Here is a 61845-nt window from a genome sequence, read left to right as displayed (position 1 = left end):
CTATTACTCCATATAACCTCTCTCTATAACACCTCCAATTACAGCATATAACCTCTCCCTATAACTACTCCTACTACTCCATATAACCTCTCTCTATAACTCCTCCTATTAATCCATATAACCTCTCTCTATAACTCCTCCTATTACACCATATAACCTCTCCCTATAACTCCTCCTATTACTCCATATAACCTCTCTCTCTAACTCCTCCTATTACACCATATAACCTCTCACTATAACTCCTCCTATTACTCCATATAACCTCTCTCTATAACTCCTCCTATCACTCCATATAACCTCTCCCTATAACTCCTCCTATTACTCCATATAACCTATCTCTATAACTCCTCCTATTAGTCCATGTAACCTCTACCTATAACTCCTCCTATTACTCCATATAACCTCACTCTATAACTCCTCCTATTACTCCATATTACCTCTCACTAAAACTCCTCCTATTAGTACATATAACCTCTCTCTATAACTCCTCCTGTTACTCCATATTACCTCTCCCTATAACTCCTCCTATTACTCCATATAACCTCACTATAACTCCTCCTATTACTCCATATAACCTCTCTCTATAACACCTCCAATTACAGCATATAACCTCTCCCTATAACTACTCCTATTACTCCATATAACCTCTCTCTATAACTCCTCCTATTAATCCATATAACCTCTCTCTATAACTCCTCCTATTACACCATATAACCTCTCCCTATAACTCCTCCTATTACTCCATATAACCTCTCTCTCTAACTCCTCCTATTACACCATATAACCTCTCACTATAACTCCTCCTATTACTCCATATAACCTCTCTCTATAACTCCTCCTATCACTCCATATAACCTCTCCCTATAACTCCTCCTATTACTCCATATAACCTATCTCTATAACTCCTCCTATTAGTCCATGTAACCTCTACCTATAACTCCTCCTATTACTCCATATAACCTCACTCTATAACTCCTCCTATTACTCCATATTACCTCTCACTATAACTCCTCCTATTAGTACATATAACCTCTCTCTATAACTCCTCCTATTACTCCATATAATCTCTCCCTATAACTCCACCTATTACTCCATATAACCTCTCCTTGTAACTCCTCCTATTACTCCATATAACCTCTCCCTATAACTCCTCCTATTACTCCATATAACCTCTCTCTATAACTCCTCCTATTACTTCATATAACATCTCTCTATAACTCCTCCTATTATTCCATATAACCTCTCCCTATAACTCATCCTATTACTCTATATACCTTCTCTCTATAACTCCTCCTATTACTCCATATAACCTCTCTCTATAACTCCTCCTATTACTCCATATAACCTCTCTCTATAACTCCTCCTATTACTCCATATAACCTCTCCCTATAACTCCTCCTATTACTCCATATCCCCTCTCCCTATAATTCCTCCTATTACTCCATATAACCTCTCCTTATAACTCCTCCTACTACTTCATATAACCTCTATAACTCCTCCTATTACTCCATATAACCTCTCTCTATAACTCATCCTATTACTCCATATAACCTCTCTCTATAACTCCTCCTATTATTCCATATAACCGCTCTCTATAACTCCTCCTATTATTCCATATAACCTCTCTCTATAACTCCTCCTATTACTCCATATAACCTCTCCCTATAACTCCTCCTATTACTCCATATAACCTCTCCCTATAACTCCTCCTATTACTCCATATAACCTCTCCCTATAACTCCTCCTATTACTCCATATAACCTCTCCCTATAACTCCTCCTATTACTCCATATAACCTCTCTCTATAACTCATCCTATTACTCCATATAACCTCTTCCTATAACTCCTCCTATTACTCCATATAACCTCTCTCTATAACTCCTCCTATTACTCCATATAACCTCTCTCTCTATAACTCCTCCTATTACTCCATATAACCTCTCCCTATAACTCCTCCTATTACTCCATATATCCTCTCCCTATAACTCCTCCTATTACTCCATATAACCTCTCCCTATAACTCCTCCTATTACTCCATATAACCTCTCCCTATAACTCCTCCTATTACTCCATAAAACCTCTCCCTATAACTCCTCCTATTACTCCATATAACCTCTCTCTATAACTCATCCTATTACTCCATATAACCTCTCTCTATAACTCCTCCTATTACCCCATGTAACCTCTCCCTATAACTCCTCCTATTACTCCATATAACCTCTCCTTATAACTCCTCCTACTACTTCATATAACCTCTCCCTCTAACTCCTCCTATTACTCCATATAACCTCTCCCTATAACTCCTCCTATTACTCCATATAACCTCTCTCTATAACTCCTCCTATTACTCCATATAACCTCTCTCTATAACACCTCCAATTACAGCATATAACCTCTCCCTATAACTACTCCTATTACTCCATATAACCTCTCTCTATAACTCCTCCTATTATTCCATATAACCGCTCTCTATAACTCCTCCTATTACTCCATATAACCTCTCTCTCTAACTCCTCCTATTACACCATATAACCTCTCACTATAACTCCTCCTATTACTCCATATAACCTCTCTCTATAACTCCTCCTATCACTCCATATAACCTCTCCCTATAACTCCTCCTATTACTCCATATAACCTCTCTCTATAACTCATCCTATTACTCCATATAACCTCACTCTATAACTCCTCCTATTACTCCATATTACCTCTCACTATAACTCCTCCTATTAGTACATATAACCTCTCTCTATAACTCCTCCTATTACTCCATATAATCTCTCCCTATAACTCCACCTATTACTCCATATAACCTCTCCTTGTAACTCCTCCTATTACTCCATATAACCTCTCCCTATAACTCCTCCTATTACTCCATATAACCTCTCTCTATAACTCCTCCTATTACTTCATATAACATCTCTCTATAACTCCTCCTATTATTCCTTATAACCTCTCCCTATAACTCATCCTATTACTCTATATACCTTCTCTCTATAACTCCTCCTATTACTCCATATAACCTCTCTCTATAACTCCTCCTATTACTCCATATAACCTCTCCCTATAACTCCTCCTATTACTCCATATCCCCTCTCCCTATAATTCCTCCTATTACTCCATATAACCTCTCCTTATAACTCCTCCTACTACTTCATATAACCTCTCTATAACTCCTCCTATTACTCCATATAACCTCTCCCTATAACTCCTCCTATTACTCCATATAACCTCTCTCTATAACTCATCCTATTACTCCATATAACCTCTCTCTATAACTCCTCCTATTATTCCATATAACCGCTCTCTATAACTCCTCCTATTATTCCATATAACCTCTCTCTATAACTCCTCCTATTACTCCATATAACCTCTCCCTATAACTCCTCCTATTACTCCATATAACCTCTCCCTATAACTCCTCCTATTACTCCATATAACCTCTCCCTATAACTCCTCCTATTACTCCATATAACCTCTCCCTATAACTCATCCTATTACTCCATATAACCTCTCTCTATAACTCCTCCTATTACCCCATGTAACCTCTCCCTATAACTCCTCCTATTACTCCATATAACCTCTCCCTGTAACTCCTCCTATTACTCCATATAACCTCTCCCTATAACTCCTCCTATTACTCCATATAACCTCTTCCTATAACTCCTCCTATTACTCCATATAACCTCTCTCTATAACTCATCCTATTACTCCATATAACCTCTCTCTATAACTCCTCCTATTACCCCATGTAACCTCTCCCTATAACTCCTCCTATTACTCCATATAACCTCTCCTTATAACTCCTCCTACTACTTCATATAACCTCTCCCTCTAACTCCTCCTATTACTCCATATAACTTCTCCCTATAACTCCTCCTATTACTCCATATAACCTCTCTCTATAACTCATCCTATTACTCCATATAACCTCTCCCTATAACTCCTATGTGTTGGAGCTCCTGTAGGGGGACTGAGGATGGCCTCAGACCCAGGGGGGAGTGTTGGTGTTCTGGATACTAGTCCTACTCTAGTCCCAGGCCTGGAGGTGTTGGAAGGCCAAGAAGCCCAAACAAACGAAAGCAGACATTTTAAGGAAAGTTTAATCAGTAAAGCTTTGACGGTTTTGGACAAAAGACTGGGAGATGCTTCTGCTAATTATCAGACTTTATGTGCAATGTATGATGATTTGCACAGGCAGAAGCAAGATTTGGTGAAGAAAGTGGATGAAGTAACCCAGGAATCTGAGAGAAAAGGTTTACTACAGCAGATTGATCAGATCCAGGAGGAGATCAACTCCCTACAAATGGCAATGGATGTAAAAGAGGAAAGCATTGAAAAACTGAAAAGTGCAATAAAAGGTGAGGAAAGAAAATTTTATGAAATGCAAAAGTTAAACCCATTAAGGATTAAGAAGGTACCAGCACAACCCCTTAAAGACAAGCAAGTAGGGGTAATGATAAAGAAATTAAGTGATAAAATGTGCCCAGTGACTTTACCTGCTCAAACAGGAGAGGCTGCTGCTGAATGTAAACCTGAGAGTTCACCTGGGTGCATTAAACCAGCAGCCCTCAGCATTGCCATACCTGAATGTTCAAATGAAATAACTGTCCATAAGCTGAGATCTAGGAGCATAAAGCGTGTTGTGGAAAGGCTTATTGAGAAAGAAACAGATCAAGAGAAAGAAAGTGATTTGCAAAAACCTCTTGGTGTAAGCATTGCAAGAGATACAACACAAAGCAGGAATTCCACAGCAAAGCTGAATCTGGAGGAATCACCAGATAGTCATCTGCAATCTGGAACTGCCTCTAGCAATGCAGTAGGACTAAAACATGGACCGGATTCAGGTACTAAAATGGGAATAGGAACCAGCATACAAAGCAGCTCCCAGGTAAATGTACAGCAACCTGCAGCAAGCGGGAATTTGTTTTCAAATGTAGCAAGATCAAGGGGAGATGTATCTAAGCGGAAGAATGCAGTGCGCCTGTTGTTCACAGGACCAGAATCTGACATTCCAGACAGAATATTCATTGGTCGCAAACTCTTAATGGAATTCATGGGTTTTTCTGCAAGTGAAATATTTGCATTTATTCACTTTCCTGGATCAAGACAATTTGACATTAGTTTTAAACTGATGCAGAACTTGGATATGTTTTGGGAGATTTTCCATAGGACAAAATCAGATGGTATCTGGAAAAACATGAAAGCTATCCCACTCACAAAACAGGCTACAGTGTCCATCAATCTCCAGTTCCAGACAGAAGTAGTGGCTTTAAATGACATAATGTATTGGATAAAGAGACACTGTACAGTTGTGAGTGACCCACAAAAGATTTATGATGAGATTGGGCTATGGAATGGTGGATGGAAACTGCAAGTTAAACTGTGGCAGACAGGGGGCGTTACTCACCATTTACCACACAGTTTTTTTATTGGTGCGGATAGAGGCATCTGCTATTATCCAGGACAGCCTAGAAGCTGTTATAAATGTGGGTCAATAAGGCATTTGGCCTATTGCTGTGATAAAATAAAGTGCTCTCAATGTAACTGTCTGGGCCATATGAGATCAGAATGCAAGCAGGACGTAATATGCAACTTATGTTCTGTACAAGGTCACACCTTTAGAGAGTGCCCAGAAGCACACCATAATAAGATAAACGACTGTTTGCTAGATTTGGAAAGCATACTTACTGAAGCAATGGAAGAGTCCAATACAACCGAGAAACAAGATACAAATGAGTCACAGAAAGATGACATTACTGAGCCAGAAAACATCTTAAGGAAAGACGTAAAGGAAATACAATCTCCATTAAATGTTGAAAAGGGTCCAATACCAGAAAAAAACAATGAAGAATTTCAGTTGGTGCAAGGAAAGCGCAAGAAGAAATTAAAATATCCAGGTTCTTGTGAGTCACAAAAACCTCCTCCGATGCTTTCATCATTTGAAATAACTGCTGGTCGCTATGCTATGCTGGACGAACCTAGTGAAGATGCCATGGAGTTTAAACAGAGTGAAGGATCTCTCTGGAAAAGGCGATCCACAGAGGAATTGCAGTTGATGTGTGAAGAAGAAGCAACTGCCTCTGTTTCAATAAAACGATGGGGATCTCAGGGTGACAATATAGGAGCAGTAAAAAAGAAGCGCTGAGTCTCCTTGGATTTCATGACTTTACATATATGCTCGCTTAATGTTAACAGTTTGAGATTAAAAGAGAGAAGAGACTTACTCTATACTTTTTTGAAAGAACAATCATTTGATGTGTGTTTATTACAGGAGACAAGATTAAGAAATAATAGTCAGGTTTTTTGTGCTAAAAGAGAATGGACAATGGGCCCATCTTATTGGTCATTTGGACTGGAAAGTTATGATGGTGTGGGTATTTTGTTTAAGAATTGTGATTTTAAAATTGATCGGATAGTGGAAATTGTTGCAGGTAGATGCCTTTTGTTAGATTTTACACTTAATGATGTGAGATATCGAATAATTAATATATATGCTCCTCAGATAATAGCAGGTAGGAAGAAAGTGTTTTTAAGTGTAAAACCATATTGTTTCACATCCAAAGTGTTAATTATGGGGGGTGATTTTAACTGTGTGGTAAATAATGAAGATCGAAATAGTAATTATAAAAATTTAAAATATGATGAAAATTTTCTAAAAAATCTGATCAGTCAAGCTGGTCTGATTGATACTTTTAAATACAATTATCCTACACAGCGAGGATTTACATATCATAAAGGGAGGTGGGCAAGTCGTATAGATAGACTTTATGTAAAAAATCAAACTTCATCTTTTAGATATAATCTAGTCTTGGTAGAATTTTCAGATCATGATATGATTAGTCTGTCCTTAAAGGTAAAGGAAGGAATAACATATGGGAAAGGTATCTGGAAACTAAACTCAACAATACTTGATAATGAAAATGTAAAGCATGAATTCATTGCTTTTTATGAAGATCGAAAAACCACGCAGTGCTTATACGACACAATGTCGAGTTGGTGGGAACAAATAAAAAAAGATATTAAAAGTTTTTTTAAATCAAAAGCTAGAAAAGAAGGAAATCGGCAATATATGCAATATCTTGCCCTAAGACTTAGACTTAGTAGATTATATTCCTTGGTCAATAATGGTGAGACTGTGAATTCAAATAGCATTGATCAAGTTAAGGATAAAATGAAAAAACTCCAATATGACCGTATGATCTCTCTAAAAGCTGAAAATGAATTTGATAGTTGGGGTTTCACAGCCCCAGATCCTTTTCAAGCGTGTAAGGAAAGAGTATGTAAGAAAGCCATGGCAGGACTGGTAGATCAAGATGGTGAAACACAAACAGAAAGTAAGGACATTTTAAATATTGTCACAAAATACTATAAGCAATTGTTTGCAAGACAGCCTATCGCAAATGAAAATATTTTAAAATATTTGCAAGATGTTGATAATCCGGTATTAAATGCAGTGGATGCTGAGATCATGGTTAAACCTATAACAGAGGAAGAAGTTAGAAATAGCATTCAATCCTTAGTTGGGAAGAAAAGTCCAGGATTGGATGGGATAACTGCAGAGTTTTATAAAGTGTTTTTAGATCTTTTGGTAACGGACCTTGTAGTGCTATATAACGAAGTGCTAACTCTGGGACAGTTGCCGTCCTCACAGTATGCCTCAGTCTTGGTACTTTTATTTAAAAGTGGTAATTTAAATGAGCTAAAGAACTGGCGTCCGTTATCATTATTGAATACCGATTACAAAATTCTTGCAAAAGTCATGTTTATAAGGCTTAGTGCGGTGGCTGAAATTTTGGTAAGTCCATGTCAGTCGTGTGCAGTTAAGAATCGTAGCATACAAGATACACTGTTGCTAATAAGAGAGGTGGTAGAATACGCTAAGCAGCAGAGAGAAGGTATTTATTTGGTAGGGCTAGACCAAACCAAAGCATTTGACCGAGTACACCATGAATTTTTATTTGAGACTTTACGGAGATATGGCATTCCTGATACTTTTACTAAATGGTTGAAAATACTCTATAAAGAAGCAATATGTTTCCCTTTAATTAATGGTAGTTTGGGAGACCCTTTTCAGGTTGAGTCTGGAGTTCGTCAGGGTTGTCCCATAAGTCCTTTGCTTTATGTTTTTAGCATTGACCCTCTATTAAGAAAAATAAAAGGAAACCATAATTTTGAAGGTTTGGAAGTGAAAGTAGAAGATGTTTCCGAGAGGGTCAAAGTTTGTGCTTATGCAGATGATATTTCTGTTTTTTTGAAATCAGAAGTAGATAACCAATTGTTACAAAGAGAACTTAAAAGTTACTCTCAAATTTCAAACTCTATGGTTAATATGGAGAAAAGTGAAGCATTGTGGCTGGGGGATAATGTAGAAGCTTTTCAAATCCCTTTTAAAAGAAAAGATGAAACAATCAAAGTGTTGGGTATTACATTTGGATGTGTAGAAGACATTGCCCAGAGAAACTGGGATGATAAATTAAAAATATTCTCAGATAAAATACACAAATGGAAAAATTGGAAATGGTCTTACCAAAAGAAAATTCAAGCTATCAAACGATTTTTATTTCCCATTTTTAATTATACTAGTTTTGTCTTTCCATTACCTGATAATTTAGTGGTTAAGATAACCGGTTTGTTGTTCCAGCTAATATGGGGAAATCGTTTAAATATTGTTAAACGTAACATTTCATATCTCCATAGGAAAGATGGAGGATTAGGCATGTTGTGTCCTGAACTTTTTTACAATCTCTTGTTTATAACCAAGAATTTAAGTTTTTTTAAATCTGGTAGGACAGATTTATGGGGAGTCTTGTATAAAAACCAGATTAATCACTTTGTTAGAGTTTGGGCAAGAGGTGTAAAGATCAAAAGATTGTCTGGTAAAGTTAAACATTGCTCTCTATATGCTCAGCAATGTATAAAGTTGTTGCTGAGATGGCAAATTTCATATGAAGATATTACTGGGCTAGATAGAAAACAATTATATCATGTTCTGTTAAATAAGTACTATAGTGCCCAGCTGGTTTTAAAAGACTGCCCTAATACCTTAATGAAAAAAGCCATTCAGAATGTTACTAGCATGAGAATACCAGTTAAATTGAGAGATGTTACTTGGCTTAGTTTTCAAGGAAAATTATACGTTCGATCTAATTTGAAATTTAAAAAACTAGAGGAACGAAATTGTCCGAGAGAAGAATGTTCAGGGATATTAGAAACAATGTCTCATTTTCTGTGTGACTGTCCCTTCAGTTTAGCAATATGGACAGAAATGTCTATACTTCTTAAATTATCCCACTTTAAAGGACAGTCATATGCTGAATTAGTATATGGAGCCTTCAAATGGACAGATAAGATTAACAAATGCACTTTATATGTAATTAATTGTATTGTAATATATCATTTATGGCAAGCGAGGTGTCTAAAATCATCCAAACAAATAATTGTAACAACAGATTCTGTGATTAATCGGATAATCAAAGACATAAAAGATGTATATGTAAAAGAACAAACTACAGATTATTGGAAAAATATAGATATGACATTCTGTTTTTAATTGTATTTTTGTATATGTTTTTGGTACACTGAACATTGTTTTGTAATTTGTTGTTAGAAAATTTAATAAAAAAATTTCCTCCTATTACTCCATATAACCTCTCTCTATAACTCATCCTATTACTCCATATAACCTCTCTCTATAACTCCTCCTATTATTCCATATAACCGCTCTCTATAACTCCTCCTATTATTCCATATAACCTCTCTCTATAACTCCTCCTATTACTCCATATAACCTCTCCCTATAACTCCTCCTATTACTCCATATAACCTCTCCCTATAACTCCTCCTATTACTCCATATAACTCCATATAACCTCTAGAGAGAGAGGTTATATGGAGTAATATAACTCCTCCTATTACTCCATATAACCTCTCCCTATAACTCCTCCTATTACTCCATATAACCTCTCCCTATAACTCCTCCTATTACTCCATATAACCTCTCCCTATAACTCCTCCTATTACTCCATATAACCTCTCTCTATAATTCCTCCTATTACTCCATATAACCTCTCTCTATAACTCCTCCTATTACTCCATATAACCTCTCTCTCTATAACTCCTCCTATTACTCCATATAACCTCTCTCTCTATAACTCCTCCTATTACTCCATATAACCTCTCCCTATAACTCCTCCTATTACTCCATATATCCTCTCCCTATAACTCCTCCTATTACTCCATATAACCTCTCCCTATAACTCCTCCTATTACTCCATATAACCTCTCCCTATAACTCCTATGTGTTGGAGCTCCTGTACGGGGACTGAGGATGGCCTCAGACCCAGGGGGGAGTGTTGGTGTTCTGGATACTAGTCCTACTCTAGTCCCAGGCCTGGAGGTGTTGGAAGGCCAAGAAGCCCAAACAAACGAAAGCAGACATTTTAAGGAAAGTTTAATCAGTAAAGCTTTGACGGTTTTGGACAAAAGACTGGGAGATGCTTCTGCTAATTATCAGACTTTATGTGCAATGTATGATGATTTGCACAGGCAGAAGCAAGATTTGGTGAAGAAAGTGGATGAAGTAACCCAGGAATCTGAGAGAAAAGGTTTACTGCAGCAGATTGATCAGATCCAGGAGGAGATCAACTCCCTACAAACGGCAATGGATGTAAAAGAGGAAAGCATTGAAAAACTGAAAAGTGCAATAAAAGGTGAGGAAAGAAAATTTTATAAAATGCAAAAGTTAAACCCATTAAGGATTAAGAAGGTACCAACACAACCCCTTAAAGACAAGCAAGTAGGGGTAATGATAAAGAAATTAAGTGATAAAATGTGCCCAGTGACTTTACCAGCTCAAACAGGAGAGGCTGCTGCTGAATGTAAACCTGAGAGTTCACCTGGGTGCATTAAACCAGCAGCCCTCAGCATTGCCATACCTGAATGTTCAAATGAAATAACTGTCCATAAGCTGAGATCTAGGAGCATAAAGCGTGTTGTGGAAAAGCTTATTGATAAAGAAACAGATCAAGAGAAAGAAAGTGATTTGCAAAAACCTCTTGGTGTAAGCATTGCAGTAGATACGATACAAAGCAGGAATTCCACAGCAAAGCTGAATCTGGAGGAATCACCAGATGGTCATCTGCAATCTGGAACTGGCTCTAGCAATGCAGTAGGACTAAAACATGGACCGGATTCAGGTACTAAAATGGGAATAGGAACCAGCATACAGAGCAACTCCCAGGTAAATGTACAGCAACCTGCAGCAAGCGGGAATTTGTTTTCAAATGTAGCAAGATCAAGGGGAGATGTATCTAAGCGGAAGAATGCAGTGCGCCTGTTGTTCACTGGACCAGAACCTGACATTCCAGACAGAATATTCATTGGTCGCAAACTCTTAATGGAATTCATGGGTTTTTCTGCAAGTGAAATATTTGCATTTATTCACTTTCCTGGATCAAGACAATTTGACATTAGTTTTAAACTGATGCAGAACTTGGATATGTTTTGGGAGATTTTCCATAGGACAAAATCAGATGGTATCTGGAAAAACATGAAAGCTATCCCACTCACAAAACAGGCTACAGTGTCCATCAATCTCCAGTTCCAGACAGAAGTAGTGGCTTTAAATGACATAATGTATTGGATAAAGAGACACTGTACAGTTGTGAGTGACCCACAAAAGATTTATGATGAGATTGGGCTATGGAATGGTGGATGGAAACTGCAAGTTAAACTGTGGCAGACAGGGGGCGTTACTCACCATTTACCACACAGTTTTTTTATTGGTGCGGACAGAGGCATCTGCTATTATCCAGGACAGCCTAGAAGCTGTTATAAATGTGGGTCAATAAGGCATTTGGCCTATTGCTGTGATAAAATAAAGTGCTCTCAATGTAACTGTCTGGGCCATATGAGATCAGAATGCAAGCAGGACGTAATATGCAACTTATGTTCTGTACAAGGTCACACCTTTAGAGAGTGCCCAGAAGCACACCATAATAAGATAAACGACTGTGTGCTAGATTTGGAAAGCATATTTACTGAAGCAATGGAAGAGTCCAATACAACCGAGAAACAAGATACAAATGAGCCACAGAAAGAGGACATTACTGAACCAGAAAACATCTTAAGGAAAGACGTAAAGGAAATACAATCTCCATTAAATGTTGAAAAGGGTCCAATACCAGAAAAAAACAATGAAGAATTTCAGTTGGTGCAAGGAAAGCGCAAGAAGAAATTAAAATATCCAGGTTCTTGTGAGTCACAAAAACCTCCTCCGATGCTTTCATCATTTGAAATAACTGCTGGTCGCTATGCTATCCTGGACGAATCTAGTGAAGATGCCATGGAGTTTAAACAGAGTGAAGGATCTCTCTGGAAGAGGCGATCCACAGAGGAATTGCAGTTGATGTGTGAAGAAGAAGCAACTGCCTCTGTTTCAATAAAACGATGGGGATCTCAGGGTGACAATATAGGAGCAGTAAAAAAGAAGCGCTGAGTCTCCTTGGATTTCATGACTTTACATATATGCTCGCTTAATGTTAACAGTTTGAGATTAAAAGAGAGAAGAGACTTACTCTATACTTTTCTGAAAGAACAATCATTTGATGTGTGTTTATTACAGGAGACAAGATTAAGAAATAATAGTCAGGTTTTTTGTGCTAAAAGAGAATGGACAATGGGCCCATCTTATTGGTCATTTGGACTGGAAAGTTATGATGGTGTGGGTATTTTGTTTAAGAATTGTGATTTTAAAATTGATCGGATAGTGGAAATTGTTGCAGGTAGATGCCTTTTGTTAGATTTTACACTTAATGATGTGAGATATCGAATAATTAATATATATGCTCCTCAGATAATAGCAGGTAGGAAGAAAGTGTTTTTAAGTGTAAAACCATATTGTTTCACATCCAAAGTGTTAATTATGGGGGGTGATTTTAACTGTGTGGTAAATAATGAAGATCGAAATAGTAATTATAAAAATTTAAAATATGATGAAAATTTTCTAAAAAATCTGATCAGTCAAGCTGGTCTGATTGATACTTTTAAATATAATTATCCTACACAGCGAGGATTTACGTATCATAAAGGGAGGTGGGCAAGTCATATAGATAGACTTTATGTAAAAAATCAAACTTCATCTTTTAGATATAATCTAGTCTTGGTAGAATTTTCAGATCATGATATGATTAGTCTGTCCTTAAAGGTAAAGGAAGGAATAACATATGGGAAAGGTATCTGGAAACTAAACTCAACAATACTTGATAATGAAAATGTAAAGCATGAATTCATTGCTTTTTATGAAGATCGAAAAACCACGCAGTGCTTATACGACACAATGTCGAGTTGGTGGGAACAAATAAAAAAAGATATTAAAAGTTTTTTTAAATCAAAAGCTAGAAAAGAAGGAAATCGGCAATATATGCAATATCTTGCCCTAAGACTTAGACTTAGTAGATTATATTCCTTGGTCAATAATGGTGAGACTGTGAATTCAAATAGCATTGATCAAGTTAAGGATAAAATGAAAAAACTCCAATATGACCGTATGATCTCTCTAAAAGCTGAAAATGAATTTGATAGTTGGGGTTTCACAGCCCCAGATCCTTTTCAAGCGTGTAAGGAAAGAGTATGTAAGAAAGCCATGGCAGGACTGGTAGATCAAGATGGTGAAACACAAACAGAAAGTAAGGACATTTTAAATATTGTCACAAAATACTATAAGCAATTGTTTGCAAGACAGCCTATCGCAAATGAAAATATTTTAAAATATTTGCAAGATGTTGATAATCCGGTATTAAATGCAGTGGATGCTGAGATCATGGTTAAACCTATAACAGAGGAAGAAGTTAGAAATAGCATTCAATCCTTAGTTGGGAAGAAACGTCCAGGATTGGATGGGATAACTGCAGAGTTTTATAAAGTGTTTTTAGATCTTTTGGTAACGGACCTTGTAGTGCTATATAACGAAGTGCTAACTCTGGGACAGTTGCCGTCCTCACAGTATGCCTCAGTCTTGGTACTTTTATCTAAAAGTGGTAATTTAAATTAGCTAAAGAACTGGCGTCCGTTATCATTATTGAATACCGATTACAAAATTCTTGCAAAAGTCATGTTTATAAGGCTTAGTGCGGTGGCTGAAATTTTGGTAAGTCCATGTCAGTCGTGTGCAGTTAAGAATCGTAGCATACAAGATACACTGTTGCTAATAAGAGAGGTGGTAGAATACGCTAAGCAGCAGAGAGAAGGTATTTATTTGGTAGGGCTAGACCAAACCAAAGCATTTGACCGAGTACACCATGAATTTTTATTTGAGACTTTACGGAGATATGGCATTCCTGATACTTTTACTAAATGGTTGAAAATACTCTATAAAGAAGCAATATGTTTCCCTTTAATTAATGGTAGTTTGGGAGACCCTTTTCAGGTTGAGTCTGGAGTTCGTCAGGGTTGTCCTATAAGTCCTTTGCTTTATGTTTTTAGCATTGACCCTCTATTAAGAAAAATAAAAGGAAACCATAATTTTGAAGGTTTGGAAGTGAAAGTAGAAGGTGTTTCCGAGAGGGTCAGAGTTTGTGCTTATGCAGATGATATTTCTGTTTTTTTGAAATCAGAAGTAGATAACCAATTGTTACAAAGAGAACTTAAAAGTTACTCTAAAAAATTTCAAACTCTATGGTTAATATGGAGAAAAGTGAAGCATTGTGGCTGGGGGAGAATGTAGAAGCTTTTCAAATCCCTTTTAAAAGAAAAGATGAAACAATCAAAGTGTTGGGTATTACATTTGGATGTGTAGAAGACATTGCCCAGAGAAACTGGGATGATAAATTAAAAATATTCTCAGATAAGATACACAAATGGAAAAATTGGAAATGGTCTTACCAAAAGAAAATTCAAGCTATCAAACAATTTTTATTTCCCATTTTTATTTATACTAGTTTTGTCTTTCCATTACCTGATAATTTAGTGGTTAAGATAACCGGTTTGTTGTTCCAGCTAATATGGGGAAATCGTTTAAATATTGTTAAACGTAACATTTCATATCTCCATAGGAAAGATGGAGGATTAGGCATGTTGTGTCCTGAAATTTTTTACAATCTCTTGTTTATAACCAAGAATTTAAGTTTTTTTAAATCTGGTAGGACAGATTTATGGGGAGTCTTGTATAAATACCAGATTAATCACTTTGTTAGAGTTTGGGCAAGAGGTGTAAAGATCAAAAGATTGTCTGGTAAGGTTAAACATTGCTCTCTATATGCTCAGCAATGTATAAAGTTGTTGCTGAGATGGCAAATTTCATATGAAGATATTACTGGGCTAGATAAAAAAAAATTATATCATGTTCTGTTAAATAAGTACTATAGTGCCCAGCTGGTTTTAAAAGACTGCCCTAATACCTTAATGAAAAAGGCCATTCAGAATGTTACTAGCACGAGAATACCAGTTAAATTGAGAGATGTTACTTGGCTTAGTTTTCAAGGAAAATTATACGTTCGCTCTAATTTGAAATTTAAAAAACTAGAGGAACGAAATTGTCCGAGAGAAGAATGTTCAGGGATATTAGAAACAATGTCTCATTTTCTGTGTGACTGTCCCTTCAGTTTAGCAATATGGACAGAAATGTCTATACTTCTTAAAATATCCCACTTTAAAGGACAGTCATATGCTGAATTAGTATATGGAGCCTTCAAATGGGCAGATAAGATTAACAAATGCACTTTATATGTAATTAATTGTATTGTAATATATCATTTATGGGAAGCGAGGTGTCTAAAATCATCCAAACAAATAATTGTAACAACAGATTCTGTGATTAATCGGATAATGAAAGACATAAAAGATGTATATGTAAAAGAACAAACTACAGATTATTGGAAAAATATAGATATGACATTCTGTTTTTAATTGTATTTTTGTATATGTTTTTGATACACTGAACATTGTTTTGTAATTTGTTGTTAGAAAATTTAATAAAAAAATTTCCTCCTATTACTCCATATAACCTCTCCCTATAACTCCTCCTATTACTCCATATAACCTCTCTCTATAACTCCTCCTATTACTCCATATAACCTCTCCCTGTAACTCCTCCTATTACTCCATATAACCTCTCTCTATAACTCCTCCTATTACTCCATATAACCTCTCCCTATAACTCCCCCTATTACTCCATATAACCTCTCCCTATAACTCCTCCTATTACTCCATATAACCTCTCCCTATAACTCCTCCTATTACTCCATATAACCTCTCCCTATAACTCCTCCTATTACTCCATATAACCTCTCCCTATAACTCCTCCCATTACTCCATATAACCTCTCCCTATAACTCCTCCTATTACTCCATATAACCTCTCCCTATAACTCCTCCTATTACTCCATATAACCTCTCCCTATAACTCCTCCTATTACTCCATATAACCTCTCTCTATAACTCCTCCCATTACTCCATATAACCTCTCTCTATAACTCCTCCTATTACTCCATATAACCTCTCCCTATATCTCCTCCTATTACTCCATATAACCTCTCTCTATAACTCCTCCCATTACTCCATATAACCTCTCTATAACTCCTCCTATTACTCCATATAACCTCTCCCTATAACTCCTCCTATTACTCCATATAACCTCTCTCTATAACTCCTTCTATTACACCATATAACCTCTCCCTATATCTCCTCCTATTACTCCATATAACCTCTACCTATAACTCCTCCTATTACTCCATATAACCTCTCTCTATAACTCCCCCTATTACTCCATATAACCTCTCCCTATAACTCCTCCTATTACTCCATATAACCTCTCCCTATAACTCCTCCTATTACTCCATATAACCTCTACCTATAACTCCTCCTATTACTCCATATAACCTCTCCTTATAACTCCTCCTATTACTCCATATAACCCCTCTCTATAACTCCTCCTATTACTCCATATAACCTCTCCCTATAACTCCTCCTATTACTCCATATAACCTCTCCCTATAACTCCTCCTATTACTCCATATAACCTCTCCCTATAACTCCTCCTATTACTCCATATAACCTCTCCCTATAATTCCTCCTATTACTCCATATAACCTCTCTCTATAACTCCTCCTATTACTCCATATAACCTCTCTCTATAACTCCTCCTATTACTCCATATAACCTCTCCCTATAACTCCTCCTATTACTCCATATAACCTCTACCTATAACTCCTCCTATTGCTCCATATAACCTCTACCTATAACTCCTCCTATTGCTCCATATAACCTCTCCCTATAACTCCTCCTATTACTCCATATAACCTCTCCCTATAACTCCGCCTATTACTCCATATAACCTCTCCCTATAACTCCACCTATTACTCCATATAGCCTCTCCCTATAACTCTATACAACATCTCTCTATAACTCCTCCTATTACTCCATATAACCTCTCCCTATAACTCCATATAACCTCTCTATATAACTCCTCCTATTACTCCATATAACCTCTCTCTATAACTCCTCTTATTACTCCATATAACCTCTCTCTGTATAACTCCTGCTATTATTCCATATAACCTCTCCCTATAACTCCGCCTATTACTCCATATAACCTCTCCCTATAACTCCTCCTATTACTCCATATAACCTCTCCCTATAACTCCGCCTATTACTCCATATAACCTCTCCCTATAACTCCACCTATTACTCCATATAGCCTCTCCCTATAACTCTATACAACATCTCTCTATAACTCCTCCTATTACTCCATATAACCTCTCCCTATAACTCCATATAACCTCTCTCTATAACTCCTCCTATTACTCCATATAACTGCTCTCTGTATAACTCCTGCTATTATTCCATATAACCTCTCTCTATAACTCCTCCTATTACTCCATATAACCTCTCCCTATAACTCCTCCTATTACTTCATATAACCTATCTCTATAACTCCTCCTATTACTCCATATAACCTCTCTCTATAACTCCTCCTATTACTCCATATAACCTCTACCTATAACTCCTCCTATTACTCCATATAACCTCTCCCTATAACTCCTCCTATTACTCCATATAAATTATACATTTTACATATTCCCGATACCTTGATAAAATTTTTCTCCAAAACACACTTTAATAAAGGTTTTAATTCATTAAAAGTTGAAATGTTATGATGTGAAAACCAAATTTCAAAATGTAGCTGGAATTTAAATTAAAAAAAAGAACTGTTGACGTATAGAAATTTTCCTTTGCAGCTGTTTTTACCTAAAGTTTGGTTTTTCTTAAAGCACAATTAATTATTTAAGGAACAAAGTCTACTTTAATGTGTGAAACTAGTGCATACTCTAAGAATCATGTGAATTGAACATACAGATTTAGAGCTTATACACAAATTCCTGAGTTAATTCCTTCCTGAGAAACTGAAATTTGTATTGTATTCCCAGTACATTCCTTCCTAAGTGAACCATTAACATTTTAGGGGGATAGCGAGATCTTCATCAGACAGATGTTAATGAAACTCTAATTTGAACTGATATCCTAGTGATCCCCTGGCTATCAAGGCAACTCATAACAGAGGAAACAGAAATGAGCCTGTGTATTGCATTGTATGTAAAAGTGTGTGTTGTTGGTTGTGTACAAATGGAAAAATGGAGAGACCACAACAGATTTTTGTTAAATTGACATCTCTACAAACATGGCCGCCCCTCTATTCCATTCCAGTTTCTGTTGAATTCCAATACAGGCATGCCTCATTTAACTTAATGAGGTACTGATTAGGTGATCACCTGGTCCAAATCTTACTTAATGAGGAAAAGTATAAAAACCACTATCCTCTTACAATAAGACCGGCTGGATGGTAATAACGATGCTTGCAGTACCTCAAATGTAATTGGAATAAAAAAACAATACGAGTTGAAAACAAAAAACATTTCTGAGTGAGGAAGAGAAGGTAAAAAAAGGTTCTGGCTTTATTGGCAGAGAGATACAGAGAGCATCAAGTTTCTACCATCCATAAAATTCCAAAGATGGTGGTTCTTAAGATCTATGTCAAGCAGCAGACATTGGGGACAACAAAGCTACAGAAAAACATAGGGGAAAATATTACTCTCCACTGACCGGGATGACCGCAAACTCATTTGAATGGCACTCAACAACCAGAGGATGACATCAAGTAACCTGCAAAAAGAATGGCAAATGTCTGCTATGGTGAAGTACATGGCAATAGCAGTTCAAAAAAGGGTCCTAGGGGCAAGGCTGAAGTCATGCAAAGTAGGAAAAAAAAGACCTTCCCTCAATGAGAAGCAAAAACCAGGCTGAAGTTTGCAAAACGCCATAAGGACTGGATCGTATAGTGGACTGGAGTAAGGTCATCTTCTCTGATGAGTCCAATTTTCAGATTTGCCCAACACATGCTCGTCTAATGGTTAGATGAAGACCTGGAGAAATCCTACAAGCTACTGTGTCTGGCATTTTGGTGCTGGATTGTGGTGATCTGGGAGTGCTTTAGCAAGACTGGAATCAATGTTCCCCAACTCCGAGGACTGCTTTTTCCAGCAAGACAATGCTCCATGCCAGTGGCATAAAGTTATGAATGTGAAAGACTGGTGGAGAGCATACCAAGACACATAAAAGCTGAGATTTAAAATCAGGGTTGTTCCACCAAATATTCATTTCTGAAGTATTGTGTTGTTTAAAAATGATTACGAACTTTTTTTTCCCCCCATGATTCAAGGTCTGAAAACATTGCATCTTTTTTGATATTTTGACCAGTTGTCATTGTCTGCCAATAAATGGTTAAACATTACAACATTTGTATTTGAAATCTGGGAGAAATGTTGTCAGTAGTTTATAGAATAAAACAAAAATGCTCATTTTACTCAAACACATAGCTATTAGTCACAAAAAAAATAGAGAAACAATCTCTTACTTCCCCTTCTCCCCCCTGAGCTGTAGATATATGTTTATGAGTGACTAGGTGTGTGTGCTGTAGCAAAACTATGGGGAAGCTGTAGGAGCATTCAGAGCTGGATTACACGTTAGGTGGCCCCTGTTTAAGACCTGGAGCCCTGCTTGGATCTCCCCTGTCTGAACCCGAGCCTGGAGCCCCCCCATACAAGCCAGCTGACAGATCAAAAGATCTCCTTTCACTGCTCTTCATAAATGCATCCTCACACTGACACACACCCTGTCACACTCACCCACCATACCCTGCCACACTCACCCCTTCACCTTGCCACACTCACCCCTTCACCTTGCCACAGTCACCCCAAGACCACAGGTTTGCAGACAGTTATTAAACAACCTTGAAATTACATAAATTCCTTAGATTTTTATAATTTAAGATACTAGACCTTTAGCTGGTAAAATAATGTATCGTAATATTGTATGCTGCAGGGACACTCCACCCCCCATAAGCACTTTAACTTGCTGAAGTGCGTTATGTGTGAGGAGTGTGTTCTCTCTTTCTCATTTTACAAATAGTGAAGATTTCAATTGAAATTGACACTTTTGTAAATTAAACTTGTTACACCCCCTCTCTGTCACACAGCTACATAAGAAAGCTGCATTGTGAAGTCTTTGATTACTTCCTGGTTGTTTAGCTCAGTGGAATTAAACTCAGATGCAGCCAATTGGACAGTGATTGGACAGCTAAAGAAAGTTTGGGCGGGATTAGTAGGGGAGGGCTTGCCAAGGCTGGAGACAAGCTGTTTTTAGATGTACCCTTAATGAAAAATACATAAACACATGCATATTTTCATTGAGGGTATATCTACTATTTGTTTATGAACTACATATGTTTACTGAAAATTGTAATAATTATGCAATAAGTATATATTTTGTATATATTGTATGTGCCATGAGTACCTGTTTTTTCTTGACATGCTTGAAACTTTTGTGATTTAGATATAGCAGGTTAAAGAATTTTTTTCATACAATGAACAATTTTTATAATATAGATTTCTCTTTATTGAAGTGCAAAATTTACAGCACAATACATTCTACATACACAAGGAGAACACACTAATTACATGGTGAGAATATATGTATATACATTTCTCCTATATATTTGGCAGTGTTATGCTGTGGAATTCCCATGGTTACAGAATTATTTAACACACACATTTAACCTTCAGAATTGGATTCTCTAATAAGATCCCAAAAAAATGTTCTGGAAGACACTATACAGCAAACATTGTGAAGGGACCAAACGGTTTCACTTTACCAAAGCTATTATGGACCCTTTCTTGACTGATGACCAGATTTGCAGAGATGACTGTCATATTGAAAGGAATTTGTTAAACCTTTTGCCATGGATTGATTAATGTAGGTTAAACTGATACATGTCTACCAGCCAGGTCCATCATGTATTTTTGTGGACAAACATCTGATTAAGAGTCTGTCGGAAAAAGCTTTAATCGTGCAAAAGCTATACAAAAGTTGATTGTGCTGTGTTTTAACATGATCAGATCAAACATTTCCTTTGACTAGAGCAGTGGTTCCCAAACCAGTCCTCATGGCCCACCAATAATCCAGGATTTATGTATTTCCCTGCTTTATTCTAATGGAGATACTGTCAACACCTGGATGGCTGATGGGTCTTGATTGAGGACTTGTTTGGGAAACAGTTGTCTGGAAAGCTAGGAGGGGAATGTTTGGGCAAAATGGGGAATGGCATCAAATGAGCTAAATGCCACTTTCTCCACCCAGACGAGCTATGCCTCGGAGATCCAACATTGGTCTCCGTACGGAACCTGGGGGTAAATCTAAGCGGCTCAATTATGCACAACGATACCTCAATTTGAAGAATACAATAATAATAATAAACAGATTTTTAATCAGAAAATGTGCCTTTAACTAATCTTAAATTTTAAAAAAAAAAGTTATACTAATAAAGGTGGCGAGTATAGATATTAGTAAACAATATAGTAAAAACAGATCCTTTGAAAAGTCCAATATTTACTGTTATGCAACACCTTTCAACTTAAGAGTGAAACACATACTGCAGTACAGCCCTGCCTGGATTACCTATCTGGCCATGAAAGGGTCCACAGTCAGCTTTTTCTACAAAGTAACTAGTAAACAGATAGGCCCCTCCCACAGCGCCAAGATAACTGGAGAGACCAATACGTCAAATTAGGGGTAGAGAACACTGCCATTCATAAAAATAGTGAATTATTGAACTTACGTAACATATTAAACATAATAAGTACTTCTGTGTTAATACAAAAGTAAAAACATTAATATAAGCATAGCAATACATTACGATTCCTTTAAATATTATGATGTTTAAAAAATGGCAGCACAAAAAGTTGTCAGGCTGTTATTATAGAGTACAGGAAGAGCCTTATGTTATTGTAGTAGTGATGACATGCTTTGGTCACTATATTAATTACCTATAACATCGACTGAGTCTCTTGAGGAAAGACTAAAATCAAACGTTATACATCAACATCAACATGCTGACAATTTTCATTTGAGACCCAGGCTGGTGAGATAGCTCAGTTGGTCAATGCACTACCTGTAATAACTTATAAAACATCAGATTTGTGGTTGGGTTGGGTTGTTACCTCTTGTATTGCCTTATCTAGACTAAGGACCAATGATTGACCCTCTAACTCCACTGTGAGCAGATGGTGAGTAGCTAAATAGCAGGTAGAGGCATTAACGAGGTTTATGATTGGAAGGTCAAAAAATGAGGGCCTTCTAAAGAAAGGGGTAATAATATGGTACTTTGCCTCCTCATTTCCCATCCCCCTCCATTGTGATTGGCTGACTAATTTTATATTGAAACACTTGGTTGGGGGTAAGAACAGTTGTTCTAAAATTTGATGACCAGAAGTTTTGGAGCCCCCAGCTTCATAGTTACTGGTAAGAGGTAGCTAGGGACCTACGGCAAGTATATTGGAGACTGTGTGTTTCTTTATTACTGGTGCCAGATTGTGCAGTATTGTAGTTAGTGGATTTGAGAACCCCATGGTACTAGTTTCTATAAATGGTGGGGCTTGGAGTGCAGGATCAGTAGAATTGGCAAACCATGATTCATCCTCAATAACGTGTCAGGCTTTATGGTAGTTTTGTGTTCATAGATCTCGTTAATGGACCTGCATGTTAAATAAGTCCTGCACAAATTGACAAAATAAAATCGGTTACCACACATAAACTCGGTCCTTGAGTAAAAACTGCAGTCTGGGATTTAGGCCCAAGGATGATACTGGGGAAGACTTGCAAGACTAGCAAAGGACAATTCCTCCCCGGGACTCAAGAATAGAGAGCTGGTTCTATCTCATTAGGGCAATTTGTTTGTTGTTGCACCACCAGCCAATATCTATCCAGCTTTGATGATACTGACAAAATCTGGATCACGTGACTTGAGAACTACGTTGGGAACCTCTTTTATAGTGGAATAATATGTACACAATATCAGCTATGCCTGCCTTGAGAGCAATTTGGCAATGGATCATGACAACAAAGTGCTTCCATTATTATAGTTATTAACAAGAGGAACACAACCTGAAAACTTCCTGTAAGATGAATGAATTATATATATATTATATATATATTATGGCAGCTTTGGAGCTTTTTAGATTTTTAACAGTCAATAAAATAATTAACAAGGTCCAGTATGCACAAAATAAGAAAAGGATTTTTAGGTTTACCTACTATTAATGTTTTTGTGTGTAGAAGCCAAAATTCAACGTTTAAGTGCTCATTTTATTGTATGTGTGATGGTGTGTTAATGTCGTTAAGTGCTGGGAGTGGGAAGACATTTTAAGAATGACCTCTCCCTGTGTTATGCTATTTTGGTGTTTAAGAGAAACAGAAGGGTAAATTTACGTATTCATAAAACATACGAGGGGAACAAGTGAGACAGATCATAAAACAATCAAAAAATAATAATAATTAAAAAAAAAAAAAACAATCAAAGGATTCAAGAAGGGTGTAATCTGAAAGGTATATAGGGATGAGGATAATCATAAAGGGCATGAAAAGAAATGCAACCATTTAAATGAGCATGACCCAGCTGCTAAATGCAGAGGCCATAATTAATATGCATACTATGGCTCTGGAGAGGTATGAAGGTTGGAATGACTTGGGTACACTAATAGACCCAGCTGACTGGAACCCACTGAGGCTCAGAACGCAGCTTCTCCAAGGCAACCAGAAGGTCTTGGAAACTCTGGTCCAGATCCGAGTTGACCAAACTGAGGTCAAAGTAATGGCCATAAGCCTGATGTAGACGCTCACTCTCCTCGACAATCCTTAGGAGTTCGGAATCCTGTAGGGGTAGAATGAAGAAATGGAATACGGAAAGTGAGATTGGTTAGAGGGAGGGTGGGAATAAGTGGATAATAGTGGAGGAGATAAGAGTATAAAAAAAATAATAGAAAACTTTAAGGATTAAAGACAAATGGTAGAGTTCATGAGAGCTGTCAGAAAAACTATTCATAAAAAAGATAAAGTGGATATGAGTTAAAATGGTGGCGGTGAATGAATAGCTGTTGAACAACAGGCAGAGAGAGAGAGAAAGAGAGAGATTGGAAGGACTCAACAGAACAGAGATGTCAGAGCAGTGGTTCTTAATCTCTGGCAAGTGGCCAAATATGTCTCTCCATGCTGTTTCAGTGGGCTCTTAATGGTCAGAGAAGACACATTAAAAGTATCAGGTTGCTGGCAATGGCCCACAGTGAGTCTTTTTCTTTAGTGACACTGTCTTCCCCAGTGAAACTGAGAACCTACCGATCCTGGGAAGAGTTTAATTAAGGTATTTTGCTAATTCTGTTTAATGACTCGGGTACACTAATAGACCCAGCTGACTGGAACTCACTGAGGCTCAAAACGCAGCTTCTCTAAGGCAACCAGAGGCTCTTGGAATCTCCGATCCAGATCCGAGTTGAAAAAACTGAGGTCAAAGTAATGGCAATAAGCCTGCTGTAGACACTCACTCTCCTTGACAATCCTTAGGAGTTCAGATCACTAGATACAGCTGAAGTGGTAGAGGTTAACACAGTAAAGGAGTTTAAGCATGCGTGGGATAGGCATAAGGCTATCCTAACTATAAGATAAGGCCAGGGACTAATGAAAGTATTTAGAAAACTGGGCAGACTAGATGGGCCGAATGGTTCTTATCTGCCGTCACATTCTATGTTTCTATGTTTCTATGTTTCTATGTTTCTATGTTTCTATCAGCCCGTTAATGGCATGAACATAGTTTGGGTCCCATACAAGGTTAAGAACCAATGAGTTCTAGGTTGGCAAATGAGAAAAAAAAGAGGGGTGTACAGATGAGGGCAATAAAAGAAACAGAATGAAAAGAAACTGATCACACATTTCCATACTCACTGACAGCTGTTTGCTAGTCATACCAGCCTCCACAGCGGACTGATTGTTGGATTTCAGAGTATCAAAGTCAGGGGCTCCGATAAATACAACGTAAGGTACAAACTCTGCTGTCCTCAGGACCTTCACTGCCTGTGGGAAAATAAAAATAAAACATATATGGTGGTTGGAGAGCAAAACAAAAATATAATAAAAATGAAATAAAATCAAAAGTGGACTATAATAACATAGAACTGGAATAGTAAATAATATAAAAAGTCCAAGGTATGGATACCTTGATTTTATTTCATTTTATTATTTTTCTGCATATCTACCCTGGGATTTCTTTCCATTTCCAGCTGGAGTCCTGGTCATCATTTTATTGTGGAGATATGCTGTTTTACTACGGATCTATTGTAAGTGCAATCTGTTTGAATACATTTTGTTATCTTTGCAATCTGCACTATTCTTCTTTTTCTTTCATCTATGAGTCTAAGAAGAAATCATATTATCGTGTATATTCTCCTTTTATACATCTTGTGGGATTACCATCTGTGTCCACTGCTATCCAGTCCCAATCCATACATCTGGTCTCTGGTTTGGACAGTACCCCTGAAAGGGTGACAGGTGTGAACATAACTTCTCTTTTGTAAGTTCTCTACCACGTGCGCTACTTATCCTATTCTCATACTTCACCATATTTTGTATTTTGTCATTTTGTAGATTACACGTTCATTATCAGCCATATCCAGGTTGTATTGTTCTGTACCACCCTCTACTAGTGTATACTACCCTTGGGGTTATATACACGTCTTGTGCACGTATTCTGTATAGTGTGTGTGAGGTACAATTTTTTTTTTGGGGGGGGGGGGGGGGTTTCTAGTGTGCTATATAATAGTAGGCATATTCTTTTGTATCATTCTTACAAATCTGTGTTTACCAGATACACAACTTCATCATTATTTAAGAAGTCTTGTGGACCCTTGGACCACACACATAGCTCAATTCCTTGTCACCACTCCCTCTCATTCCAACCTCATGGACAATCTATACAACCCTGCTGTCACTAATTATTATTAATAAAATATTTTTATCAGGAAGGACATGCTCAGATTTCTCTTGTTTTCAATGAAGTCGTAAAATAACGCATTTTGATATAAATACATTAAAGTATAGTTTATTTTATCAGCATTATACAGTTATGTGCCCATATAAAGAACCCTGACATTTTTTACCTTTCCATTTTAGAATGATTTTACCTTTGTCGTTGATGTGTTTGTGTAATAAAAGGCAGGGGTGTTACTTACCACCTTAAAATCAATAAAACTGTCGGCACAATAGTATTAATTAAATTAACGTAATTTACATGCATACCTGCCGACACGGACATGTGTGAAGCTTAGAAAATATGCTTAGACAGTATGGGGCAGTGCCAGTCATGCTCGTGACTGCAACATTAAGCATCCCAGCAAGCATGCATGCCAAGATGGAAGACAAAACTAAACGGCATCCAACAAGGGTAGCAAATGTGCAGACATCTTTTTAACATTATTTAATAGAGACACATCAAATTTTGTGCACACGTCTCTCAACGATTGCTCGGTGCCGACAAATTTGTTTCTATAAATTAATCAGGCACGCCGGCGCATTTTCATGAATTAAAAGGGCAAAATCATAGGCAAATGAGAATAATTAGCATGAAATGCCATGGATGTGCCATTTTGTGAGGCAGATATTATGAACTTGGCATGAAATTATTTAAATTGAAATATATACGGCATTGAATTGTCGATAAAAAAAAATTACATTAGTAACAGCTACATTCTTGTGATGGATTAAAATATGTTCTTATCTTAAATGTGATACTTCAATGAAGACTTTGTCCCCGGTGAATGCTTTTTACCACCTATGGTATTTTCAGATCTGGACGCCTTCAGAGAACTTTTCAGCTCCATTATACAGAGCATATATACTTTCCTGCTTTGGATCTGTTTAACTCTTATTGGGATTTTTTAATTCCATTTAAAAGGTAAATAAAAAAACAAACTGCAATATTTAGACCAAACTGTTATATGTATATTATATAGTATGTTGTATTTGCATATAACCAAGCTATTTACCCAGATTTGTTTCACTCCATCACAGTATCTGATATTTTATTTACTTCTACCCCTATTTGCCTGTATGGCTTCCCTCTACCTCCAACTACCTACATGCATCCCCCTAGCTCTCTGCGCCTGCACTCCTGCCCTCCTGCCCCTCTGTCTACCTTTATTTATTGTCCTCTCATCCTAACCTATATCTGTCCTTTCTATTTCTGTTTATTTGTTCTTGTCCCCTTCCTCTACCTATATCTATCTTTTAAGATTTAAGAAGCACTTCATATATAGGATCAGCGGAACAAAAATGTCTATTTCATGGTATTTTTGAGTTTTCTCTAACCTGGGGGTTGACATCCAGCACACACATTTTCCCTGAAGCCACCACTTCCTGGATGGAGCTGATCTTAGTACCATACAGGTTGCCCTCGTACTCGCCATGCTCCAAATAGCGGCCAGCCTTGATGTCCTGCTCCATCTCTGCCCGTGACACAAAGGAGTATGACTGTCCATCCCATTCACCTTCCTTCCTTTTCCGAGAGGTATCTGTGAGGAGTTTGAAAGGTAAAAAGAGTCAACAAGAGAACAATTTAACCAAGAGGCTTCTCTTTGTCAAAATGAGAAGATTTAATTTCAGTATCTGTGATGCCCGTCCCATGGTAGTAATAAACTTCTCATACTTACATGTCTAGGTCACCAAACCAAAATGTGTTGGGGAAGAAAGGCCTAGGCCCTAGGAGCACAGTTCAAATATATTTGTGGTTCAATTAAACTCACATGGAGTTGTGGTGCCATATCTAGCTGAATCGTGGGTCAGCAGTTTGTTCTTCAAGCTTCGTCTCCCCACTCCCTGTGCACCAATCAGGATCAGAGTCTTCCTGCGAAAGGGGGGCATTTTTGCGACCTCTTCGTATATCAGAAGCTCATGGCGGTCAAACTCTGTGATATATAAATAACAAGCATGACATGGCCTTGCTTCAGCTAGTTATGGTTAAATATTCTCAGCTGTTTGATTGTAAAAGAAATTGAGCACTACTCATTGGAGCTTGTAAATTGCAGTCAGCAATGTACTACCCTTTAAAACTCCTGACTGCAACTACTCAAAATCTGCATTCTACGAAACTATTAAGAAAACAAATCTTAATTTACACTCAGCGGCCATTTTGCTGGGTACCCCAATTCACTATTGCTACCTCAAATATCTAACTAGCCAATCATGTGGCAGCATCTCACTACATGAAGCATGCAGATATGGTCAAGTAGTCCACTACTTCAAATCAAATATAAAAATGAGAAAGAAATTAGATTTCGGTAACTCTGACTGATTGTACAGACAAATAATAATAATAATCTTAAGCAACTTTGTGATGTTATGTCAGTATGTACCCAGAATCTCTAAAGAATGTTGTTGAATCCCCGCTAGAAGAATTTAGGTTACTCTGGGGGCAAAGACTTGTCCTGCTAAGTATTACATAGTGACAATGTAATATGGATTGAAAACATAGCTCTATCAATTGCAGCCTTTACATATACCGAAATGTCTGTCGATTTAAACATCTCTGTATTTGTTGTATTAGTAAGATGTACCTAATAAAGTGCACACTGAATGTTTAACATCAGTGATGTTCTGTCATTAAAAAGACACTCCACTGCCCAAATCATAAAAAAAAAAACCCAAAAAAAACAATGAAAACATTCAAATATGCATTGTTTTCATTGGGGATATATCTAAAAATATCTTGCAAAAGCTGCATATTATTTGTCTGCAGCCTTTGCAAGCCCTCCCCCTCTAACCAAGGCTAGAGTTTCTGTGACTGTCCAATCACAGGCTTCCCAATGCAGCTCAATGAGAAGTCTTTGCAAGGCAGGTGCTCTTGAGTTTAGAGCCACTGAGCTAAACAAACCAGGAAGTAAAATGAGCGGTTGTCTGATTGACAGCCAGAGGGATGAAAAATGTGAACTTATAAAAGTGCTGATTTCTATTGAAATCTGTGCTTTTGTAAAAAGAAAAAATAGTTCACACAAAGTGCTTTAGAGATCTGGAGTGCACCTTTAAAGGGATACTATAAGTGCCAGGAACTATAGCTCCCTCTGTCTCTCCCCTCACTTGCAGCCATCCCCCAGTTCATGGATAGGGGGTTAAAAACCCTTTATTTACTTACCTGATCCTCGAGCCGATGTCCCTCTGCGCTGGGTCTCGGCTCTGCCTTCTCCAACATCCCACAACGAGCTGGCGCTGGTGCGCATGGTCGGCAAATGCTGCACGCGCTTTTGACCTCCCCATAGGAAAGCAATGAATCAATGCTTTCCTATGGGGACAAATCTGACGCTGGATGTCCTCATGCCGACAGCAACTGGAGGCAGATTTTGTGCTGCAATGCAAACATTGCAGCACTAAGTGCAATAGGGACACTGCACCCAGACCACTTCAATGAGCTGTAGTGGTCTGGGTGCCTGTAATGTCTCTTTAACATAGACTGGATATTATATATGTAAACTTTAATAGAAACTGCTGACACTTAATAAGTGTGACTTCATAGTATCTTCATGGACCAAATAGGAATCAATTTGTGGTCTACGTGTCCACAAAAATAATTATTATATGTAGATGTTTATTGCATAATTGTCTATACCTATTACTGCCCCTTTAATTGTATATATCGATGTTCATATTAATTCATATGTCTTAATTTACCTGCATTTTTAGTGGTGACATACATAATTCTTTTCTTTTTCTTTCCACCAATACTTCCACACAGAGCACCTAAAGAAGTACATTCATTTACATCAATAAGATGTTACACAAAGCACAATTGCAGTTTGGATATATATATAAATATGTCCTCTTTGACAGAGTTCTGTTTTTCTTTCTGTGTAAATGTGTAAACGAGTAGAAAAGAGTTAATTATCATTTTAACCAACCTTTACCAAAATTCCAAACGCTACAACAAAGATGGCAGGACGCAATTGTGCATAAGAAGCACATTAGAATAGAAAAGAGTGACAGAGGGATTTGGGCCCAAATAGGGACTGTCCTCCTAACTTGGGACACTTGGGAGGTATGGGATATAGGTCCTTTGAAGAGACAGGTGATCCTCAGTTAAGGGTATTTTTAAATCCATATGTTTGCTGGTGCATTTGAAAGGATAGTACATAGGTTATTTGTATACATCTTTGTTGAAATGCTATGTGTATTACATGTTCCTATTGGGCTCAGTGCCTCAATGAACTTGGCAGAATTTAGTAGCGTTCACCAAAACAAGTGCCACAGAACTACTTTTGAATAGCGCAGAGCTGTGTCTGTGTGGGCAAATTAAATAAACTAATTCAAATCAGTGCCCAATCTTTTACTTTACACAGAATTTGAATCAGCAAAAGCATTAAAAGTCTTAGTAATATTTTTTTTTTTTATATCCAAATATTTTTGGGGGAGATTTGTCAGTGTGTTTTGTTCTAAAAAGTGCCACAAAAATATAAAAAGGGAGAAATCACCAATGCTCCCTCCTGACGGCCTCCTCCTCCCACGCGGCTTAATTCTATCTGGGAGGAAGTGACTCACGGCAGTCACTTCCTCCCAGCCTGCTTCAGTAAAACAAGGGGGCACGGTCACGCTGTTAAAGGGCCACAGCGCCCGACCGAACCCTCTTAGTGTGTGGGCTCCCGGTGCAGCCGCAGCACCGGCGGGCCCATGGGGCAAATAAAAAAAAATTGGTGTACAGCGGGGCCCACGGGGTAGCTGCTTTGGGCCCCCCAGGAGTAAGTGGGCCCGGGGTAGCTGCCCCATTTGCCCGGCTTTAAAGACGGCCGTGTTTGTACGTTTTTGCCTGTTAAATGCTAAGAAAATAATATTTCCCAGCATGCCTCTGTCAGTGTTGATTAGCTTTTCATTTTCTATCATCGACATGTTGTATTGGAGAATAAAATGGACACAGTTGGTGATTAAGATGCCTACTTTAAAATAATCTTTGTCTCTTAAAGGCCGAGAATTCCCATTAAAACATGGTTTATTCATGTATTTTTTTCCCAGTTGTCAGGTACACTTAAAGTACCGTATTTACTCGGATCTAATGCGCACCTTTTTTGGAAAATAAAGTTTCAAAAAATTGGAATACACATTAGATTAAATTAAAACTGGCAAATTCACACAGGCGAATTCCATTCGGGCGAATTCACACAGGCGAATTAAAACTGGCGAATTTACACAGGCGAATTCCATTCCGGCGAATTCACACAGGCGAATTAAAACTGGCGAATTCACACAGGCGAATTCCATTCCGGCGAATTCACACAGGCGAATTAAAACTGGCGAATTTACACAGGCGAATTCCAGTCCGGCGAATTCACACAGGCGAATTAAAACTGACGAATTCACACAGGCGAATTTTGTTCCTGAAAGAGGGCTTAAGAAAAAATAGGCTTAACATGCAACAATAAAATTGACATACCATCAATGTATGAGGTATGGCAGTAAACATTTTCATTGTAGCACAATGTTGTAAAGTAGTATCTTGTATAAATGCATATTACATTCGCCAGCAAAAACATTTTTCAGCTTCCAGGTTTCAAAAATTGAGGTGCGCATTAGATTAGAGTAAAAAGGTATGTGTCGAAAGAATGTACTTAATTTTGCTCTACAAGTTTTAGCAGGTTTTTAATCAATGCACAGTGTTTGCAGCAAAGGTCAAGGGTTAAATGTTACTGACTGGAGTTTGGGGTTAGTTCTCCGTCCCGTTTTACGAATGCTTTCCTCTTCTCTTCTAGCAACTGGCTAGGTATCAACCCAGCACTGCCACCCTTTACCAGACAGGCCTATGTGGATTAAACAGAAAAACAGGTGACGGAGGGAAGTCCAAGAATGCAAAGAAGAAGAGATAGCAATGTGCGTGGTAGAAGAGCCAAGAAAGTTTGCAAGGGCAGGATATAGAGTGTGAACATGGGGGAAACAGGTTTAAGAGAATGAGGAGAATTAAAAGGAATCAAGACTTAAAGTACAAGATGAAAACAAAGTTGGGAGACTTATCAAAGCAAAAAACGGTGCAACTTTGGGGCAAAGTTCTAAACAGAAGCCAATATAATATCTCAAAGCATTTAAAGCAGCCTTCCCCAAACTCCGGTCCTCCAGTTGTTGCTGAACTACAACTCACATGATTCTCAGCCTATCTATTTCATTCATAGAATCATGGGAGTTGTAGTTCAGAAACATCTGGAGGGCCGTAGTTTGGGGAAGCCTGATTTAAAGAGACACTATAGGCACCCAGACCACTTCAGCTCATGTAAGTGGTCTGGGTGCAGTGTCCCTGTCAGCTTAACCATGCAATTGTAATTATTGCAGTTATTGAGAGACTGCAATAATGACCTTGCAGGGTTAACTCCACCTCTAGTGGCTGACTACCAGACTTTTTGTCTCCTAACTGACTGACAACGTCCGCTAAAACCCCTTAGGAAAGCATTAATAGCATTAATGCCGGCAATGCGCATTAGGTCCCCGATGTCGGGGGAGGAGGAGCAAAGGCAGAGCCCAACCCAGCGCTAAAGGACTTTGGAGCTGGATTTAGGTAAGTGACAAAAGGCGCAAGCAAGGGTGCACTATAGGCTAGGACAGGGATAGGCAACCTTCGGCACCCCAGATGTTGTGGACTACATCCCCCATAATGCTCTTACACCCATAATGCTGGCAAAGCATCATGGGAGGTGCAGTCCAAAACATCTGGAGTGCCGAAGGTTGCCTATGCCTGGGCTAATAATACAATTTTGTATTCCTAGCCTATAGTTTCCCTTTAACACTTTGCACTCAGACGAACACATGCTTTGCCTTGATAAATCTCCCTCAATGAAGGGAACTGAGTGAGCAAGTTAAAAGAGACAAGTCAGATGACTGAGTAAAAATGTCAATTACATTAATAGAACTGTGGGACAAAACACTCACAGTTGTCTAAAATCACAGACGGTGGTGTACAAGGGGAATTTTAATAAATTCATCGCTCATGCCAAAACTGGGAAGAATAACTTAAGAGGACAGGCACCAATACACCATTTATGCATTTTATATCTTTCGGCCTCAATAATTAGTGTATTTTGCATGTCCAACTTTGTATAGATTTTTGCAAAACCAAAAAAATTAAATGCTTTGCAACTTTCCATAGTTTACCCCTTTTTACGCTTTGTCCAACCTCCTCCATTCTAAAATACTTCCTTTGTGCTTGTTACTGTATTCCCTTCCTGTCCCTCCTCCTAACCTGCTCTAATAACATTTGTGTACAGGTCATCAAGAAGCTCAACGTACTGTGCGAGCACGTCTAATAATGCACTTGCACTGTGCTGCATGGTTTTCTGGTGCTTGTTTCCTGGTGTCCCCAGATGTGGGACACCAGGGAGCTAAAGAAGGATGGCAGGACAGGATTCAGAAATCAGGACTGTCCCGTTGAAAGTGAAACTGTTGGGAGGCCTGACAAAAGATCTTGATTGACCAAGCAATTTCTTGCCATAGAAACCATTTGTTGATATGTGGATTAGGAGAAAACAAAAGAAACCTTAGAGTGACTATCCTGTGCACGTATTATTATTTTGGATTGGTTGTTTTTACATATTTTTTTTATACTGTATTATCTATACAGTGCATTAATAAAAATTGTGTTCCAGCCTGGAGTATTTAAAGGAACAAATAGTTAATGAAAGAAGGGAACTGAGTGCACAAGTGAAAATAGTGGTTATGGTGCTTGAAGTGCTCCTTTAAACATGTCATGTCCGTGTCAAGAGAATACTGACCAAATAGATTGGAATAGGATGTTCGCACTAGTCACTCACTTGCCACCAGTTGGGGTCTTCCTGGTTCACAATCTGGAGGAGGTCTCCTGCCCGAAAGGCCAACCCAGCTTCCTTGCAAGGGATTAGGCTGTCTTTTGAAGGGTCGTAGCTAAAGTGACATTTTACAAATACCTGTAGAAGAAGAATTTAATGATGCATTAAAAAATATAATTATATTTCCCCTATGCTTTGACAGGTTTAAGACTCTGATTATCAGGGTTCCCCCTAGAGGATCACCTCCAAAATTGTTCTATAACAACGTTCTAGGGTATTTAATCCTTCTAAACACTGGATATGTTATCTATGGCACTGCTCAAAATGTCCACATGCCCACTAGTCATTGGCAAGTGAAAGTTCAGCCCTGGCTAATAACAATTCACACCAGATGCATGTACCATGGACTCTCCATGCTTGCAGTGGCGAGTAACTTTTAGGCCAGTCTAGTAGCATAAGACTTGAAATTGTAAGTCCTAATCTCTAGTATATGCAAAGTCACCATGGGTAAGGCAAGTGGGGTCATGCCTGAGAAATATGTTAAGATGTCAAAGCTTATTAGCACTTGGGATATCTCAGTTCGATAACTATGTGAAAATAAATGCAGCCTTCTTCCAGAAGCTACCTGCCGCAGAGGGTGCTGCTCCTGGTAGCTGGGAAGTATCTTCAATACCACGCTTCCACTGGCTTCCCGTAGCATATCTTGCAGAGCTTGAGGGTCACTTCCTACTTCCCTGCCATTCACCTCTCGAATCACATCCCCTACATGTAACAGACCTTGCTGGTCTATAACTCCACCATGTAGAATCCGAGCAATCACCAGCTCCCCTCCTTCCACACGGAATGTTACACCCTACAGGAGTGGAAAAGGAAGAGAGTGACAAATGTCAATGAGAACACAATTGTTCTAGTAGGACAAGCGGTACCTGTAGTGATGTTCATCTTACCAGATGTTCCCCAGCACTCTTTCTGACTCCCACCATGCGTACAGCATCTGGTGGGACAGGCTGGTTGCTTAGAGTTGGATCCAAAAGTGGACTGGGTGGTGGGGTCTCGTAGTTTTTAGATGCCACAGAATCATGAGTCTGTAAAAGAGACTGGAGGTAGAAGGATGGGGTAGAGAAAAAGTTAGGGAGACAAAAGTTAAATTTAAGAACACAAATGAAAGAATACAATTTTAATAATTGAACAAATCAGACAAAAAAGGGACAGAATAGAATTGAAAAGAAGATCCCAAGAAAAAAAAATGGCCTTTGGTGAGAAATTAAAGGCAATGCAAATAAAGGTAAGAAAAGTAAAAGTGAAGGAAAAACTTGATGAAAATGACAAAAAAAAAGAAAAAAATATGATTTTGAAAACGAGTGAAGATTAGGTGCATTAAAGGCTGTCTACCGATCTACTACCTGGAAATGGGGTTCCTGCAGGATTCGCTGCAATTCAGCTGCTGCCCCACTTGGATCTCTCATTCCTGACATGTCCTGGAGAATCTCCTGCACCAATTGCAGGTTGTTCTCTCGCACAGCTTCCAGGCGAGTCTCTTCCATTCGCTCATGAGCCTGGACAGAGGGCAACAGATACAGGAGTTATGTCGTTGGGGAGATGGGTTGAAGGTGGAGGATGATGTGTACAAGGGTTTGGCAGGAATACCATAAAATGTTAGAGAGGAGAGGACAAGAAACATATTATGAGTAGAAAAAAAAAGTGTGACCAATGGGGTATAGTGTTTAATAGGTTACAATACATTATGGGAGTAAACAAAACTAAATTACATATAACTACACTCAACATTGCCCAGTTGTACTCTCTAACCTTTCACTAGATGCCTTCACTTTCACTCTACATTCACTTTTCATTCCACATGCACGTTAAATTTCTGTCAATTCCTGTGTTGTTGCTCTTTCCACAGATAGCTCTGCCATGTATTAACATACTATGTGAAAATTCTTGGGATTTTTTATCCTTGCAATTTTTTTTTTAAGCCTGGAACTATTCTTGAGCTACATTGCAATGGCTAGCTGACTTCCTACAACAGTTTGAACTTTAAATACTTACTATGTAATACTTTATAAACTGCTTAAGCCATATTGATAATTTTGAGATCAATTTGGTACTCAGTGTTTTTGTTTTCTAAAGAGTTTACTTAATGAAATGTATCATTCCTGTCATTATCATCCTTTGGACATTTGGGGCTTCTTTGTCCATCTTCTAAAATATTTGACTCTTTATTTCCATGATAACACATAACAGGGGATGAGGATTCAAATTAATATTGCTGCCTAGCTTCCACAACTTCAACAATTGAATCTTGTGAAGAGCAGGTGGGCCATGAGTGGAGGGAAGAGGAAGGAGGGTGTAGAAAACTGTTTGAAAATGTTTCTCAATTCCAAGATGGCTTCATCCATGAATGAAATTGTGCCATCTTCAAAGTCTGCTTAGAGCTGTATATTCATCTTCTATAGATGCTTTCTAACCTACAATGCTCTACATTTTTCTTCCTTTAACTGGCTTTATTTGGGCCAAATTCGACTGTGTCTGTCAAGTACTCACCATTGGACTCTCCATGATGCCTTTAAGAAAGATTAGATCCAAGTCAGAAGAAGGCGGGGTGTCTGCAAGTGTCTGAAAGACCCGCTCCATGGCTTAAGGTTCGAAAGAGAGAGACGAAAAAAGACAGAGAAACACTATTATTATTTTATTATTTATATAGCGCCATCAGATTCCATATCAAAAGCATGCACGGATACTTGGAACTACCTTCATAGCTTGAGGATTGGTTCATTAATGGACATCAACAGAATGATTCACTAATCTCTGAATTTTAAAAATTTAAATTTGAATGGCAAATTTAAAGCTAAAACAGCTGATTTCAAATCTTCAATTTTGCCTTTCTGATTTAATTAGCTAAACTTTGGAATAACACTGCACATATACTTGCAGCACCTGTGAAATTATTGACACAGAATAAGGTCTATGATTGGCCACTAGAAAATATATGAAAGTGTACCAAAAATATAAATGTATCTGGTACGTCTGAGAAAGTTCTTTAGCTTTTCAAAACAGCAATGGCACACACAAGGAGTCTGAAAGCACATGTAAAACCCGCTGAGACTCATCGAGATACTATGACAATAATAAAAACATTAGATGGCTAATTAGCCAAAATCTGTACACTCATCATGTCAGCCAAATGAAGAGCAATGATGCAAACATAAATTGCAGTTGTAATTAAATTGTGCAAGATGTTTTCAGTAAAGTTTGTGTGTTACCACGTAAAGTAGATGTGTGATGTTGTAGGGTAGATAGTTACTGTATGAAGGTTGCTGAGGTTCGATGTTACCATATGGTGTAGATAGCAGACGGATAATGTCCATTATGTGAGACAGAAGCATGTTGAAAATTGCAGAAGCTCAAATTATAATGTAGCTGATTACTGTAGGCTAGGTATACTTTGGCACTCCAGAGTTTGTGGATTACATCTCCGCTGAGGCTTTGCCAGCATTACGGTTGGAAGAGCATTATGAGAGGTGTAGTCCACAACATCTGGAGTGCCGAAGGTTGCCTGCCCCTAGGGTAAGTCAGTATAGTACACAGGCTGTAGCCTTGTGATATATAATTATTATTACTCTATGCTTAGTCACTATATACAGTAGCAGATACAACATGTACAGGGTGGATTTTTCATTAACCATAGGTAGAAGATGCTGGGGACTGTACAGGGTAGATGTTACTTTGGGAAGTAAAGACAGGTGTAGAGACACAAATCATGAAGGTGACCAAGGTGACCTTGGTGGGATTGTGATTATAATTAGGGGGTGCCTGGGATAGATTGTAACTTTGAAGTGTACAAGGACTATAAATAGTCCTTATAAAAATTAACCTGTCTTTTATGGTAGTTATAGCATTTGGCCCTTATGGAAGCACGTATTCGGTGTTGGAGAAGGAGGTAAATAATAAATCCCAAAACATTGAAAAAATGGAGACCCCGTCTAGATAGGGTGGTCTGGCGATGAACAAATAATGCATATAACACAACTGTGTTATTTGAACTCTAAAAGGGGTAAGATATTATGGAAGGATCACAGGTACTTGAGTTGGATAAATGATAAATGCTGGGGTTGTATAAGGGCAGATGGGTGGGACATATAAAATAGAAACTGTACGAGAAAAATGCTTCAATATAGGAGTATGGGGGAGTACGGGTTAGGAATTGCAGTGGTAGGATTGGGGAGGTGGAAAAGGTACCTAGAAGATGCAGGTAGTTTGGTGACTTTATGATTCAGGTGAGGTGGAGAGATGGGGAGGAGGGGAAGGGGGGCTTCTACGAAGTGTTTTGGGGTATATAGGGAAAAATGGGGAGGTTAACATTAAGTTACCTTCTCTGTGTAAGTCAGACTCGTCTGCAGAATCCAGAGACACCCCCTCTAGAGAGACCCCACATACAGGACTGGCCATAACAGGGAGTAGCTTTCTTCCTGTTCCTTAACTCTATTTCCCCCCTTTTTTTTCTCTGTGTCTCTCTGACCCTTGCCCCTCACACCTTATCACTCTAGAGGTTCTCCTTCACCCACTTCCTGAGACTCACTCTGCCTTCTCCCAGTCCTTCTCCCTGCTCTACTCCTACTGTCTGAATCACCCTCCCCCTGTGTCACCACACCAGCCTCCCCAGCCAGAAGCTGTGGCTTCCCAGGCAAGGAGAGAGGAAGTCAGATAATGATACACAGGGATGGGGACAGATATGGTGACAGCTCCCAGCTACTGAGGATGTATAATAGACATTTCGCCCTTTCAGACCATTTTTAGTCTCCGATAAGGGGTTAAATAGCTGTTACCCGTAAAAACGCCAAATAATGAAGAAAAAGGTGAACATTTCAGGAGCTTCTGGTGGGGAGGGGGGAATCAGAATAATTCTTATCTATTTCTCTATGTTGCAGGCACTATTCCACAACCCCCCCACACTTTGTCAGGGCCCCTTTAAGGCTCTGGTGCTTTGAGCATCACTGCTAGTTTCCATGGTAACCCAGGGATTATACAGGATGGGTACCAGCCTGCATGCTAGGAGCTTTAACCCTTGGATTCCCTGAACTTAAACATCCAGATTTGATGAATGTGTACACATTTCTGCTATTGAAGTGAAAGAGCGCAGCTAAACGAATGGATAGAAGGACAGACAGAGAAATATAGGGCGACAGATGCCATTAGTGTTATTAAAATATGATGGCAATCTATATATATATATATATGTGCTAAAAGAGCTATTCTTTTGGAATTGGATGTTGCCTTTTCTGTGCATAATTTACAGGTTAACTGGGGCATGTTTATTAATACATGCCTGGATGGTGAGCCCCCTCCTCAGGCTCACTGGGGTCCTGTCACATAGAAGTCACTGCACATTGTGACAAGAGCACGGAGGGTGCAGACAGAGAGAGCGAGAAGGCATAGGGAAAGGATGACGGGAGGGGGGGGGGGGGAGAATTTACTGGAGAAAAAGAGAGTGTAATGAGAAAGAAGGGGTGAAAGAACTGGTGATAATTAAACTCAAAATAGTGATAAATCTAGTTACTGAACAAGCACAAAGCAGGGGAATAATCAGACGGAGAGAAATAAGAAAAAAATAGAATAAGAGAATAAAGATGGAAGGACTGTGTGGATCATAAAGGAGAGAGGTGGGATTAATTGTATAGAAAATAAGAGGAGTTATAGAGAGAGGTTATATGGAGTAATAGGAGGAGTTATAGGGAGAGGTTATATGGAGTAATAGGAGGAGTTATAGAGAGAGGTTATATGGAGTAATAGGAGGAGTTACAGGGAGAGGTTATATGGAGTAATAGGAGGAGTTATAGAGAGAGGTTATATGGAGTAATAGGAGGGGTTATAGAGAGAGGTTATATGAGTAATAGGAGGAGTTATAGGGAGAGGTTATATGGAGTAATAGGAGGAGTTATAGAGAGAGGTTATATGGAGTAATAGGAGGAGTTATAGAGAGAGGCTATATGGAGTAATAGGAGGAGTTACAGGGAGAGGTTATATGGAGTAATAGGAGGAGTTATAGAGAGAGGTTATATGGAGTAATAGGAGGAGTTATAGGGAGAGGTTATATGGAGTAATAGGAGGAGTTATAGAGAGAGGTTATATGGAGTAATAGGAGGAGTTATAGGGAGAGGTTATATAGAGTAATAGGAGGAGTTATAGAGAGAGGTTATATGGAGTAATAGGAGGAATTATAGAGAGAGGTTATATAGAGTAATAGGATGAGTTATAGGGAGAGGTTATATGGAGTAATAGGAGGAGTTATAGAGAGAGGTTATATGGAGTAATAGGAGGAGTTATAGGGAGAGGTTATATGGAGTAATAGGAGGAGTTATAGAGAGAGGTTATATGGAGTAATAGGAGGAGTTATAGGGAGAGGTTATATAGAGTAATAGGAGGAGTTATAGAGAGAGGTTATATGGAGTAATAGGAGGAATTATAGAGAGAGGTTATATGGAGTAATAGGAGGAGTTATAGAGAGAGGTTATATGGAGTAATAGGAGGAGTGATAGAGAGAGGTTATATGGAATAATAGGAGGAGTTATAGGGAGAGGTTATATGGAGTAATAGGAGGAGTTATAGAGAGAGGTTATATGGAGTAATAGGATAAGTTATAGGGAGAGGTTATATGGAGTAATAGGAGGAGTTATAGAGAGAGGTTATATGGAGTAATAGGAGGAGTTATAGGGAGAGGTTATATAGAGTAATAGGAGGAGTTATAGAGAGAGGTTATATGGAGTAATAGGAGGAATTATAGAGAGAGGTTATATGGAGTAATAGGAGGAGTTATAGAGAGAGGTTATATGGAGTAATAGGAGGAGTGATAGAGAGAGGTTATATGGAATAATAGGAGGAGTTATAGGGAGAGGTTATATGGAGTAATAGGAGGAGTTATAGGGAGAAGTTATATGGAGTAATAGGAGGAGTTATAGAGAGAGGTTATATTGTGTATTAGGAGACGTTATATGGAGAGGTTATATGGAGTAATAGTAGGAGTTATAGGGAGAGGTTATATGGAGTAATAGGAGGAGTTATAGAGAGAGGTTATATGGAGTAATAGGAGGAGTTATAGGGAGAGGTTATATAGAGTAATAGGAGGAGTTATAGAGAGAGGTTATATGGAGTAATAGGAGGAATTATAGAGAGAGGTTATATGGAGTAATAGGAGGAGTTATAGAGAGAGGTTATATGGAGTAATAGGAGGAGTGATAGAGAGAGGTTATATGGAATAATAGGAGGAGTTATAGGGAGAGGTTATATGGAGTAATAGGAGGAGTTATAGGGAGAAGTTATATGGAGTAATAGGAGGAGTTATAGAGAGAGGTTATATTGTGTATTAGGAGACGTTATATGGAGAGGTTATATGGAGTAATAGTAGGAGTTATAGGGAGAGGTTATATGGAGTAATAGGAGGAGTTATAGGGAGAGGTTATATGGAGTAATAGGAGGAGTTATAGAGGGAGGTTATATGGAGTAATAGGAGGAGTTATAGAGAGAGGTTATATGGAGTAATAGGAGGAGTTATAGGGAGAGGTTATATAGAGTAATAGGAGGAGTTATAGAGAGAGGTTATATGGAGTAATAGGAGGAATTATAGAGAGAGGTTATATGGAGTAATAGGAGGAGTTATAGAGAGAGGTTATATGGAGTAATAGGAGGAGTGATAGAGAGAGGTTATATGGAATAATAGGAGGAGTTATAGGGAGAGGTTATATGGAGTAATAGGAGGAGTTATAGGGAGAAGTTATATGGAGTAATAGGAGGAGTTATAGAGAGAGGTTATATTGTGTATTAGGAGACGTTATATGGAGAGGTTATATGGAGTAATAGTAGGAGTTATAGGGAGAGGTTATATGGAGTAATAGGAGGAGTTATAGAGAGAGGTTATATGGAGTAATAGGAGGAGTTATAGGGAGAGGTTATATAGAGTAATAGGAGGAGTTATAGAGAGAGGTTATATGGAGTAATAGGAGGAATTATAGAGAGAGGTTATATGGAGTAATAGGAGGAGTTATAGAGAGAGGTTATATGGAGTAATAGGAGGAGTGATAGAGAGAGGTTATATGGAATAATAGGAGGAGTTATAGGGAGAGGTTATATGGAGTAATAGGAGGAGTTATAGGGAGAAGTTATATGGAGTAATAGGAGGAGTTATAGAGAGAGGTTATATTGTGTATTAGGAGACGTTATATGGAGAGGTTATATGGAGTAATAGTAGGAGTTATAGGGAGAGGTTATATGGAGTAATAGGAGGAGTTATAGAGAGAGGTTATATGGAGTAATAGGAGGAGTTATAGAGAGAGGTTATATGGAGTAATAGGGGGAGTTATAGAGAGGTTATATGGAGTAATAGGGGGAGTTATAAAGAGAGGTTATATGGAGTAATAGGAGGAGTTATAGGGAGAGGTTATATGGAGTAAAAGGAGGAGTTATAGAGAGAGGTTATATGGAGTAATAGGAAGAGTTATAGAGAGGTTATATGGAGTAATAGGGGGAGTTATAGAGAGAGGTTATATGGAGTAATAGGGGGAGTTATAGAGAGGTTATATGGAGTAATAGGGGGAGTTATAGAGAGAGGTTATATGGAGTAATAGGAGGAGTTATACAGAGAGGTTATATGGAGTAATAGGAGGAGTTATAGGGAGAGGTTATATGGAGTAATAGGAGGAGTTATACAGAGAGGTTATATGGAGTAATAGGGGGAGTTATAGAGAGGTTATATGGAGTAATAGGAGGAGTTATAGAGAGAGGTTATATGGAGTAATAGGAGGAGTTATAGGGAGAGGTTATATGGAGTAATAGGAGGAGTTATAGAGAGAGGTTATATAGAGTAATAGGGGGAGTTATAGAGAGGTTATATGGAGTAATAGGGGGAGTTATAGAGAGAGGTTATATGGAGTAATAGGAGGAGTTATACAGAGAGGTTATATGGAGTAATAGGAGGAGTTATAGAGAGGTTATATGGAGTAATAGGAGGAGTGATAGAGAGAGGTTATATGGAATAATAGGAGGAGTTATAGGGAGAGGTTATATGGGGTAATAGGAGTTATAGAGAGAGGTTATATGGAGGAGGAGTTATGGTGAGAGGTTATATGGAGTAAGAGGAGGAGTTATAGGGATAGGTTATGTGGATTAATAGGAGGAGTTATAGGGAGAGGTTATATGGAATAATAGGGGGAGTTATAGAGAAAGGTTATATGGAATAATAGGAGGAGTTACACAGAGAGAGGTTATATGGAGTAGTAGGAGGAGTTATAGAGAGAGGTTATATGGAATAATAGGAGGAGTTATAGGGAAAGGTTATATGGAATAATAGGAGGAGTTATAGGGAGAGGTTATATGGAGTAATAGGAGGAGTTATAGAGAGAGGTTATATGGAGTAATAGGAGGAGTTATAGAGAGGTTATATGGAGTAATAGGAGGAGTTATGGAGAGAGGTTATATGGAGTAATAGGAGGAGTTAGAGAGAGAGGTTATATGGAGTAATAGGAGGAGTTATAGAGAGAGGTTATATGGAGTAATAGGAGGAGTTATAGGGAGGGGTTATATGGAGTAATAGGAGGAGTTATAGGGAGAGGTTATATGGAGTAATAGGAGGAGTTATAGGGAGATGTTATATGGAGTAATAGGAGGAGTTATAGGGAGAGGTTATATGGAATAATAGGAGTTATAGGGAGAGGTTATATGGAGTAATAAGAGGAGTTAAAGAGAGGTTATATGGAGTGACAGGAGGAGTTAAAGAGAGAGGTTATATGGAATGATAGGAGGAGTTATAGAGAGAGGTTATATGGAGTAATAGGAGGAGTTATAAAGAGAGGTTATATGGAGTAATAGGAGGAGGTATTGAGAGAGGTTATATGGAGTAATAGGAGGAGTTATAGAGAGAGGTTATATTGAGTAATAGGAGGAGTTACACAGAGAGAGGTTATATGGAGTAGTAGGAGGAGTTATAGAGAGAGGTTATATGGAATAATAGGAGGAGTTATAGGGAAAGGTTATATGGAATAATAGGAGGAGTTATAGGGAGAGGTTATATGGAGTAATAGGAGGAGTTATAGAGAGAGGTTATATGGAGTAATAGGAGGAGTTATAGAGAGGTTATATGGAGTAATAGGAGGAGTTATGGAGAGAGGTTATATGGAGTAATAGGAGGAGTTAGAGAGAGAGGTTATATGGAGTAATAGGAGGAGTTATAGAGAGAGGTTATATGGAGTAATAGGAGGAGTTATAGGGAGGGGTTATATGGAGTAATAGGAGGAGTTATAGGGAGAGGTTATATGGAGTAATAGGAGGAGTTATAGGGAGATGTTATATGGAGTAATAGGAGGAGTTATAGGGAGAGGTTATATGGAATAATAGGAGTTATAGGGAGAGGTTATATGGAGTAATAAGAGGAGTTAAAGAGAGGTTATATGGAGTGACAGGAGGAGTTAAAGAGAGAGGTTATATGGAATGATAGGAGGAGTTATAGAGAGAGGTTATATGGAGTAATAGGAGGAGTTATAGGAAGAGGTTATATGGAGTAATAGGAGGAGATATAGGGAGAGGTTATATGGAGTAATAGGAGGAGTTAAAGAGAGGTTATATGGAGTAATAGGAAGAGTTATAGAGAGAGGTTATATGGAGTAATAGGGGGAGTTATATTGAGTAATAGAAGAAGTTATAGGGAGAGGTTATATGGAGTAATAGGAGGAGTTATAGAGAGGGGTTATATGGAGTAATAGGAGGAGATATAGGGAGAGGTTATATGGAGTAATAGGAGGAGTTAAAGAGAGGTTATATGGAGTAATAGGAGGAGATATAGGGAGAGGTTATATGGAGTAATAGGAGGAGTTATAGAGAGGGGTTATATGGAGTAATATGAGGAGTTATAGAGAGAGGTTATATGGCGTAATAGGAGGTGTTCTAGAGAGAGGCTATATAAAGTAATAGGAGGAGTTATAGAGAGGTTTTATGGAGTAATAGGAGGAGATATAGGGAGAGGTTATATGGAGTAATAGGAGGAGTTAAAGAGAGGTTATATGGAGTAATAGGAGGAGTTATAGAGAGAGGTTATATGGAGTAATAGGGGGAGTTATAGGGAGAGGTTATATGGAGTAATAGAAGAAGTTATAGGGAGAGGTTATATGGAGTAATAGGAGGAGTTATAGAGAGGGGTTATATGGAGTAATAGGGGGAGTTATAGGGAGAGGTTATGTGGAGTAATATGAAGAGTTATAGGGAGAGGTTATATGGAGTAATAGGAGGAGTTATAGGGAGAGGTTATATGGAGTAATAGGAGGAGTTATAGGGAGAGGTTATGTGGAGTAATATGAAGAGTTATAGGGAGAGGTTATATGGAGTAATAGGAGGAGTTAGAGAAAGAGGTTATATGGAGTAAATGGGGGAAGTTTAGGGAGAGATTATATGCAGTAATAGGAGGAGTTGTAGGGAGAGTTTATAAGGCGTAATAGGAGGAGTTATAGGGAGAGGTTATATGGGGTAATAGGAGTTATAGAGAGAGGTTATATGGAGGAGGAGTTATGGTGAGAGGTTATATGGAGTAAGAGGAGGAGTTATAGGGATAGGTTATGTGGATTAATAGGAGGAGTTATAGGGAGAGGTTATATGGAATAATAGGAGGAGATATAGGGAGAGGTTATGTGGAGTAATAGGAGGAGTTATAGGGAGATGTTATATGGAGTAATAGGAGGAGTTATAGGGAGAGGTAATATGGAGTAATAGGAGGAGTTATAGGGAGAGGTTATATGGAATAATAGGAGGAGATATAGGGAGAGGTTATATGGAGTAATAGGAGGAGTTATAGGGAGAGGTTATATGGAATAATAGGAGGAGTTATAGGGAGAGGTTATATAGAGTAATAGGAGGAGTTATAGGGAGAGGTTATATGGAATAATAGGAGGAGATATAGGGAGAGGTTATATGGAGTAATAGGAGGAGTTATAGGGAGAGGTTACTTCTTTTCTATGAATTCTTCATACTCACCGGCGTCAGAGTTTAAGGATGGCACAGCGACAGGCATTGAGATTAGTCAATATATTCGTACTGCGAATGTAAGATGTGTGGTGGTTGCAGGTTACTAAAAGTAACCTTTTTAGAATGAGTTATGCTGCTTCTGGGTCCTGGAAATAGAACAAAAAATGTAATGTTAATATTGATATGATAGAACATCTTTACTTCTGGTTAATGTAACCTATGTCCTATGAAATATAGAAACAGAATATGACGCAGATAAGAACCATTCGGCCCATCTCGTCTGCCTAAATTTCTAGATACTTTCATTAGTCCGTGGCCTTATCTTATAGTTAGGACAGTCTTATGCCTATCCCACACATGCTTAAACTCCCTCACTGTGTTAACCTCTACCACTTTAGCTGGAAGACTATTCCATGCGTCCACTACCCTCTCAGTAAAGTAATACTTCCTGAAATTTTTTTTAAAACCTTTGCCTCTCTAATTTAATACAATGTCCTCTTGTTGTGTTTTTTTTCTTCTTTTAAATATAGTCTCCTCCTTTACTGTGTTGATTCCCTTCATGTATTTAAATGTTTTTATCATATCCCCCCGTCTCGTCTTTCCTCCAAGCTGTACATGTTAAGTTTCTTCAACCTTTCCTGGTAATTTTTATCCTGCAATCCATGAACAAATATATTCGGGGCCAATACAAACCATTGTGTGGAAATCTATTCACAAACCGGACTTTACATAGGACACGAGGTCATGCCTTTAGACTGGAAGAAAGAAGATTTTTTCTAAGGCAAAGAAAAGTTTTTTTTACTGTAAGAACAATCAGGATGTGGAATTCTCTGCCAGAAGAAGTGGTTTTATCAGAGTCCATACAGATGTTCAAACAGCTACTAGATGCATACTTGCAAAAACAGAATAAACCAAGGATATAATTTTTCAATGTAGGGTAATAGCTTCTTGATCAAAAAGGATTTCTTTTCCTCTCCCTATACAACCAAGCATTCTGCTAGCATTTCCTGCTGCTCTATTACATTGTCTGCCTACCTTTAAGTCCTCAGAAATAATCACCCCTAAATCCCTTTCCTCAGATGTTGAGGTTAGGACTCTATCAAATATTCTGTACTCTGCCCTTGGGTTTTTACGTCCAAGATGCATTATCTTGCACTTATCCACATTAAATGTCAGTTGCCACAACTCTGACCATTTTTCTAGTTTACCTAAATCATTAGCCATTTGGCTTATCCCTCCTGGAACATCAACCCTGTTACATATCTTAGTATCATCCGCAAAAAGACACACCTTACCATCAAGACCTTCTGCAATATCACTAATAAAAATATTAAAGAGAATGGGTCCAAGTACAGATCCCTGAGGTACCCCACTGGTGACAAGCCCAAGCTTCGAATATACTCCATTGACTACAACCCTCTGTTGCCTGTCACTCAGCCACTGCTTTACCCATTCAACAATATTGGAATCCAAACTTAAAGATTGCAGTTTATTGATGAGCTTTCTATGTTCAACAGTGTCAAAAGCCTTCCTGAAATCTAGGTAAGCAATGTCTACTGCACCACCCTATTATTTTAGTTACCCAATTATTATTTTAGTCTCCCTGAAGTAAACCCATGTTGTCTCTGATCTTGAAATCCAAGTGATTTTAGATGTTTAACAATCCTATTCTTTAACATGGTTTCCATTACTTTGCCCACTACTGAATGAGTCCTATGAGTGGGGCCATTAAATTACAGTTCCTTCTACTGAGTAACACAGCCTTACAGACCATATTATCCCAGTTTTGACTAGGCAGTTTCAATTATGCTGTCCCAACTTTGTTCCCGGGTGAGTCTCCTGAGCAGGGATTTAACAAAGGGCAAGCAATTGAATTTATCTAAGCCAGGGTTTTCCAAAGTGTGGGTCACAAAACACTGGTGGGTCGCCGGGTGATTCCCAGTGGGTCGTGCTGACCCACGATTCCAGGGCCCCTGGCAACCTAAGAGACTGTCAATCAGACTGACTAGTCGTGGCCTCGGTCCGTGACTGGGGGGCCGACGCCAGGAAGGGGCCCGGCGGCTTGCCCTGTATGCCGCTGGGCTCCCTCTAATCAGTCTGCCTGGTGGTCCAGTGTCTCACCGGTGGTCTGGTGGGTTAAGGCTCCGGTCTGCAGCTCCACTGGGTGCAGAGCTGCAGACTGTGTGATAGAAGTCTCACAAGCACCCAGAGCGTTACCAAGGCAACACTCTGGGTGCTCGCAAGACTTCTATCACATGGTCTGTAGCTCTGCACCTGGCGGAGCTGCAGACCGGAGCCTTAACCCACCAGACCACCGGTGAGACACTGGACCACCAGGCAATTTAATAAAGGTAGGACACAGACCCCACTTTTTCACCCTGCCCCCACACTGCCCCAGTACGCTGTCATCAGCACACGCACAATCCATCCCACACTGTAACCCCTTCTCTCCCTGCCCCCCCACACTGTAACCCTTCTCTCCCTCCCTCCCCACACTGTAATCCTTCTGCACACAAATGCACACCAGCATTCCAACACCAACATCCACACACATACTCCATACAAAAACATACTTACATTCAAACACACATACATAAGTTGTATGCCTCTAAAACAAATTACTATGATGTGACAAGTTTCTGCCTCTAAAACTGCCATGATATGCCAATTTTATGCATCTAAAACTGATTGCCATGGTATTCCAATCGTATGGATCTAAAGACAATTGCCCTGGTGTTGCAATTGTATGCCTATAAACCTGAGTGCCATCATATGCCAATTGTATGCCTATAAACCTGAGTGCCATCATATGCCAATTGTATGCCTATAAACCTGAGTGCCATCATATGCCAATTGTATGCCTCTAAAGCTGATTGCCATGATGTGCCAAGTGTATGTATCTAAAGCTGACTGCCATGATGTGCCAAGTTTATGTATCTAAAGCTGATTGCCATGATGTGCCAAGCTTATGCATCTAAAAGTGATTGCCATGATGTGCCAAGTGTATGTATCTAAAGCTGACTGCCATGATGTGCCAAGTTTATGCATTTAAAGCTTATTCCCCTGATGTGCCAATTGAATGCATCTAAAGTTGGTTGCCATGGTGTGCCAATTTTTTACACCTAAAATTGCCATGATGTGCCAATTTTATGCCTCTAAAACTGATTGCCATGGTGTGCCAATTGTATGCCTCTAAAGCAGATTGCCATGGTGGTCATTTTTAAAATATGCATTAAAAGCAAGCGGGTCTCGAAAAATTACAGTTTTCAAAAGTGGGTCTCGGCCCATAAAAGTTTGGGAAGCCCTGATCTAAGCTACTGTCCGTTCTCAGAGTTCCCATATTCTCTGTTTTTGATTCAATGCATTGAATTGGGCTCTCCCTAAGTTAAAAAAGGGTTATCCAGACTTAGATCCCGTGCTCTCTGTGCCTAGAGAGGTATCAACTGCACCTCGCTGACAAGGACCAACAAAGGCCGAGACGATCATTTGAGGTAGCTGTATCTGTAATGTAGGGAGAACTTGCCAGCATTACGAATCTGGACTGCCTTTACCGGTGGGATAAGTCTGATATACAAATGGTATAGGCTCACTCTGTAATGGCACAAGTGAGCAAAAGCTACCTTGAGACCTGAGCGGTGAATAAAGAAAGGGCAAGTTATTGAGTTTCTCATTTTCGCTCTTTGTTCCTTGATGTCCTGTTTTGGGGAACATTATGGAACTGACCATTGCAAAAATGCCTCATTAGAAATGCTTGCGTTATGCTGAGGGCACTAGTGGGCCCTCCCTTAGTTGGCTGGCCTGCTTGATTGACAGTCACATACCTCCCAACTTCAGTGTCAAAGGGGGTGGACTCATCCAGAAAGGGGATTGTCAGGTAAGCCTGGCGTGAATGCATACCTGGCTCTCTGTCCATCATCCCATCGCACTGAGGGCAGACCCTGCAGAAAGCGCTGTTTCTGTGCTCTCTGCATAGTCCGTATACCCTAAGCATATTGCAAGCATGTCTGATGATGGCCTCACACTACGCTTGTTGAGCACAGTTCCCAGGGCCGTTGCAAGGATATTTGGCTACGGAGAAGATGCATTTTGCCACTCCTCTCCCCAAATGCTTGTTCACATGGGTGTTGTTTAACCCCCTTTTTGAATTCCTTACACCATTTTGTGGTTCTTATTCCCATTTTTGAATGTCTTACAGCCCCCTTTAGTGTATCTTATTCCCCATGTATCCTCTTTGTGTGTCTCTTACTATCCCCAAGCCTCACTGTGTGTCTCTAACTTCTCCCAGCCCCTTTGTGTGTCTCTTACTTACCACCAGCCATTTTGTGTGTCTCTATTCCCCTTCTCCAGCAGATCTGTGTCTCTCTTTCTCCCTTTCCCAAGCACCTTTTGCGTGTCTCTTTCTTCCCTTCCCCAGCCCCTCTGTTTGTATCTTTCACCCTACTCCCACCTGTGCAATAATCATGCTGTCTAATCAGCATCTTGATATGCCACACCTGTGAGGTGGATGGATTATCTCGGCAAAGGAGAAGTGCTCACTAACACAGATTTAGACAGATTTGTGAACAATATTTGAGAGAAATAGACTTTTGAGTTCAGCTCATGAGAAATGGAGGCAAAAACAAAAGTGTTGGGTTTATAATTTTGTTCAGTGTATATGATAATGGTGGAATAATGGTATATACAATGAATGATCTGACTTATTGAACATTTCTGGGTTCCATCCCATCTTAATAGCACTGTTAAATTGCTAAAGATGGCTTTCCTTGTAACCTTTGGTTTCCAGAGGCCTTGTTTGGCCCTAACATTAGTAGCCTCTGTGTTTAACCAAATCTCTGTTGGGAGATAGAAACATAGAAACATAGAGACATAGAATGTGACGGCAGATAAGAACCATTCGGCCCATCTAGTCTGCCCAGTTTTCTAAATACTTTCATTAGTCTCTGGCCTTATCTTATAGTTCGGATAGCCTTATGCCTATCCCACGCATGCTTAAACTCCTTCACTGTGTTAAGCTCTACCACTTCAGCTTGAAGGCTATTCCATGCATCCACTACCCTCTCAGTAAAGTAATACTTCCTGATATTATTTTTAAACCTTTGCCCCTCTAATTTAAGACTATGTCCTCTTGTTGTGGTAGTTTTTCTTCTTTTACATATAACCAATTCACATCTATCTGTTGTAGTTATGGTTAAAAGAGTTCCCTGGGGCCTGCTGGAATCTGGTCACCTCCTCTATGAGAACCAGAAGCACTATGCATTGAACTAAACATGGCAGTTCAGGGCTTAGCTCATTGGCGGAGAGTTATCTCAGCCAATGAGCTGGCACTGCACTGCAGAACGTAGCTCACTAGAGGGGCTTTCTGCCCTCAACGGAGGAAGTCACCAGTGCCTGGCTAACACAAGGCAAAGTTGTCAAATTGTTAGCAAACAGATTACTGGGGGCTACTTGTGGGCTACCAGGGCGACCTTAGCTGAAGTGGTCCTGGTGCTTGGAGTGTTCCTTCAAGTGTTTAGGGAATAAACTAATTTCTGCGGCAAATTAATTCCTACATTTACTCATATATCTCCCTTCCTCCAACTTCAAGTGATATCCTCTGATTTTAGCTTTCCTCTATGTACTTTAAGTCCCTAGAGAAATTTGGAAGTTTCCATCACGTCACCCATATCCCTTCTCTGCTTTCTACTATATACTGTATATTGAGGGATTTTGAGGCCTCCTTATTTCTTATTTAGACATGTATTTGTGTGGTTTCCTTTCATTGAATGTTCTGTAGCGTATTAATGCTTTTTGGAAGAACAGGTCTCCATGGAATCCATGGTAGTTATCTGTGCAATGAACTCTGGTGCAAAGTTCTAAATCGCAGTTGCCATAGAAACCAACGGAATGTTGATATTTATTGCTCCTATTTTCGAATTTTGACCCAGAGCAACTTTTATATATATCACCATTATTCTAGGAAAGATATTGCAAATGGCAGTAGCTACATTGATATTAAAGGGACACTATAGTCACCTGAACAACTCTAGCTTAATGAAGCAGTTTTGGTGTATAGAACATGCCCCTGCAGCCTCACTGCTCAAGCCTCTGCCATTTAGGAGTTAAATCCCTTTGTTTATGAACCCTAGTCACACCTCCCTGCATGTGACTTGCACAGCCTTCCATAAACACTTCCTGTAAAGAGAGCCCTATTTAGGCTTTCTTTATTGCAAGTTCTGTTTAATTAAGATTTTCTTATCCCCTGCTATGTTAATAGCTTGCTAGACCCTGCAAGAGCCTCCTGTGTGTGATTAAAGTTCAATTTAGAGATCGAGATACAATTATTTAAGGTAAATTACATCTGTTTGAAAGTGAAACCAGTTTTTTTTTTTCATGCAGGCTCTGTCAATCATAGCCAGGGGAGGTGTGGCTAGGGCTGCATAAACAGAAACAAAGTGATTTAACTCCTAAATGACAGTGAATTGAGCAGTGAAATTGCAGGGGAATGATCTATACACTAAAACTGCTTTATTTAGCTAAAGTAATTTAGGTGACTATAGTGCTCCTTTAATTCAGTTTCCTATGCACCATTCACCTGCCTATTAACATTGGCCTTGATTCTGTTTTCAATATTTCTGGATAAGCTTTTCAAATGATCAAAATTTGCAAAACTTTAACGTCTATGGAGAGCATTTCCAAAAATATAAAATTTAGACCACTGTTCGATTACATTATAGTGATCTGATATAGTAATAATGGGAACACATATATTAATAATAAAACTATTTGTAAGTATAATCTTAAAGTGAAACATTCACTACTTGGATTTATTCAACCCCTATATGGTTTGTGCTTTTACTTTATCACAATTCTCAGTAGTTTTTATTTTTCACTTTTTTTTTATTTACCTTAAATGCCATGCCATATAAATTACTTAGCTATAGCTCCCAAAATTTAAAATGGACATAAGAGCAGTGGTGGGGGTGCTCAGGGGCAGGGCTGTTATGAGAAAATTTAGTTGACTTAAAGTAACACTATAGGGTCAGGAACACAAACATGTATTCCTGACCCTATAGGTAAAAACTCGATCTAGCCCCCTGGCTCCCCTTGCCCCCCCTAAATATAAGAAAATCTAACTTGTTTTCAAGTCTGCTGCTACTGACTCTGGCCCTGATCTGCCTGCTTGGCTGACATCATCAGAAGTGGTGATCTGAACCTATCACAATGCTTTAACATAGGAAAGTATTGGATTGGCTGACCGTGTCAAGGAGGCAGATCAGGGGCAGAGCCAGCACAAGTACAACGCTGCCCTGGCCAATCATTATCTCCTCATAGAGATACATTGAATCAATGCATCTCTATGAGGAAATTTCAGTGTCCCCATGCAGAGGGCAGAGACACTGAATGCCAGTCACACGGCGCAGCACTACCACAGAGAGCACCTTTAGTAGTCAAATGAGGAGTGACCTGTGGATGTATACACTCAGACACATTACTGGGAGTATTATTGCTGCGGAGCTCTGTTATACACTCAGACACATTACTGGGAGTATTATTGCTGTGGAGCTCTGTTATACACTCAAACACATTACTGGGAGTATTATTGCTGTGGGGCTCTGTTATACACCCAGACACATTACTGGGAGTATTATTACTGTGGAGCTCTGTTATACACTCAGACACATTACTGGGAGGATTATTGCTGTGGAGCTCTGTTATACACACAGACACATTACTGAGAGTAGTATTGCTGTGGAGCTCTGTTATACACACAGACACATTACTGGGAGTATTATTGCTGTGGGGCTCTGTTATACACCCAGACACATTACTGGGAGTATTATTACTGTGGAGCTCTGTTATACGCTCAGACACATTACTGGGAGTATTATTACTGTGTAGCTCTGTTATACACTCAGACACATTACTGGGAGTATTATTGCTGTGGAGCTCTGTTATACACTCAGACACATTACTGGGAGTATTATTACTGTGTAGCTCAGCTCTGTTATACACTCAGACACATTACTGGGAGTATTATTGCTGTGGAGCTCTGTTATACGCTCAGACACATTACTGGGAGTATTATTACTGTGTAGCTCTGTTATACACTCAGACACATTACTGGGAGTATTATTGCTGTGGAGCTCTGTTATACGCTCAGACACATTACTGGGAGTATTATTACTGTGTAGCTCTGTTATACACTCAGACACATTACTGGGAGTATTATTGCTGTGGAGCTCTGTTATACGCTCAGACACATTACTGGGAGTATTATTGCTGTGGAGCTCTGTTATACACTCAGACACATTACTGGGAGTATTATTACTGTGGAGCTCTGTTATACGCTCAGACACATTACTGGGAGTATTATTGCTGTGGAGCTCTGTTATTCACACAGACACATTACTGGGAGTATTATTGCTGTGGGGCTCTGTTATACACCCAGACACATTACTGGGAGTATTATTACTGTGGAGCTCTGTTATACGCTCAGACACATTACTGGGAGTATTATTACTGTGTAGCTCTGTTATACACTCAGACACATTACTGGGAGTATTATTGCTGTGGAGCTCTGTTATACACTCAGACACATTACTGGGAGTATTATTACTGTGTAGCTCAGCTCTGTTATACACTCAGACACATTACTGGGAGTATTATTGCTGTGGAGCTCTGTTATACGCTCAGACACATTACTGGGAGTATTATTACTGTGTAGCTCTGTTATACACTCAGACACATTACTGGGAGTATTATTGCTGTGGAGCTCTGTTATACGCTCAGACACATTACTGGGAGTATTATTACTGTGTAGCTCTGTTATACACTCAGACACATTACTGGGAGTATTATTGCTGTGGAGCTCTGTTATACGCTCAGACACATTACTGGGAGTATTATTGCTGTGGAGCTCTGTTATACACTCAGACACATTACTGGGAGTATTATTACTGTGGAGCTCTGTTATACGCTCAGACACATTACTGGGAGTATTATTGCTGTGGAGCTCTGTTATTCACTCAGACACATTCCTGGGAGTATTATTGCTGTGGAGCTCTGTTATACACTCAGACACATTACTGGGAGTATTATTGCTGTGGAGCTCTGTTATACACTCAGACACACCAACAATATAGAGCTCCTATAAAAGAGGCACAGAGGGATTTAAGCCAGAAATAGGCACTGTCCCTCCTAAATAGGGACACTTGGAAGGTATAAGAACCACAGTGCTATTCATGGAAGCAGACGAAAGGCTGTCTCTATTGAAGGATTGCCCAAGTGTTTTCATATGACTTTCCCCGAGAGCCCAGGAGCATTCTTTTATTTGACTGCCAATGTCTTGTTACTGCTTTCTGATTATTCAGATTGTAAATTATGTTAATGTAAATTGAAAGACACATTACGCATGGAGTGGGCCAGACTCCATACTTCTTGGAATAGCCCACCAGCATCAATGGATGCCAAACACAGTTAAATACACTGGACACAATTATAAATGCGACACTTTTGTTTTTTCCCTCATTTTTCATGAGCTGAACTCAAAGATCTAAGACTTTTACAAAAATGCCTATTTCTATCAAATATTGTTCACAAATCTGTCTAAATCTGTGTTAGTGAGCACGTCTCCTTTGCTGAGATAATCCATCCACCTCACAGGTGTGGCATATCAAGATGCCGATTAGACAGCATGATTATTGCACAGGTGTGCCTTAGGCTGGCCACAATAAAAGGCCACTCTAAAATGTGCAGTTTTACTGTATTGGATGGGTGCAGGGGGTCCAAAAACCAGTCAGTATCTGGTGTGCCCACAATTTGCCTCACGCAGTGTATCACATCTCCTTCGTATAGAGTTTATCAGATTGTTGATTGTGGCCTGTGGAATGTTGGTCCACTCCTCTTCAATGACTGTGTGAAGTTGCTGAATATTGGAAGGACCTGGAACACGCTGTCGTATAAGCCAATCCAGAACATCCCAAACATGCTCAACGGGTGACATGTCCGGTGAGTATGCTGTCAAAGCAAGAACTGGGATGTTTTCAGCTTCCAGGAATTGTGTGCAGATCCTTGAAACATGGGGCCATGCATTATCATTCTGCAACATGAGGGTATGGTCGTGGATGAATGGCACAACAATGGGCCTCAGGATCTCATCACGGTATCTCTGTGCATTAAAAATGCCATCAATAAAATGCACCTGTGTTCGTTGTCCATAACATATGCCTGCCCATAACCCCACCGCCACCATGGGCCAATCGATCCACAATGTTAACATCAGCAAACTACTCACCCACACAATGCCATACACGCTGTCTGCCATCTTCCCTGTCCAGTGAAAACCGGGATTCATCCGTGAAGAGAACACTTCTCCAAAGTGCCAGACGCCATCGAATGTGTGCATTTGCCCACTCAAGTTGGTTACGATGATGAACTGCAGTCAGGTAGAGACCCCGATGAGGACGATGGGCATGCAGATGAGCTTCCCTAAGATGGTTTCTGACAATTTGTGCAGAACTTCTTTGGTTATGCAAACAGATTGTTGCAGCAGCTGTCCGAGTGGCTGGCCCAGACGATCTTGGAGGTGAAGATGCTGGATGTGGAGGTCCTGGGCTGGTGTGGTTACTCGTGGTCTGCGGTTGTGAGGCCAGTTGGATGTACTGCCAAAGTCTCTGAAACGGCTTTGGAAATGGCTTATGGTAGAGAAATGAACATTCAATTCACGGGCAAATGTTCTGGTGAACATTCCTGCAGTCAGCATGCCAATTGCACACTCCCTCAAGATTTGCGACATCTGTGGCATTGTGTTTTGTAATAAAACTCCATGTTTTAGAGTGGCCTTTTATTGTGGCCAGTCTAAGGCACACCTGTGCAATATTCATGCTGTCTAATCAGCATCCTGATATGCCACACCTTTGAGGTGGATGGATTATCTCAGCAAAGGAGAAGTGCTCACTAACACAGATTTAGACTGATTTGTGAACAATATTTGAGAGAAATAGGCCTTTTGTATACATAGAAAAAGTCTTAGATCTTTGAGTTCAGCTCATGAAAAACGGGGGCAAAAACAAAAGTGTTGCGTTTATAATTTTGTTCAGTGTAATTCAAAAATATTTATGATATGGAAAATAGTGTTCTGAAGAACAATTAGCACTCAGGGTTATTCATTATTCTATGATTTTATAACGCAGGATTGAATGGGACCATTTTCATAAAATGAGTATGGCTGATGTCATGCTGACCTCATCAAAAACACGCAATTACTCCACGTTGCACCATTTTCAGGACATACTTGTGAACACAAAAAAAAAAACCTCACTGGGGTTATTTACTAAAACTGGAATTGTGGGCAACAGATGAGAGAATTATAAATGTTAGGTCAAAAAGAGACCCGTATGGAAACATTTGCCAAGTAGTCTATTTTTCCTGCTTGGCTATGTTTGCCTGAAATTCACAGTTCTCTTGTCAACTCCAATTTAGAATTGGTTTAATGAATAAATCACAATGCATTCTCCCTGTTAAATCACTGTATAAACAAAGATATGAATGCAACATAAATAACAAACACTATACACCAGGGGTGGGGAACCTTTGGCCCTCCAGATGTTTTGGACTACATCTCCCATAATTCTCTTACGGCCATAATGATGGCAAAGCATCAAGGGAGATGTAGTCCAAAACATCTGGAGGGCCGAAGGTTCCCCACCCCTGCTATACACATACAAGAAAATACAATGACATAAAACCCAGTACATACATTGACAAACAGACAGACAGACACAAATGTCACTCGTAGAGATGAAGACACATATGCACAAACCCCCATACAGGGATTACATACATAAACACAAAAATCCCCATATACATATATTACGTATGTAATACTTATATAAACACACAGAGACAGATGTGTGGAAAGAGACAGACAGTCTGTCGAACAGTCACATTTCCATGCACAAATAAACGTCACACATTTGTTATAGATAATAAACAGAAAGACACAGACAGAAACACACAGCTACACACAATGTTTGTGTCTCTGAATAAACATCATACAAATATTCATATACAGTGTATGCACCGGCAGCACAGACACGGTGTATATGTATATTTACACCGCACACACCTACCCCTGGTCTGGATGTCAGGATGTAGAGGTTTTTTTTTTGTTATGTCGTGATATATCTCCTATCAGCCAGCTGGGGATAAGCTACGATGCTGCTGGCTTTTTAAAGGGGCAACATCAGAAATAAGACCTTCCATGATAAAGGGGGGATTTAGGGAGTGCAGTGAGAGACAACATGTTAGACTGAATACAGTGGTCGTTAAACCTCCCAGTTATATACTGCGTGCTGAATTGTAAATTTAAATCCAAATTGCAAAATTCAAGCTAAAATACCCAAGCTGTGACTATAGTATATTTGGAGAAATTTTCCAAATAAGCTATTTTTTTTTACTTAATTTACCCATTTAGAGTTAATGTTTTTTAATATGGAGTTTTAGATTACATTTGGAAAGGCTTCCAGTTGTAAAACTTAATTTTTTTCTGTTTGCTTTAAAAATGTCAATATTGGTTCAGCCATTAACTTTCAAGTTTAAGATACTCTTCATATCAAAGTAATTTGATCGTTTGACTACGAAAGACTCAGCTACTTGTTTGCAAAAACTATTCATTTTTCTAATGCCTTGACGGGACTGGTGGATAATATAATGCCTTGTCCATGTTTTGCCAGTCAGATATATGCTTACTGAGGAAGCATTGTGCCTGTGTGAGTTCTCAAGGAGGGAAGGTTGAGATGTGGTTAGGAAGATAGAGTTTGCTGTTTTTTGGTTAGGGATTTTGGTTTAATATTATGAGGTTGGGATTAGAGACCCCAGAGGTTACCTGTATACACTGATCAGCTACCACAATAAAACCGCTGACAGATGCAGCTGAATAACATTAATTATATCGTTACAATGGCACCTGTCAAGGGGTGGGATATATTAGACAGGACGTGTGGAGTCAAGGCTTTGTGGTCCGATCAAACAGAAGAGCTACTGTAGCTTAAATTGCTGAAAAACGTAATGCTGTCACTGATAAAAAGGTTTCAGAACACACAGTGCATGGTAGTTTGCTGCGTAAGGGACTGGGTAGTTACAGACCAGTCAGAGGGCCCATGATGACTCCTGTCCACCGCTGAAAGCGCCTTCAACAGGGATGTGTGCATCAGAAGTGGACCATGGAGCAATGTTCTGATGTTGGTGCATGTGCGTTTCTTACCTGGGGAAGAGATGGCAGCAGGATGCACTTTGGGACAATGTCAGGCCAGCAGAGGCAGTATTATGCTCTGGGCAATGTTCTGCTGGGAAACCTTAGGTCCTGGCAATTATATGGGTGGTACTTTGACATGTACTAGTATCTACCTAGAGATTGTTACAGACCACGTACACCCCTTCACGGTAATGGTGTTCCCTGAAGGCAGTTGTCTCTTTGTTCAGGAATGGTTTGAGGAACATGACAAAGAGTTCAAGATGTCACCTTGGACTACAAATTAACCAAATCTGATTGAGCATCTGTGGGGTGTGCTGGAACAACAAATCCAATCAATGGAGGCCCAACCTCGCAACTTGCAGGACTTAAAGGATCTGCCGCTAATTTCTTGGTGCCAGATATCACAGGACATGTTCAGAGGTCTTGTGGAGTCCATGCCTCGACACAGCAGAGCTGTATTGTGGCAGGTGGTTTTATTGTTGTCTGATCAGTGTAAATAGAATGCAGTGGTGCGTTACATGGAACTAATGGAGAGAGGACCATGGTGAAAGAAATGTGTTGGGCTCCTGCTAGTATACGGGTGGCCAAATGTTATATCCTGAACTGTCCTGCAACTCCCAAGATGATTTGTCAGCTCGGTATCTGCCCAACTTTGTAAGTTTGTATTTGTGAGCAATTGTTCTGTGTTTGAATGCAAGCATGCTTTTGTATGGAGTATGTTAGGGTGGATGAATGTATTTGTGTGTAATGTTGGTGTTGAAATGTATATGCATGTAGTGTTCTCTGAGTGTGAACTCATTTGCATACTAGTATGTGAACAAAAATATAATAAAATAGAAAATAGAATAAACTATAGAGCATTTAAGAAAACCTTTTAGCATAACCTATTTTTAGTTGGCTATATGATTGTGCTAAAATGGAGGAAGGGACAATTCATCATTAACACGGATAATCAAACAGTGATATAAAATAGTAAAATTTTACTCACACACAGGAGGCTCCTGCAAGGTCTAGCAAGTTATTAACAGAGCAGTGGATAAGAAATTCTAATTTAAATAGAATGTGCAATAAGGGAAGTTTAAACATTAGATCTCACTTTACAGGAAGTGTTTACGGAGACTGTGTAAGTCACATGCAGGGAGGTGTGACTAAGGCTGCATGAACAAAGTAATTTAATCCCCAAATGGCAGATAATTAAGCAGTGAGACTGCATGGGCATTAACTATACACCAAAACTACTTCATTAACCCAAAGTTTTTTTTGTGTGACTATAGTGTCCTGTAAAGTGAATATGCCTATAGATATAAGTTCAAACTGCCTGTTTGACAAAGAGACAGAAACTCTGCAGCAGTAACCCTTGCACTCAGAGTTTATTTCTGTGAAATTGCAAAGATAAATTCTAATGAATGCACACTGCATTGCAAGGCATTGTGAATGGACACTAATCTGCTTACTGGCAGACTAAGAGATTAGCAGGTTTATTTACTAAAGTGAAATTTAAATTTAAAGTTGCAGAACTGAAAGCATAGCTCACCTAGAGAATTATTCATTGGTCATTTTAACCATAAAGGAACAAAGATGTATTCCTAACACTAAAGTGTCCCTTTGCCCACGTGGGCCTCCCCCCTCCCCCCACACCCCTTGGGCTCCTCCATCTATGAAAAGGTTAAAATACCTTTTCTTTAACGTACCTGATTCCGGCACTGATTTCCCTTGGTGTTCGGTACGGTCCTGCTCCGCCATCAGGGGAGGCCTAATGCGCATGAGCAGATTCTGAAAAAAAAAAACAGGGACACTTATTAGCCAATGAGGCGAAGAAGAGTGAGCCGTGATTTGACCGACGCAGGCTTAAAATACGGTGATTAAAAACAAGTTTTTAATGGGGGGCAGGACACCTAAACAGCGTTTTTGCAACTATAGTGCCAGGAATACATATTTGTATAGTGTTCCTTTACGCGAATTAAAGGAACATTCTGGTCACCATAACAACGTAATCTACCTGAAAATGCTATGATGCCAGGAGGCCCCTGGGTGATTCCTTTCAAGAGTTAAAAAGCTCTCAAATGGATTAACCCCAAAGGCTGCCTCCAGCGCCAGATCTCCAGGTCGTCCAGCGGTATTCGGCTTCTGAGTTTTAGGAAGCGCAGATTGCCGCAGGCACTGGTGCCGCTGATTAGCCACAGCTGTTAGCTGATGCTCTAAGCCAATCGCTAGCTCCCCGTTCATAACATTTTTTACTTTTTTGCATCAATGGGGAGATACTAATTGGATACTTAGAATGCCAGCTGACCACTCTAGCCAATCAGCGGCGCCCCTACCCGGCGGCACTTCCTGAAACTCAGTTAATAAACTCAGTTAATAAAACCAGTTAATAAAAGTGAATATTTTTTCTCCCTGGAGAGATGAGAGTCTGT

General features: G+C 39.1%; 1 protein-coding gene across 3 annotated transcripts; it reads right to left on the bottom strand.

The window, feature by feature from the left end:
* Positions 1–23526: 23526 nt before the first annotated feature.
* On the bottom strand, positions 23527–58391 carry MPP2 (MAGUK p55 scaffold protein 2). Of its 3 annotated transcripts, XM_063459276.1 has the most exons (13): positions 58308–58391; positions 46207–46343; positions 36742–36833; positions 35598–35750; positions 35142–35291; positions 34820–35047; positions 34201–34332; positions 32100–32205; positions 30092–30160; positions 28174–28335; positions 27740–27942; positions 25322–25450; positions 23528–24257 (listed from the first exon to the last, which is right to left on the bottom strand). In XM_063459276.1, the coding sequence occupies exons 2-13, from the start codon at positions 46241–46243 to the stop codon at positions 24081–24083; spliced, it is 1638 nt and encodes a 545-aa protein (XP_063315346.1). In that variant the 5' UTR covers positions 46244–46343; positions 58308–58391; the 3' UTR covers positions 23528–24080. The 3 variants fall into 3 exon arrangements, with proteins under 3 accessions (XP_063315347.1, XP_063315345.1, XP_063315346.1); XM_063459277.1 differs by lacking the exons at positions 46207–46343; positions 58308–58391 and adding an exon at positions 39024–39088 and having other exon boundaries at positions 23527–24257; XM_063459275.1 differs by lacking the exons at positions 46207–46343; positions 58308–58391 and adding an exon at positions 38568–38818 and having other exon boundaries at positions 23527–24257.
* Between the last annotated feature and the right edge of the window lie 3454 nt (positions 58392–61845).

The sequence above is a fragment of the Pelobates fuscus genome, chromosome 6 (genome assembly GCF_036172605.1).
Source record: "Pelobates fuscus isolate aPelFus1 chromosome 6, aPelFus1.pri, whole genome shotgun sequence".
Taxonomy (NCBI): Eukaryota; Metazoa; Chordata; class Amphibia; order Anura; family Pelobatidae; genus Pelobates; species Pelobates fuscus.
Note: the sequence above shows the minus strand (reverse complement) of the source record. Positions and strands in the feature narration are given on the sequence as shown.

Excerpts from the sequence above, each read along its gene's own strand:
- MPP2 (XM_063459275.1), bottom strand. The coding sequence starts at position 38,646 with ATGGCCAGTCCTGTATGTGGGGTCTCTCTAGAGGGGGTGTCTCTGGAT. Across the intron at positions 36,834-38,567 it reads GTCTGACTTACACAGAGAAG|CCATGGAGCGGGTCTTTCAG; the intron begins GTAACTTAATGT and ends TCGAACCTTAAG. Across the intron at positions 35,292-35,597 it reads TGCAGGAACCCCATTTCCAG|TCTCTTTTACAGACTCATGA; the intron begins GTAGTAGATCGG and ends TTCTACCTCCAG.